The sequence below is a fragment of the Miniopterus natalensis genome, chromosome 5, assembly GCF_054644295.1.
Source record: "Miniopterus natalensis isolate mMinNat1 chromosome 5, mMinNat1.hap1, whole genome shotgun sequence".
Classification (NCBI taxonomy): domain Eukaryota; kingdom Metazoa; phylum Chordata; class Mammalia; order Chiroptera; family Miniopteridae; genus Miniopterus; species Miniopterus natalensis.
In genome coordinates this window covers 56,230,039-56,302,127 of record NC_142085.1, presented here as the reverse complement: position 1 = coordinate 56,302,127, position 72,089 = coordinate 56,230,039, and the positions used below count along the sequence as shown (strand labels likewise).

Sequence of the window (72,089 nt, the reverse complement as noted above, 5' to 3'; positions counted from 1 at the left end):
TCTCAGAAACCTACCTTGTGTAGTTGTTTCCTGGGAGGATGATTGCACAGCCGCTAAGCATCACTGCAGGGCCAGTTGCTCACTCTTTTTAAAAAAAATAGACTTTATTTTTTAGAGCAGTTTTAGGTTCGCAGCAAAATTGAGTGGAGAGTACAGAGAGTTCCCACATGGCCCCTCCCTCCACACATCCCCGGCCGCCCCCATCAACATCTGGCACCAGAGCGAAACATTTGTTATGACTGATGAACCTACACCGACACATCACAATCACCCGAAGTCACAGTTTACATTAGGGTCCACTCTTGGTGTTGTACATTTTATGGGTTTTGACAAATGTATAATGGTGTGTATTGAACATATAGTATCATAGAGAATAGTTTCCCTGCCCTAAAAATCCTCTGTGCTCTCTCTGGTTATCCCTCCCTAAACCCTGGCAATCACTGATCTTTTTACTGTCTCCATAGTTTTGCCCTTTCCAGAATGTCATATGCTTGGACTCAAACGATATGTATCCTATTTAGATTGGCTTCTTTCACTTAGTAATATGCACCTAAGTTTCCTCCTTGTCTTTTCATGATTGATAGCTTATTTCTTTTTAGTACTGAACAGTATCATTGTCTGGATGTAACACAGTTTATCCACTCACCTACTGAAGGGCATCTTGGTTGCTTCCAAGCTTTGCCAGTTTATGAATAAATCTGCTCTAAACATCCATGTGCAGGTTTTTGTGTGAGTGTAAGTTTTCAGCTTAGCTGGGTAAATGCCAGGGAACGGAATTGCTAGATGGTCTGGTAAGAGTTTCATCCTCATTTTTCAAAGGACGAACTGGGCAGCACTAGCTGTGAACATCTACACAAGTCCTCAACCTTTAGTCCCTGGGCCCATGACGGGCTTCAGGTGTTTAGGAGTCCCACCCAAATCTTACACAAACTGTTGGGTAAAGTGTATTTTCTGGGGGGATGGCTCATCGCTTTCATCAGATGCTCAAAGATGGCTATGTCTCAGAAAGCACAGCTCCCTACACACTTTACAAGGAGTGTGGTTGGGGTGCCCACGCAGGAGGTGTGACAGGCCTGCAGTGGCTCTCTTTGCCGCAAGGCATCCATTATTGGAACTGGAATTAGGAAATAAGAAAACTAACATTCGTTCATTGAGAACTTAATATGTGCCTCATGCTCTTAGCTCTCACATTCAAATACAAACAAACAAACATAATGCTAGAAACAACAGCTGGGATTTGTTGAACAACTACCAAGCTAAATAGTTTAACTTTATTACTATCTCTCTTACAATAGTCCTATGCTTAGAAATTATTTCCAATTTTATCAAGGATCAGAAATATTACATTACCCTTTTGTACAACTAATCATAGGGCTGAAATTCAAATGTAGACCTGGTTAGACTCCACTCTCCAATAAGAAAGACAGTCATACAAAATTCATGTCTTTGATGGCTCTGTGAAGAAAGACAGAGCTGCATTCCACCTGTGGTGAGAAATGGGACCCTGGATCCCTCTCTGGTGGGAGACCTGGGGACCCCCACAAGAGGAGGAGAATATGTCTGAGTTAAGTCTTGAAAGGCAACAAAGACATGGCTAGGCAGAGAGGATGGGGGCAGAGATGGAAAACCAAGTAAGGAACTAGCACACGCCATGCACAGAAGATGAGAGAGGCTGATTGGAAGTTTCCGAGCTGGTGCTGTGACGCTCAGGAAGAATGGGTCCTTGCCAGCTCTTGGGGCAATGGGACAAAGGCCAATGGTGTCTTGTCTTAAAAAGAAGAAATTTCAAAAGTGAATGCCAAATAAACTGAATTTCATTAAAGTTATATACATTTGTGCTTCAAAGGACACCATGAGAAAATACTTGTAAGTCGTATATCTGATACGGGACTTAAGAACTTTTATAACTCAACAATAAAGAGACAAATAACACAATTGTAAAAAGGGCAAAGGAATTGAATAGACATAGCTCTAAAGAGGACATACAAATGGCCAATAAGTGTAGGACAAGATGATCAATGTCATTAGTCATTAGGGATATGCAAATCAAAACCACAATTAGAGGCCACTTCATGCCCACTAGGATGGCTAAAATTAAAAAAAGACAATACAAATGTGGCCCCCATACATTGCTGGTAGGATCATAAACAGCGCAGCCACTTTGCAAAAACAGTTTGGCAATTCCTCAAATATAGGGTTATTATATGGCCTAGCAATTCTATTCCTAAGTATATACCAGACAGAAGTGAAAACACACATCAACACAAAAACCTATCCATGAGTCCTGGGAGGAGCATTATTTAGTCAAACGGTTGAAACAACCCTTATGCCTGTCAACTGATGATTGGATGAACAAAAGGTGGAATGTCCACATACTGGAATATTATTCAGGCACAAAAATGAATGAGACACTGATACGTGCTACAGCATGTATGAACCTTGAATTGAAGGAAGCTAGTCACAAAAGACCATGTTATATGATTTTGTGTTTATGAAATATCTATCAAGAGCAAATCTATACAGACAGGAAGCAGGTGAGTGGCTGCCACAGGCTGGAGGAAGGTGAGGGACAGTGGGGAGGGACTGTTACTGGGTACAGGGTTTTTTTTCAGGCTGATGAAATGTTCCAAGATTATATCATGGTGATGGTTGCACAACTCTGTGAATATACTAAAAACCACTGAATTGTAGACTTTAACAGAATGGATTTTATAGTATGTGAATTGTGTCTCAATAAAGCTGTTGTTTAAAGGGGGAGGAATCATTCCTGAAGCAGAGTTGTCCTAGGCATAAAGCTGTATCGGAACAGGCAAAGTGAGGGAAACAGCAACAATTGTAACAGTTAACTTCATTTACTTAACAAATATTTATTGAGTACCTACTATGGTCTAGATGCTGGGGATACAGAGAAACAGGACAAAGTCTCTGTCTTCATGGGCATTCTATTCTAATGGGGGAGATAGGCAGTAAACAAGTAAGTCAATACGCCAGATAGTGCTAAGTGTTACTCAGATGAAATGAAGCCGTTTGCCTAAGGCCACTTAGGTAGTAAGTAGTAGTAGTAAGTGGTGGAGCCAGGTTTTGAAGTTAAGCTGATCTGGAAGCCCAACCTCTAACTTTCTGTGCTCCCCTGCCTTCCTCCACCTACCCTCTAGCCATCTCTCAGTACTATGTTGTACACATTCTTCAGTTTATCTCAAGCCTGTCTCATCAGTTTGCAGTTCTTCTACTTCTGTTTCCTCAAATACCGCCTTTTATGGAGCTTAATGGGCATTATAGCATCCTGCCTGCAGGAGAGTCAGTCACCATTCCTTTGTACTTAGACTGTTTGCCATAGCTACATGCCCTTGCTGCTTTTATCTACTGACGCAAGATTGGGGGGAAGATCTATAGCTGGCTACACAAAGTGTTCTTGTGGTCCAGCAGCATAAACATCACTTGGAGATTGTTAGAAATGTGAAGGCGCAGATCCGACCCCGGGCCTAGTGAATCAGGACCTCCATTTTACTAAGATCCCCAGGGATTCAAATGTACCTTAAAGTTTGAGAGGCACTAATCTATAAAGCTCTGAGCAGAATCCCCGAAGCCATGAAGCTTTGGGGGAGCTCCTGATCCAGTAACGAGCTTTCAAAAGCTAATAGGCTGCTGGCCTTAGCAGATCAAGAGCTCTCATGATCACCTAAAGAGACTTCACCTGCCCCAACACGTAAGCGGGATGTAGGTTTGCATGGTGATGGGAGGCAACTAAAATGGAAAGAGACTCTGAAAGGTGCTTTAAGAGGAAGAGGGGCTTAACTTGTATACATGATTGTACTTGTTCTAAAATTTGGCTTCCCATTGAACTCATGGGGGAAGATGGGGATCTAATTGGTATAGAGAATGGCCTTGGCATTGGAAATTTTTTAAGTTCCTCAAGTAATTCCTACGTGCAGCAAAGTTTGAGGAGCACTGAACTATTGTGAATAACTTCCCCTTTCAGTTACTGTAATTCTGGGGTCTATGATGGATTCAGAGATAGTTTAAAACAGAGTTTGCCATGCTTCTTTGATTTTTAAGACTCACCTGGAGTAAGTCTCAAAAATACAACAACCAGGTCCCATCCCCAACTCACTGGTCAGCTCCCAAAAGCGTGCGAGCTGTGATTTTAACCAGCACTCTGGTGCTCTGTTCCTCCTCACAGAAGAGGTTTGGAAAATCCTGTTTTCAAAGACCAGTGGGTCAGGAGCTCTAGGGCCTACAGCAGTTGCCTGCTTTTGTCATCTTCCTGTTTCTGGAAGGACACCTCATCCACTCTCTTCAGGAACTAAATGGTCTTAAAAGCGTAGAAAAATGATCTTAGCATCCTTCTACAGCTTTCTGAAGGGAAATGTTTTCTTTTTTTTTTCCTCCCCCCCCTTAAAAAAAAATCTTTGTTGATTTCAGAGAGAGGAAAGGAGAGGGAGAGAGATGGAAACATCAAAGATGAGAGAGTCATTGATCGAGCCCGCAACTGGGGCATGTGCCCTGATCGGGAATCGAATCCTGATCACCTGGATCCTAGGTCGACGCTCAACCGCTGAGCCACGCCCCGCCGGGCAGGGAAATGTTTTCTTATAAAATACTCAGGTTGACATAATTTATGGCCTAGCACAGCTCTAGGCACAGGGTCACAAATAAATGAATGGAAAAATAACTCCGAAAAGGAGCACCAGAGTGGCTGGTGCAAGGAATCAGCACCTCTCTCCCCTAATTGACTTTTGACCTTCTGCTCACGCACAAATTACATTTATACACACCCAATCAGTACAATATACTTTGCCTCAGTACACTCAACATAGGACAGGCAGATAATTTAGGAAGTGGTTATTTATTGCACAAAAGGGTTATTTGATTTACAAAAACGATTCTCGAGAGCAATGTGGTTCCCAGACTAGCAGCATTAGCATCACGTGGGAACTTGAAAGTAACGCAGGTTTTCAGGTTGCCCTGACTGCAGGAAGCAGAAACTCTGGGACCGGGCCCAGCAATCTGAGTTTTAACAAACCTTCCAGGTGATTCCCCTGCAACAAAAATTTGAGAACTACTACACCAGAGGGGTTCTTTAAATAAGTTCCCCACCTGCTAACACAAAGAATGTTCAAGGACATTGTCTCCCTCTCTATTAAAGCAAAGCAATAACTTGTATGGCAGGTTTATTCATTCATTTGATACTTGTGGTCTCTTGCCAGCAGTGAATCAGAAATTAAAATGAGGGTTGAATCTACTCAGCCTATAAGTCAAAGTTTCCCTCCCTTGACCTGATTAGTCAGTATTGGCAGGAACGCCCATATCAACGTGCTGGAAATGCCTCTGATGCTGAAACATCCTGGCTGGCTATCAGTCAGCTCTGGGCCAATCTGAGTCTCGGCCAGTCTGAGTCAGGAGAGCTGGGGACCCCATTGGGACCATAGTCACCCCTCCCTCTGCAGCCCAGCAACCAAGCAGGCCCCCAACCCCACTGCTTGCCCTGGTGCAGGCTGCCGTGGATGCTTTCCCTTGCTGCTGAAGGTACTCAGCCCCAGTCTCGGCTGTGGGTAGGGCTGCTATAACCTCAGCAACATAGAGAGGCTAGACTTCTAATATTCTCCTTTTTCAATTAAGGGTCTCAGCCAGAGGGCAACCACAGCCCAGGAAGTGATGGCTAGAGGGTCTCACCATTTAACTGCTCAGTTACTGTGGACCGTTAGCATTCTTAGTGGCATCTGCACCCCTTCCAAAGTTTGGGAACCTCCCACCTTATGAGGTAGAAACTTCGTCTCACTACAGATGATAAAAAATACTAAATACTCACTTTTGCCGCCTCCCCTGCAACCAGGCATGGCTGAGGCCCAGGCTCCACCATCTGGACACACCTGTTGGTGCCTAAACTTTCTCCTTACGCAAATGCAAAATCCCACGGCATACTCTGTTTCCCACTATCTACACCTTCTGATGTTTTATAGTGTGAACCAGGAAAAATGAAGGGAAACAAAGAAAAGAAGAAAAGGGGAAAAAAGAGTCAGTAAAGCTTGTTTTAAATGGATGATTCTGACCAGGTGTCTGCTCAAGTTTAAGCAGAAAATCCAGTTTCTGAGATTATAACAATTAATGTAAATTTCCCTGGCACCTATGGCAAGGGGATAGATCATATAAAATGGGGCAAGTTTTAAAAAAATTATAAAATGATACATCAAAAGGCTCAACATTACAGTATAAATTGAATAGTCACTTATTCAATGAATAACTTAATGTGCACCTTTCATATGTCAGACACTCTTCTAGGCACCTGGGGTAAACAATAAACAAAACAAGACTCTAATTTTATGGAGTTTGATTCTAGTGGGGAAAGAACTTCAAAAACTAAACAAATTAATATAGAATATATCATCTGGTGACAAATGCTCTAAAGAAAAATGAAAGCAGATAAGGAGATAGAAAAATGAAGGCCGAGGCTACATTGTACAGAGACCAGGGAGGGCCTCTCTGAAGAGGCCTGAATGAAGAGAGGAAGAGTCCCCCGGGGTAGCTGGGGGAAGAATATTCCAGGCAGAGGGACGCACTGTGTGCAAAGGCCCCAAGAATAACGAGGAGTGTGGCTGGAGCGAGACAACGAGGAGGCAGTGGTAGCAATGGACTTGGAGAAGCAGGGGCTAGGAAGGTGACTTAAGACCTTGTAGACTCAATCCCTTGGCTTTTGCTGTGAGTGAGGTATGAAGACTTTGGAAAATTTTGAGCAAAGTTACATGATCTTCTAGGCTTTAGAAGGAACACACACACACACATGCAAGTGTGGAATCTGAATAAGGCCTATGGATTGTACCAATGTCAATTTTCTGATTTGGATGTTGTATTATAGTTATGTAAAATGTTACCATTGGTGGAGATGTAAAGTATACCATAGGGAATATAGTCAATAATATTGTAATAACTATGTATGGTGCCGGGGGAGAGGCTAATGCTTGAAATATTGGGGAGATTACTTTATAAAGTATACTATGCTGTATACCTGAAACTAAAACAAAGTAATATTGAATGTAAACTGTAATTGAAATAAATAGATGTTATCATTGGAGGAGACTGAGAGAAGGGTACATGGGTTCTCTCTACTATTTTTGTTACTTCTTGTCAATCTATAATTGTATCAGAATGGAAAGTTAAAAGAAGAAGGACAGGGTTGCTGGTTGCTGTGTGGAGAATAGATGTGAGGCAGGAAAAAAGGGTTGGAAGAGAGAGTGGGACAGGATGTGAAATATAGGAGCAAGCAGAACGGGGTAAGGTATATCTTTTTGGGGACATAACTTTTGTATTAGATCTTAAGAAAGTTTGGTTGATATCCAAGAATGGAAACTATATTCTGGCTAAAGAGGAAAGAAGAAAACAGCAGGAATGGTAACTTAGTTCACCCTCTTGTTTCCTGCAGGAGCATATTTAAAACCATTTCTCTCTTTTTCTCTCTCCCCACCCCTCATTAGGCATCCAAAGGAGATTGCAATGTCTCCCACTCATGTACTCCTTTAATAAAGCTCATTTTAAAGGAAATATTGCTAACGTGTGGCCTGCAACCTAGTAGCTGGATTTAAAGGTATTTTCCCACTTGTTATTTCCATCCACAGCCAGACTGGACTTCATGCTATTTTCCAAATATGCTCTGAGATGATTCCACCTGGATTTTTTTCTTTCATTTCTATTTAAGTTTCCAGACCTAGCTCAATTACCATCTCTTCCAATTCTCTCTGCCAAAAGAAATGGCCCTTTCCTATGAACTTGTAAATAATTTTATCTGTATATCTTTGATAACATTGATCAATTTCTTCTTGGGGTTTTATCACTTGTTGAAATACCTTGTTCTCCTCATGAGATTGTAGGTGAGTTTCTGGAGGTCAGAGGCCCTGTCTTAAACATCCTTGTACTCCCCACGGGCTAATAGTGTGTGTGAGCTCAGTGAATGTTGGATGTTGAATGACTGAATTTCTTCTTTATAATAATCTGTATATTTGGAGGGTGGTAGGTACATTCATTCTGGAGTTGGTGATACGTTTATGTGGTTTCCAGTTACTTCCTGTATAGTAGTTACCACTTCCAGGAATACTCCTTCCACCTCCACCCACTGTGGCAAACTCACCCAGCATTGAAACATGAAAGATTCATCTTGATTCATCATTTGAATGTATCTCATTAGGCCTGGCACCTGAAGTATGTAGGCAGTGGAGGAGAAATATTGTTTGAAATGTATGGAGTCAGAAACTACTCTGTAGAAAATTCTACTCATTAGATGTTAAAATTGTAAGCAGAGGATTTGGTTGTCATTGAGCCTTGTCAAAAAGGAAAATCTCTTTTAGTAGGAATATACTCAATATGCAGTGCATACAATTATAAATGTATCATATTTTTTAAAAATTCTGATGGAAATCATGCAAAACAGAATTTATCAGAATTCTTCTGTTTGTAGAACACAAACTTATAGCAATTACAATTATTATAAATATTAACTTTTTTAGTAGACTTTATTTTTTAGAGCAGATATAGGGTCAGAGAGAAATAAAGTGGAAGGTGCAGAGATTTCTCTCATATCCTCCCTGCCCCCACTCATGCATAGACTCCCCTTTTATCGACACCCCCCATCAGAATGGTACATTTGTTACAACTGATGAACCCACATTGACACATCATTATCACCCAACCCCTATAGTAAATATTAACTTTTGCACCTAATTTTATATTCTTTTTCTTAATTAGGGGCCCTCAATTTTATAAGCTGCAGGACCCAGAAATCTTTGTCTTTCAACAAGATAATTTATGTTTTTTCCTGAAGTTCTAATCTCTACTGAGAATTTTTTTCTTCTTACTCAAATATCTATACTTTGAAATTGCCCAGAGTGAACTCTTCTGTTTACTTATGGCAACTCTTCCAGGTTATAGTTCAGTCTGGGTGGGAAATGTCACTAAGTGCTATTTTATGGCTTACTTTGCAATGTCAATCATTATTTTTCACCAAATAATTTATATGTGTTGGTGATGCATAAAAGTAATTCATAAAGAAATGACCTGAGTTTGTTGAAACATCATTGACAACTTGCTTTAGTACAATACATTTTCAGCTTTGTAATCACAAAAGTAGGAATAGAAGACGAAAAATAGGAATTGACAAGTCTAACATATTCATGAAAAGTGAGGAGCCAAAATCAAACCTGCTCCTAATACTAAAGGAAAAACATAGATCTTAACTCCTCTTTTAAAATTGTTTTCATGTTTCAGAGTTGAGCATAAACAAGTCCAAATGTCTTTCTAACCCACACCTCCCTTCACATTCTCTCCAAGTGTGAGACTGGGGTTTCACTGGGTCCTAAGGGCCTTAGGGGGAAAGGGAATGGAAGAATTGCAGTAGTTTAGTAGCTTTTACCTAGTCAAAGTTCCCAAATGTGGGCTGATTGAAATTTCAACTGGAATAATGTTATGGAAGCTTTTTGTTAATAATAAGTGTTGTAGAAATTTTACTTTTTGATGTTACTGTTGTCATTATGATGGAGGTTACTTTTAATTTTTATTAAAGATAAATAAAAAATTGGTTAATTTATATCAGAAGAGGTTAGCTCTTAATGGAAGAAAATCCTGACTCTGAAACAAAGTAATAAGGGATTTAACAATAAAGATGATTTGCTAGGCTTTGCCAGTGAAGGTTATTGTAAGGTGGGGGAGGAAAAAGACTGGAAACATAGTATGTATCTATGAACCTAATAATTTGGTTCTTTCCAGTCTCTTTGAGGCTAATTCCATTAAGCAGAAAATTAAGTAATGTTGATTATGGCTACACAAATGTATTTTGGTATGTATAAATGTAAGTCAACGCCAGTAGTACAAGGATGACTTGCAACAAAGGAAAGGTTCACTCTAAGGATAAAGCAAATTATTCAGATGAACCTAAAAATAGTCAGACTTTCTGCACTTGAGAGGAAATATCTACCTAGCAATTAAATATTCACAGACACATACAGAGACAACACAAAAATGCCTTTTAACATGTACTAATACAGTGAGAAGAAAATGTGGTTGTATCTCTGGTTCTACCATACTCACTTTTAAATATTTTATTAAAATGATTTCTTGAAAGAAAAATTGTGTTAGCTTAAAAATATCACAATGAATCAGAAATTGTGATTAATTGAAGATATAATTCAGATTTGCTTTGGAGAATATTTGGGTGATCTGAATTTATCTATGTTCAATAATGTTAAGTTCTAGGGTAAAATGTGTTTATACCTTTGGAAATAGAGAATACATTTTCAAATCTTTAATCTGCTTTGGTAAAAAAAATCATATTTTAGATTGGTCTGGATGTTAGCAAATAAATGTGATTTGTTCAAAGTGTCTCATGGTTCAGTTCTGTTCAAGCTACTGTTATGCATGACCCCAAAGCTGCAGTGAAAAGATTACTACTGCAGAAAAAAAGTCAGAAGTGACATATTTATCATCAATAATTTACACTGCCACAAGATTATAAAACTGATGTATTATCTTTACACAAATGCTGAGTAAAACATATAATCGGAGCAATAAAAAAAATCAGTTCAGCATTATTAAAACCTGGGAAGACTTAATAACAAATTCAACACAAACAAAAGGAACTTCAGGATCCTACCTACATCAGCTGAGCCAATTTTATGGCTAATTTGTTTCTGACACAAGGCAAATTGTTCTGGGCATCTCAGTGCTGGGTGATCTCAATACTGTGCTGACTTCATAGTCCAGTCCTCTTCCTCTCATTTCTGTTTTATTTTCCCCCCTCGAATATAGTCTTTAAAAACTTTATACAGAAAAAAGTGAAGAGGGAAACCCACAGAAAATGATTTTTCTGAAATTTTCTTTCAAAATGGGTAGGTAGCACATTTCAACGGGAAGAGAGAATACGTGTGAACATAGTCTATTATAAAGGAAAACATTCCTGATCATGATAATACTAGTTTTGAGGATATAATATAAAAGATGACATATGACCAGATTTCTCTTCCAACAACGGAAGGTATATTGAAAGAAACTTAGTAAGTCAAGTCTTAAAATGGCTTTTCAAAAATACAGTGTAATATCTGGTATTTGCTTCTTACACAGGTTTTGCTTTGAAAAGCATTTCCACTCTGCCGCCTTTCAGTCTTCACAGCCGCTTTGTGGGGTGTGGGTCGAATGGGCCTTTCCTTCCCGCCCACCGAGGGTAGGTGGGGACGCGGGGCAGGTCCCGGCCAGCGCCGCTGCGGAATCGCGGGGTCGCGCCGGGTCAGGGCACCGCGCTCGCCTCCCCGCGCCGCCACCTGTCTGCGGGCTCTCGCGGGCGGCGGAGCGAGAGGCTCCCGGAGCCACTGCTCCCCCAGCGGCTCCTTCTAGAAGCGCATCTTCCCGCCCCGCTCCGGGGAGCGCCCGCCGCTCGCGGGGAAATCTTGCGGGGGTGGTCCAGGGCGCCGGCTTCGGGGCACCAGAGTGATCTGGGTTTGAGCCCCCAGATGGCGTGATTTTAGGTAGTCTCTCTGGGCCTTAACGTCCTCATCTGGAGAGCGGGTCATGCTTTGATTTATCCCCAGGGGTTTACGGACGATTAAATGGACATAAAGCAATAAAGGTCTTAGCCTACAGCCTGGGTCGGAGAAAACGCTGTTGATCTATAAATATTAGCACTGGGATGGGAGGTCACCTTCTCTGTAGTCTTGGGGAATGCCCATCTGAAAAATGGGCGCAGTGTAGACCTCAGTCTTTTAACAGCAAACATTACTTTGCAAGCAATCACCCCCCCATCCTCCCCTGGGCCGCCCTCTTCTGAATGACCCTTGTTGCCATAATGTGGGGGGCTGGAGGAGCAGATCCTGAACCTAAAGAAAATTATTATCGACCAGGGAAAATAAAAAGCGAGAAGGCAGGACAGGGTGAGGTAGGGATAGGAGAGAGGAGAAGGCAAGAAAGTTCTGTGACCCCAGTCCCAGCCAGGGGAACCCCCTCATCCGCTGCTCGGCGCGAAAGCCTTCGTTGGGACTCCACAAACAGACCCCCCGGGCCTGGCGAGGTCGCTGGGAAAGGACGCAACGCAGTGAGGCAAAGGGACTGAGGACTGCGGGGGGATTTCTAGGGGAGCGTGGACGGGCGCTTGAGTGGCGGGGCTGTGGTTTCGGGGGCGGGGCTGGGGGCGGGACCTCGCAGAGTTCCTCGGCTGCGCGCGCCACGTCTCGCTCAGCGAGCGGCGAGTGTGAGGGGCGGGGGAAGGGAAAAACCGAGTGGGGCGGGAACTATGTCTTCTCGCGATAGCAGGCGACGCTAGCGGCGGCGGCAGCGGATTGTCCGTGGAAGTAGCGTGGGGGCGGGGAGGAGAGGCGGCGACGGGGTCCGAGCTACGCCACACCGGGCCGGAGCGCTGGGAGTCGGGGCGCTGAGCGGGGTCGTGGGGGCGGCGGGGAGAAGAGGGAGGCAGAGGAGGGTGTGCCATGGCGGGGCAGCAGTTTCAGTACGATGACAGTGGGAACACCTTCTTCTACTTCCTCACCTCCTTCGTGGGGCTCATCGTGATCCCGGCCACATACTACCTCTGGCCCCGAGACCAGAATGCCGGTGAGTTCCTCTCGCAGCTGCCCGCGGACCTCCTCAGGCCCGCCGGCCCCCTCCGGGCCGCGCCGTTCCGGCCCCGCACGGCTCGCCGCGTCCCGGTGATACCGCCCGCGCGGCCCGGTCTCGCGTCCAGGCGCCGCCGCTCACGGGGCCCGGGCTCGGCGCTGTTTGCCTCGGTGCCTCCCCGGGCTCTTCCCCACCAACCTTCATGGTCCTCCTCGGGAGCTTGGCTTCGCAGCCTCTTCCCCCATTGTTCTGGACACTCTGCAGCCTCCTCCTGTCCCTTTGTCTTCTCTGCCTCTGGTTTTATTGTGTATTTTTCTTTATGGAGGGAGCAGGATGGATGAGAGGGTGGGAATTGGGAGTGAGAGAAGAGTTGGCAAAGAAGGGAGCCGAAGGTGCAGGCACAACTCCGAGTCCCCACGGTCCTCTTCCGCCCACACCCCCGGTTCCCTGTTGCAGCTGTCGTTACAGATGTTTTAGGTACCATCTGAGCTGGGCGGCATGTTCGGGATTCCAGCAGAGCTCACCAGCCGCCCCTCCCCCGCCCCTTTCCCCCGCTGCTTTTCCATTTGTTAACTCACACTCGTGGTTATTCATTCTCCTTAGTAAAAATAGGCTTTTTTTCTATTTCCTTTTCTTTGGCGTTTCCTGTTTATGGCGGAAAAAGTGCAAGTATGAAGAATTAAGTCTTGTAAGTAGTTCATCTTGTAGGTAATTAGGAGGTAGCTGGTTCATTTGCTTTTAGCTCCAAATCTTTTCACATTAAATAATATCTGATTAGAACACAGAATAATATAGATTCTTTTCAAGGTATTTTATGTGTGGGTAATGCTTGGATTCCATTTGTTGCACTCTACTAGGACATATGGCAGATGATATTCTTAATGCTGATGGAACTCTAAGGCCCTAATAGGTTATTTATGGAAGCGTTAACAGTAACTAGTAGGTTTTGAGTATTAATAACATTTAGGGAAAGCTTTCTACATCACAAGAGCTATGCTGACTTGATTAAATATCTTCCCTCAAGTTGGGTACGGTGGAGGTCTAGGTTGTCCAGGTTACATACTGTACTTTGGGGTAAGTGTTAACACTGAAGCATTTGAATCCGCTCAGAACTTATGCTTTAAGACTAATTCATTGCTTTGCAAAATTCTTGAGTTACATAATGGAATTAAGTTAAAATTGAATGTAGGATAAATGATAAAGGATTCTATTTTTGTGTGCATTTAACAATAATTAAAATATCCATTAGGGGCAGAATTCTCACCAACGTTACCAGTTTTCTCATTCAGTGGATAGCTTGTAAAAATTGGATTTTGATCTTTTGTGCCTTCTTGTCCTAACTTTATTTAAATTGTCTGGGTTCTTTGGACCCTAGTTGTGTGTAAGTGATGAAGTCTTAATACTGTAACAGTTTCCCTTTAGCTGCAAAACCTAGGCCATTCTGGTAATTTTATTTCAAGTAAAAAAAGTGCATTTTTCAGTATAGAGTTTATTTTCACTTATTGCCCATTTGTATGTGCACTTGGTTGTGTGGGAGACAAAGGGTATTGGGAAAGTAGGTAGGTTTGGTTCGAATGTGTTGCAGAAAGCTGCCCTGATTTCAGAAATTAGTCATTTTAATCTACACTGAATTTTTGAAATTTGAAAGTTTTATTTTCACGGTGGGTTTTGTATTAAAAAATTTGCCTGATAACTTTTATCATAGGCAGGTCATACTTGAGCCCCTTCATAAAGTTCGTCTTTGGAAAAGTGGTAGGGAATTAATATTGACTATATCAATATTGATTTCAAATGTTACTTTATGTAATCTTCTTAAAAATACAAGGAATTAGGTACTATAATTATCACCTTTATTCTTACATGAAGAAACTGGAATTTAGAGATTAAGTAACTTTCCTGTGTGTGGTGGAGCAAGGTCAGCTAAGCTTCCAAATCCCTCTGTTGTTTCCATATTGCTAGATAGAAAGTTAGGTGTTTATCTGCCCCTTCACATCTGACTCTTTGCTTCAGACTTGCCTTAGTAAGTGTGCATAGGTTGGTATGTTTGTTTGGTCTTGCCTCAAATTGCATTATAAAAATTAAGGTGGATACTTAAATGTTATTCTAATCACAAAAGTTGGTGTGTATCTACCATTAATAGACTTGTTTCTTTAGAAGTAGAGTGGTATCAAAAGGATGTTTTTGTCATAGTGACTTTTTTCCCAAAGTTCCGTTGCAGTGTCTTGAATATCACAGAAATTTTGAATTATAGGTTCACCCAAAGCTCTGAAGAAGAAAAAAAGTTTTTTCAGTTGTTTGCAGCACTATTTCACACATTGTAAAATCTAGGGTTTGAGAAATAGAAATAGCTTGGTCATTGGCGTATTTCACATGTTAATTGAAGTTACTCTGTTATCCAAAACATTATCAGCGGAATCCTTCTGCCTTGATGTTTGTCTAATCTTTTGGGTTAAGTGGGCTTATAATTTATACCCCTTTTAGTAGTTGAAGGTGATACCCTTGTAATGAACCCAGTTATTAATAATTGGGAAGGAGCAAAGGTAAGGCCAAATATTATAGGCATGCCCAATAAAGTCTGGGTGAAATAGGGAAGGTACTTGCTTGTCAGTCACACGTGGGAACAAGTCATTGGCCAGAGTAGGTGTGGCCACTGCAAGCTCGGGAAGATTTAAGGTACTCCTAGACAGAGGAGTTTTCTCTTACTTGCTCACACTTGATTCCTTACTTGAGGAACTCTCTTGCTTCTGCATTTGCCCACATGGCCCATAGCCATGTGGACCCCACACACAATGGACTGATGGACTGTAACTAGCCTGATACTATACTCCACCATGGAATGGAAACTCTGGACTGGCTTTGCTACTAGCTCTGCTGAATCTCTAGCTGCACCTCTTCCAGGACTGGATTAAGGGAAATGGGATTTGCAAACCATACAATGTAACTCCACACGAATAAAAGTCACTCATCCTCCCATGTGAGTCTCAGGAAATTCTTTTTATTGAGATATCCTAAGGATCCGACCCTCAGCACTCAGTGGGGAAAGGGACCCCCCACTTCCACCAGTGGACACCACACTTTCACTGATAACAGTTAGACATTTATATACCATATGAAGTAATCAACCCAATTAGTCTAGTATCCATACATAGTTATTACAATATTATTGACTATATTCTCCATGTAGTACTTTACATCTCTGTGACTGTTTTTAGAATTGGCAATTTGTACTCCTTAATCCTGTCACCTTTTTCTTCCTCCATCCCACCCAACCCTGCTCCCATCTGGTGGCTACCAGTTTGTTCTTTGTATCTATGAGTTTGTTTCTGTTTTGTTTGCTCATTTATGTTGTTTTTCAGATTCCACATATAAGTGAAATCATACAGCACTTATCTTTCACTTAGCATAATACCCTCTAGGTCCACCCATGTTGTTGCAAAGGCTAGATTTTATTCTTTTTTATGGCTGAGCAATATTCTGTTGTATACATTTACTACATCTTTTTAATCCATTCGTCTGCCTATGGGCACTTAGGTTGCTTCTATATCTTGGCTATTGTAAATAATGCTGCAGTGAACATAGGGGTGCATATATATTTTTAAATTAGTTTTTTGGATTTCTTAAGGTAAATATGCAGAAGTGGAATTGCTGAAAACATATTAATCTTAATCTTTGATCATTTTCAATACTGTGTGATTTTAGGCAAGTTACTATTAACTTTTGTGTGTTTTAGTTTACTCATCTGCAAGAGAGAGACAGTAGTTACTGTTTCATAGAATTTAAAGCCAGGATTAAACAGTTATATGTAAAGTATTAGAACAGTGTCTGGCACATAGTGGGACTATTAGCTCCTACTGTTTTTTCTGGTTACATAGTCTTTCTGGAACTGTTTCACTGGGAACTTAAGTACTCAGATTTTGTTTGCAAGTATTAATGAAACTTTTTAAAAAAGTTACATTTCTTTATTCTCCTTTGCTTATTCCCTCCCAAATGGTGTCAAGTGACTCATCTCTGACCTGGAAATGTGAGTAGGAGTCCGCTTTTAGTGCTTAGTAGTAGAGTAAGAAAACTCTGAATTTGAAAAGTAAGAAGTTTTGGTTTTAACTTCCAGTCTAGTCCCTACTTAGTTGTTTGTGACCTCTTTTGTAGGGGCATTTTGTAGGGGCAGTAATAATAACCTGCCCTGCCTACCCAAGAAGTGATTATGAGAAGCAAAGAAATAAATGCATATAAACAAGCTTGCAAAACAATGCACTGTAGAAATTGCTTCATTTAGTAAATATTTATAGAGCATTAACTTTGTGCTAGATGCAGCTTCTAGATCAGGGATGGGGAAACTTTTTTGTGCCAAGGGCCATTTGGATATTTATAACATCATTCAGAGGCCATACAAAATTATCAATTTAAAAATTAGCTATGAAAAAAGCTCCTAGATTTATTGAATTTTGAGTCCACCTGTGATTGCCTTGGCAGGGCCAGACCACCCCTGTTCTAGATGATGGATCAGATTTTTAAATGCATATAATGTTTTTTTCTTAATAAGTTGTATATATCTAGTGCAGAAAAGCACAAGGAAACAACAAAAATTGTGTATAATTCCATCACCCAAGGCTAATTAAATATTTTGGTGTATGCAACCTCATTCTTTTTCCCCTGTGGGAGTGACTTTAGACCTAATTCCTTCTCTTGGGGACGGCCCCACATCACCTTCCAGTCTGAGTGAGATAATTGTGGTCCTCAACATCTCAGCTCTGCTGCTATTCATTGAATATTTACTAGCCTCAAGGTGGGTAGTACTAAATGCACTCAAAATAGCACTTTGAGCTAGATTCATGTATTATCTCAGTTTTATTAATGAAAAATTGGAGCCCTAGAGAGGTAACTAACTTGCCTATTGTCATATAGCTACTAGGTAGAAGATTGGGTGTTGGACCCAAGTCTGTCTTATGCCAGAGCTTCTCTTGTTAACCACTGTTCTGTACTGCCTCCTGTAATTAATATAATGCATTATAATAAGTATTAAAATGGCAGGTGGAAAGTGCTCTGGGAGCACAGAGGAAGGGGTGAATAATTCTGTTTTGGTATTTAGGTGTTTCATGTAGAGGAGAGGTGATTTACGATAGGTCTTAAAAGGTAAGTAGGATAAGAGCATTCTAGATGTGAGGAATTGATCAGCTTTGAGGATTGAGTGCAGGGAAAAGGATGGGGGTGAACATTTTTATTTAAAATGAAATGTTGGTCTTACCGATTTAATTTATCTAGATGATTTCTAATTACAGTAGAGTTATCTCAATCTCTTGACTAGATTTGTGTTGTGTGTGTGTTTTTTAAATATATCTTTATTGATTTCAGAGAGAGGAAGGGAGAGGGAGAGAGAGAGATAGAAACATCAATGATGAGAGAGTCATTGATCGGCTGCCTCCTGCACACCCATGACTGGGGATAGAGCCTGCAACCTGGGCATGTGCCCTGACCGGGAATTGAACCGTGATCGCCTGGATTGTAGGCCCACACTCAACCGCTGAGCCACCCTCGACTGGGCTTTGTACTTTTTTAAACAGAAAAAAATGGCTAGTATCAGCTTTGTGTTCAAAGGAATATATTTTATGAATGTGCATATTTAATTTAGAGCATATAGTCTTCCTAAGACTTTAGATCTTCAAGGGATATTAGAAATCTGAGAAAATTGAGTTGTTTTAAAATCAAATAATTCCCACTGTGTTCTGTCCTGACAGAAAGGGGTATCAGACATGTAGCCTAGGTCCTACACAATGGAGGAAACCAGCTGGGAACCTGGCAGTATGAATTATAGTACAACATTTAGGCTTTATAGATGTGGTGACAAACATTGGATTGGTAAATGCATTGTGTAAAATTGTTTTTATTTGAGGATCATATTGCATACTTGCTTGATCTTGGTGAACCTGAAAAACAAAGATAGGCTTATTTTTATTTTCTCAGATGTATGTTCCCTTAGTCATAGTTTTTATTCAGACATAAAGAAGGTCCTAACAAATATATCCATATTGTACTTGGACTTCCTTTTTAAAAATGTTTCCTATTAACAGACTATTGGTAAGAAATGTTGTTGCCATCTCACCATCACATTGCCTCTTTGAAAAGTGGTGGTGTTCATTCTCTTAAAAAGGTTTTCCTTAACATTTTGGAATTGTGTTTGTGTCAGTATGGATGGAGGAATTTTCTCATAGATTGCAGATCTTTTTGGCTTTAGATTTTTGCCTGTTTAATTAAATCTAGTAGTTACTAGTTGAGCATTTCACTGTTTGCCTGTATTAGGAGCAGCAGATAATACAGAGATGAATGCAATATAGTCCTGTTTTGATAGACTTTGTAATCTGGAGTGGAAGGATTATAATTCGACAAGTACACAAATTATATTCAGAGCATAACAGAATGTATAGTCCTACTTTTTTTTTAGAAGCTATAAAAATGTTAAAAAAAATTAAATTATGTTATCTGTTTATCATTTGTCTTTAATTTTAATAATATATCTTAAAAGGCATGTCCTGAAGTTTATTTCTCAGTGATTTTTATAACCCTCAAAATATCAAAATTTATAGATATATTTATCTGAACTGAAAAACGAAGTCAGACTTTTGTGACCAAGTTTCATTTGCCTAATTGGTTTAACAGTGAGAACTGCTTTTGCCAATTAGGTTACACAGCATATATTTTCTATAAATTGAATGATTCAGGGTAATTTGCATCTTCAGGTTTTGGCAAGATATAGTTACAGTACAAGATAAAGCTGTTTTGTACTTTGTCTTTATATTTTCACATATGGGCAAAAGTGTACTTTTTATTTTTAAAAATAAGTTATAGTAGTTAGAGTTTTAACTCTTTTTGAATATATGGAATATTTACAAGTTGCCTGTAAGTGAAAACATAACATGTTACTCTTATTTTAATAATCAGTTTGTAATATTTATGTTGCCTTGATAACATCAAAAAGTACAATGTCAGAAATTTTAACACATAAAACCTTATAAGATGTTAAACCTAAGTATGATAAACTTACGATATATAATAAATCTTTGGTGATATGTGCCAAAGTACTTAGAGGTGAAATGTCTTTATATCTGCAACTTGCTCTAAAATAATTCAGATAAAAAGGAGGGGGAGGGAAAGGGGGAGCTAGAGATAAAGCCGCAGTTGCAAAATGTTAACAACTTGTGAATTTGGGTGAAGGGTATTGTTCATTTTAATATTCTTTCAATTATGCTGAAGGCTTGAAAAATTTTGAAATATAAAGTTGGAAAAACGTAGTAGCCACAGAGATTAAAAAATTAATTTTAAGAAGTATGTGTCAGTATTATAAGAAATGTCTTACCAGGGTAAAACTATATTAGGATAAAATTATGTGGAGGAAGTAGAATGAAGGGCTTGTTCTTGAATTTTTATAAATGGATGATGGTGGTATGAAATTACTTTGGCTTGTAGATTTCATTGGTACATTTAAAGGCAATGGAACTATTTTATTTTAAAATGTCAACTTTATTTCAGAAATGTTATCTTTTGCAACTCTTCAGACTTATGGAAAATTTTAGATGCCAAATTAGAAATCTACAAGAACATATATGATTAAAAAAAAAATTTGTGGTAAGCAGGCAGACAGGTTTGGAGACTTCAGACCTGGCTAACATTCTTTCAGCTCTTTGGATTCTAGGAATATGGTGCTATGAGTTCACTCAGTTATGCTTCACACTGGCAGATTATCCTGGCATGGACAGATGGATGTGACTGTTTTAGCAAAGGCGCTGTATAGCTTATGAAGCACAACCATAATAACCTCCTCCCCAAACCTGAACTACTCCCACAGACATACAAACTTTTATGTTCAGCTGGTGAGAGTAATCATAATATGTTGTTATGTTAAAGGACAGAATTGTTTTATGACCTTGTAATTTCCCTTTTCTATAAATGTGAATAATTTCTTAAGAAACTCTATCATATGTTAATGATATTACTAACATAGTTTTTACTGGCCATGAAACTAGTAATTCTATAATCCAGAAGTTTACAAATGAACTTTTTATTCTTCTAAGTGTAGTATAAAAATTGTCTGGAGGGACTTGTGATACTTTGACTTGAAGTCATTCATACAGAGATTTGGAATGTGTATTATGAATATTTAGTTGTGTGGGAAATCTAAATGTCATTGTGTTATGGTATAGACTATACCCATACCCTGTAGTACTTACTGACTGACTTAAATCTTCTCCTAAAAGGTTAAGATTTAATTTTTGGATTGGAAGAGTGAGGCATAATGTACACATTGTACAAGACTATGGGGGATGAAAACCATGTGTACTTTTCTTGGCCAGGGACGCTGGGAGAATATAATTTCCTTGAATAGATCAAGCTGTCAAGCTAATAGACCAGCATTGTTCTCATAACCTTATCAACTGTTTCCTTTGGTTTTGTACCTGAAAATGGGAGATGGTGGAGGCTTAATTTAATGAAATATAGATTAAAAAATCGCTGGTGGCATTTTCAGAATTGTCCGTCATTTAACCATGAAAATCAGAAAATTACAATTACCATTTCATTCTCAGATCCCATTAAAGTTTTGTCATTTGTCTTAATGATTTCCTTTATAGTAGAAGATGCAGTTCAGAACCACATATTACATTTAGTTGACATGTTTCTGTAGCCTTTAAGTCTGGAACAGTTCCTCGTTTTTTGTTTTTTGTTAAATATATCTTTATTGATTTCAGAGAGAGGAAGGGAAAGGGAGAGGGAGAGAGAGAGATAGAAACATCAATGATGAGTCCTTGATTGGCTGTAGCCCACAACCCGGGCATGTGCCCTGACTGGGAATCGAACCCCGATCTCCTGGATCCTAGGTCGATACTCAGCTGCTGAGCCACGCCTGGCTGGGCAGGGTTTTTTTTCTTCTTAACTTTAGAGATTACCGGCCAGTTATTTTGTAGACTGAACTTGGGTTTTCCGGTGTTTTTTTTATGATTACACTCAGGCAGGAATTTTGCAAAACTGATTCAATGTTGTTATTACCTTCTGTCAGATTGTATGATTGCAGTTTGTCCCATTGCTGTTGTTCATTGATAACTGGATTAAGGTGGTGACTGCCAGGTTTTCTGTATTAGTTCCTGTTGCTGCTGTAACAAATTACCACAACTTTAGCCCGGCCAGGCGTGGCTCAGCGGTTGAGCATCGACCTAGGATCCAGGCGATCGGGGTTCGATTCCCGGTCAGGGTATATGCCCGGGTTGTGGGCTCGATCAGTGACTCTCTCATCATTGATGTTTCTATCTCTCTCTCTGAAATCAATAAAGATATATTAAAAAAAAAAACAAATTACCACAACTTTAGTGGCTTAATACAACACTAATTTATTGTCTTACAGTTCTGGATACCACAAGTCCAAAATTCGTTTCACTGGGCTAGCTGCCATATTGGCAGGGCTGGTTTTTTCTGGAGGTTCTAAAGTAGAATCTGTTTCCTTGCCTTCTCCATCTTCTAGAGATAGTCCATATTCCTTGGCTTGTGGCCCCTCTCTCCATCTTCAAAGGACATCTCTCCAACCTTTACTCCCATTGTTGCATCACCTTCTGTCTTTGATCCTCTTGCCTCCTTATAACCATCCCTGTGATTATTTTGGCCCCACCCAGATAATCTAGGATGATCTCCTCATGTCAGGATCTTTAATTTAGTCACACATGTAGAGTCCCATTTGCCATGTAAGTTGATATATTTACTGGTTCTGGGTTTTAGGATAAAGACATCCTGGAGGGGGGTGGGATGAATTATTCAGCCTACTTCCCCGCTGTAAAATCATTCTTTTCTCTTATGTAATGTTTTTGTGGGAAGATACTTTGATCCCTGCTTTCTGTTAGTGGAGAATGGTATTTAGAAACCAAGATCTGGGTGCTAGGTGTGCTCACTACTAATGAAATGACACTGTTCTAGGCTCACTTATTAGATGGAGCTAGGGAATATGTATGTATGTGTATTCAACTACATGTATATTAAAATATATTAGTTCATACTGATGCCTTCAATTCCAATCCAATACCACAGGGTTCATTCTTGTTTTCTATTTTTTTATATATATAAGACTCTGACAATGAAAAATTGATACCAGTTATCCTTAATATGCAGGGATGGGCAAAATAGGTTAATAATAAATAATACAATAATTAATAAATAATAATACAAGAATAAACTCTGTATTTCATGTAGTCACAACTGTAAACCCACTTTTGTCCACCCCTGTATTTACTTATTTGATCAGTCCCCCTGGATATCACCCTTCTGCCAACCCCCTTTCCTCTACATGGATCCTCCTTCACCATACTTGGTTCTGCAACCCCTTGCCATATAGCTGTCCTATGTGGATGCTTTCCTCAAAGCATGGAGCTAACAGGGTAGTTGGACTTCTTATATGGTGGCTTTGGAGCATTCTGTTATTTATAAAGTTCTTTTATTTACCTGACATCTCATTTAAGGACTGTGATTTATTATTTTTTTAATATCATGAAAAAAATTTATATTTAGTATTAGCCAGCTGGACTCAGTTTAGATGATCTCAGTTTTATTGGCAACATCTAAAGCATCATACATAGTCAGGACCCAGTTGAATATGCCGTCTCCATCATGACTGAGCAGTGTGTGACCTTGGCCATGTCATTGTCTTAGAGCTGCTTTATTTTTAATCCTCACTAGAGGATATGTTTTTATTGATTTTAAAGAGAGAGAAACATTGATTGGTTGCCTCCTGTACATGCCCTGACTGGCAGTCAAACCCACAACCTTTGGCGTACAGTATGATGCTCCAACCAGCTGAGTCACCCACCAGCACTGTCATAGAGCTTCTTCACAGTCTGTTTGATCTGGTGCTCGTTGGCCTTGACATTTTCAATGAACACAAGTGTGCTTTTGTCTTCTGTCTTCATGGCTGACTTCAATGCTAAGGGAGAACCTGATGGCATAGTGGTCAAGCCTGTTGCTATTGCGAGGGTATTTGGGCTGCCTTAGAGTGTTTTGGGCCTCTAGAAGGTGAATAATAGGTGGATCTTTTTTGTGTGTGTGGCTGTGGATGCCTTATAGCACTACCTTCTTGGCCTTCCAAGCCTTTGTTTTGGCTTTGGCTTTGGGAGGGACAGGGGTTTTTTTCTTTGCTTTCTGCATGCCATCTTTGTGAACAGGTATTTTATTTTAAAACTTAAACATTTTTTTAAACTTGGGAGTATTATTCAGACCAAGTGATTGTAGTTTTATTATAGTGAAACTCTACATGATATTTTGGCTTTGGTTTAATTTCAATTGAGTTGCAGATTTTTCCTGGGGACTAATACAATATATTTTGTCATATCTCTTATATGAACCTACTTTAACTACTTATGGGTTTGAGTGACTTTTCTAATTTAATGTAATTGTTTTCATGTTTGAAGAATATCAATTCTGCTTAGCTTCCTTGATAAACCACATGCTTCCACTATTTTATACTTTTTATTCCTTCTATAGTAGAAGGGAAAGGAGGAGAGAATGTCTCAGAAATTACTGATTATATGACTAAATATTTTGGGTTCAAGTCAGTTTTTACATTTTTCAATTAGAAGTTATTTAAATCTCACATGAAAAATGATCCCCTGGTAGTTGAATAAAATTTTCCAAATACTTCATTTGTTCTAAGTGGCAGAAAATTTAACCTATCCTGTGAATTTCTCTTAAATGTTATTTAAGTAGGCAGTACTTTCATGTTCCAATAAAATATTAGCATGGTAATGAAGATTAGTATGGTATTAACCCTGGTTTTTCCTTCACTGTGAAAAATGATTTAACTTATCACCTTAAATTTTTTTGACAGAGCAAATTCGATTAAAGAATATCAGAAAAGTGTATGGAAGATGTATGTGGTATCGTTTACGGTTATTAAAACCCCAGCCAAATATTATTCCTACAATAAAGTAAGTATTTGGTTTCAATAAAAAACATTTAGTGTTTACTTTTTGCTAGGTATCATCTAAAACGGGTATAATAATGAATAAAACATGTATCTGTAAAGAAATTGTGGCCTTAGTAAGTGTAAGATGTGAATAGTAAATTTGAGAGCTGTCTGAAGAGTGGTTTGTACATTCAAAGGAGAGTGTACTTCTGACTCGGGAGGAGAGGGAGAAAGAGAGGTCAAATCTTGCAGGAAAACTTTGTGCATCTGGTGTCAGGATTTGAATTTTGTCTTAAATACTATAGGGGAATCTTTAAAAGATTATCAAAAAAGCAGGGAGGTGACATGATCAAGATTGTATTTCATGGTGATAAAGTTTATTGAGCACATACTGAGTGCCAGGTGCTGTGCTAGGGCTTTATATGTTATCTCATTAGTTTTATATTCAAGGTAGATTTTTTTGCTTTTTCTCAGATGAGGAAACGGACTAAGAAAATGAGGTAACTTGACCAAGGTCATACAGCTAGAACTGGTGGATTGGGGACCTAGTTCCCTTTTATTTTGTCAGGCCCGTCTGTTTTAAACAGGCCATTAGCATGTTTAATTAGAGCAGGCCTATTTGATTTTATGAGGCTTTGGGGTATGCTTGGTTTAGAGCCTAGACTTTGGATCTTCACCCTAAGTCATCAGTTTAGAGGTAATAGATGAAACTGATAGGAGGCGAAAGAGTTGCTATTATTGGAGGACTGTATCTTGTGAATTACCTACATTTGTCTATCCAGTAGATAGGAGGGGAAGGCCTAACAGAGGAAATTAGTAAAAGTTGAACCAGTTATGTTTTAATCTTGTTTTAAATGATGATGGTAGTTTTCAATATACCTCTGTAACTTCAGGGGGTTTAAATAGTTTTTCTTTTTAGGGCTTGACTTTGTCTTGTTTAGTTCCTTTGTAAGGGAGGGAAATCTTGGCTTTGGTGTTGAGCTCTCAGTGATGTGAAACTAAAAGGCAAATATTTTTGACCTACCTATCTCTCCTTTTCTGGGCTTTGGTCAATACTTTGTAGGTATTTGAACCTCAGTTTTCAAGAAAAAAACAAAACCCAACTGTAAAGTTTTCTTCTGTGAATAGTAAACTGATTTACTTAACTGGAAATACAGATTAAAGGATGTTTAAGTAAGAAAGAGTTACATTGATACCGGTAACAATTTAAATAAAGTCAGAAACATCAAAACCTTTTTTGCCACTTAACCTTGAAGTATTCTTTCAAAATGAAGCAGTCATTGTGTAATACTCTAATTTCTGGAAGTTGCTTCAAAAATAACTTTTAAAGTATGCTTAAGAAAAAAATAAGACTTCACAAGTTAATTAATTACTGAAGCTCTGTGTAATGAAAATGCTTATCTTTTCAAAGGAACCAAACATGGCTTTTTAAAAAAATTGGTCACAGAGCATGGTGCAGTCTATTATGTTTCCACCTTTGCTTTGGCTCCCAAGAAATTAGACCATGGTTTTATTGGTTGTGGTAGTTTTTTCATCAGCCTGGGGCTTCTTTCTTGAGCCTCTGCTCTCCTCCCTCTATTCTTTGGCTCAGAGAGCCAGGTGCTACAAGTAGAACATCTAACAAGGGGTGTAACAAATCCTAGGTGTTTTGTTTCTTTTTCCTTCTACCCTTGTTTGCTTTTAAATCTTGCTATAGTGGTTTTCAATTTCACCTTTGTCTTTGTTTTCTGACCTTTGTTAGCCTGTTGGGAGAGTTGGCAAAAGAAAATGTGGAGTTATTAATTTGTGTGGGAGTAAAGTCTATTTTCATGTGTTCTTTAGATTATTGGGGGTATTAGCAAACTTTGGATTTGAGTTAAAAATTGCTATTTTAAATTATTTTTATTATTAATTCAATAAGTAGTTATTGTGCACCTACTATGTATGTGTCAGGTATTATACTAGGTGCTGATAAACTGTGATTAACAAATAGATGTGTTTCAACTACTTACAGTCTTGGGGGATACTGTCAAGTAAACAAGTAATGATAATAGAGTTTAGTAAGGGCTGTGAGGGGGATGCTATGAAAGAGTAGAGGAAGGGCTCTTAATTCTGGTTCTGCACAGGGAAGCTTCCCTGAATAATGAGGTCTGAGATGAGATTTGGGTGGAGTTAATAACAGCAAATTGCTAGTATGAATTGATTATTTACTGTCTCTGAGGCACTTTCTAGGTGCTTTACATACCTAATCTCAATTTATTCTCAAACCTACCCTAAAAGTTGGAAACTGAGTTATAAAAGGCTAATAAGCAGCTTGCAGTTATAAAAGGCTAAGAGCCTGTGTTCATAAGTACCACTCCTTAGATAGCCAGGTAAAAGTGGGAGCGCTCCAGATAGGGGTCCCTCTTCCCCTTTTGGCATGTAGATAGTGTGGATAGCAGTTTGCAGTATTTATTATGCCCTTAAAAAGATTTAGAGCATTACTTTGACCAAATGGAAAGAAATTTGCATCTCAGTGCTAACTGTGTTTAAGATACTCTGAAGTTAGTTAAAACTGAATTAAGATCCTGTCCCAGGTGCTCAGGGAGCTTGCAGCAAGTCAGAGGAAAGTCATGGTTTATGCTTCTTTGTGACCGTAATCACAGTCTCCCCGTTGACGAGGATTGCTTCTTGGAGGGTGAATAATCTGGGTTGAGCCTTGAAAGATGAATAGAGTTTGGACAGGCAGAGATGGGAAATGGGAAGTCTAGGTAGAAAGATCCTAGAGAGCAAAAGCATGATGGTGGGACAAGCTTAGGGAACTTTGGGAGATGGGGATTTATTTTGTTTTAAAAATAAGAATGATAAAGGTAAGGAGGGGGGTTGGAATTGGGTTTCAGAGTCTCATTCCAAAGCTAGGTTCCTAACAAGAGAGCTTAAACACTTGAAACATTTTCTTTCTGTCCTTGAAAACAGGTCACTCCAATTTTGTTTGATTAGGCCTCCTATGATTCATTTTGCCTTTAACAATTCTTATTCAGTGTAACAAATTGTGATACAAAAGGTATAAAAAAACCATTTAATTTCATCACTTAAAGATAGCCACTATTAAGGTGATTTACCTTTCTATGTTCTTATTTACAATAAACTTATTCACAAAAATAGGACTATATTACACGTGCAAACAGCTTTGAAAGCTGTGTTTTTAAAAAATTTAATAATACAAAGTAGATAATCCTCAACCACAAATATTTTTAGTGACTAAATAGTATTTCACTGTACAGATACACTGTTATTTATTTGTCTAGTACTCTGTTGATAGGCATTTATGTGTGTGTGTGGTTTTGGCTGTTATTTATCTCTGTAACCGCCCTTTTATACTTCATATATTTAATTCTAGTTTATTTCCTTTTAAGTTTCTTCAAGTAAAGTAGATGGGTAGTTAAAAGGGTATGTACTTCTTTAAACCTTTTGAAACCTTATCGCCAGATATTCCTGTAGAATGTGTGATAGTTCCTCTTTTCTTCAGTCTCTCCAATAGTGGTAATATCAACCTTTTAAATATTTTCACTAAACAGAACACATTGGAGAGAAGAAATTATCCCCCCCCAAATTAATATGTTCTTTTATATCTTTTTTTAACCTATTATGTACATCTTTTTATATCTTCATTGGCTAAAAAATGCTCCATTTTGTGGCTCTATCTTGGTTTATTTAATTAGTTTCCTGTAAAAGGACACTTAGGTTGTTTCCAAAGTTTTACTGTTACAAACATGGTTATTTATTTATCTTTGCACAATTGACCCATTTGTAGTTTGTCTTCTAAAAGTATTATAGCAAGGTCAAGAACAATTCTTTTTGACATTAAATGGTTTACTGAATACTTGGTATTTTGATCGAATGTAATAGTCCAGTAAGTTAATAAGTTGAATTAACTTTGGCACTTAAAATTCTGCAAGTAGTAACTGAGAGAATATTAATTGCCAGGCACTATACAAGATTCTAAAGAATTCAAAAGTGAAAAAGATACTGAGTTTAGAATTTGAGTTAATGGCATAGTGGTATGAGATTACATCAGATGATTTTATGCCTTGATCTTGCCATAATGACTCTTAAAGGAAAACCATATAGGCGTATTTATTTATACTTCACTTATCTTTTTCCTAAACAGGAAAGTAGTTCTGCTTGCAGGATGGGCATTATTCTTATTCCTTGCATACAAAGTTTCCAAAACAGACCGAGAATATCAAGAATACAATCCTTATGAAGTATTAAATTTGGATCCCGTAAGTAGAATTTTTATATAATGAACGTTAGTTTAATGATCCCTTGAAAAGACTGTAAGTCCATGTCCTAAAAGAAATTGGGCTGTGCCTAAAAATAAGACTTTGGTCAGTTAAAATTTTATTAAAATGAGGTTTCTAATCTATTATTTATTATTCTAATGTACATATGTTTTTTAAGCTACAGATGTTGGTTGCCATCCTATTAAGAATTGATTGTAATTGCTAAAATGTAAGACTATTTGAAGATCAGATGAGAAGTTAGTATCTTTTTAAAAGATGTGCAAGATGGGTTTAATGCAAAGTTAAAACCAGGAGGTTTATATATGTTAATTGTATGATTAAAATGTTATGTTCCTGTGTTAGTTGACACTGTGGTAAAGTGTTAACTCTTTATGTCTTATAAAGAACTGGTGTCATTGTCATAAAAATCACATTAACCCTTGGGTGTACCTCTTGGATGATCTCTTGATTGAACTTGATTGATGGATTTCCAACAGAAAATTAGTCTTTTAGGTATATTAGTGGAAATGAATGCTAGAGGTCAGCTAGCCAGCCTGCCTGCCTGCCTGCCTGCCTGCCTGCCTGCCTGCCTTCCTTCCTTCCTTCCTTCCTTCCTTCCTTCCTTCCTTCCTTCCTTCCTTCCTTCCTTCCTTCCTTCCTTCCTTCCTTCCTCCCTCCCTCCCTCCCTCCCTCCCTCCCTCCCTCCCTCCCTCCCTCCCTCCCTCCCTCCCTCCCTCCTTCCTTCGTTCTTTCGTTGTTAATCCTCACCGGAAGGTATTTTCTCCGTTGATCTTTAGAAGAGAGTAGAGGGGAGAAAGGGGCAGGGGGTGGAGGGGAGGGGGGAGAGAGAGAAACATCAGTGTGAGAGATACACATCTATTGCTTGCCCTGACCGAACCGGGGTTTGAACCTGCAACCCAGGTATGTGCCCTTGCTTGGGAATCTAACCTGGGATCCTTCAGTGTGCAGGCTGATGCTCTAACCACTGACCGAAACCAGCCAGGGCTAGCTTTTTTTTCTAATGGTGAAAATGAGGCCTGGAAATTCTGTATCTTGTCTGGGATCCCCTGACTTCTTAGTAGCCAAGCTAAACCTAGTGCTCTTTCCATGATTTCCCCAGGCCACTTCTTTTACTTCTAGTCTCTGCTCAGTAAATTGCTTGACCCAGAGATTCATGTAATAAAAAGTAAGGAGCGTGTTTATCTTCTTGTTTTCTGCCTTGTGGAAGAAAACTATACCTATCATTTGTTTTTCTTTTATTGTGATGATCATGGTCATCGAGAGATTTTAAAGATTAAAGGGTTTGGGGGCAGTTTGATGCTATGAAAAGTCAAGTGAAAAGCTTATTAATAGAAAGTGAGTCTAATTAGGAAACAACTAAGGTAAGCTTATTAAGTATTTACTTAATATTAAAATATTGACAAGCAGATGAAACCAGATATTCTTCAGATTATTTCTTAGAAAGGAAGTCAACCTTTTTAATTTTTTTAAAAAAATATATCTTTATTGATTTCAGAGGTAGGAAGGGAGAGGGAGAGAGAGAGATACAAGTATCAGTGATGAGAGAGTCGTTGATCTAGTGCCTCCTTCATGTCCCCCACTGGGGTTCCACCTCCCTACCTGGGCATGTTCCCTGACCAGGAATCAAACCGGAATCTCCTGGATCATAGGTTGATGCTCAGCCACTGAGCCACTCTGGCCAGGTAGAAGTTAACCTTTAACTGGAGGGTTTTTTCAGCCAGACTTAATTACCTGATCATTCTTTGATATTTAAATCGTCATTATCCTTTTATTTGATAATATGGCATTACAGTTGACCCTTGACAGCATGGAGGTTGGGGTGCCAGTCCTGCCCAGTCAAAAATTCAAGTATGACTTTTGACTCCAAAGTCAGCCCTTTGCATCACCGGATTGGAGGGAAAAGAGTATTTTCAATCCTTGGTTGGGAAACTGCAGTTGAGAATTTGAAAATACTGTTTTTGATCTGCAGTTGATTGACTCCATGATGCAAAATCTATAAATACCAAAAAAAATCCACGTATAAGTGGGCCTGTGTAGTTCAAACCTGTGTTGCTCATGACTTCATTCTCATGCCATTGGTGCCTAGTGTACTGCATGGCACATAGGTGCTCAATAAAATAAATATATTGGACAAAATAAATACATTTTTATTTAAAAAGTATGAGGAGTAAAATTTATGGGACAATATATAGGATAAAAACTTCATTTTCTCTGTCTGAAAATATTTTAAGTTCAAAATGGGATAGATTTTGTTCATGCAGCATTATGCTTATTTTTACTAAAACCTTTTCCTTTTAGGGGGCAACAGTAACAGAAATTAAGAAACAGTATCGTTTGCTGTCACTTAAATATCACCCAGATAAAGGAGGTGATGAAGTTATGTTCATGAGGATAGCAAAAGCTTATGCAGCGTAAGTATCACAGGACTCATTATTTTTAAGAGTGGTGAAGATAGTTTTCTCTTTGAATAAAGTAGTAAGTAAAATAGTTGTCATACCCTTTTATTAAATACTGACCTAATATGCTGAGTCTGTCTTTTATAGAGCTCCCTGGCAATGCTAAAATGGTAATGAAACTAAACCTTAATTTTAAGTAACTTAGAGTAGTGCATTTCCCATATGAAGCTGGTTAAATAGTGATATGTTAATTGAGCTTTTCCCAAGTATCCTGATTAGAAGGGGACATACTTATTCCTGTTTTCATTTCTAGACTTTTTATTAGGCTAGATCTCTTTCTCTTTTTTGTCAATGTAGCTTGTCTCATTAACTTCTTTAAGGACCAGCTTAATTTTTGGGAAACAGGATAGAGTATATAAAATTAGAAGTAGTTATTTCTTGAGCGTTACTGTTACAAGAGATAAAGGTTAGCTGGATTCTTTAGGACTTGTGATAGGTATATTGATACACAGCTCTTAAGTTGAATTAAAGAGTAAAATACAGGATGTCTGTCTTTTGAGGTCTCGGTGATAAATGATTTTGTGAGCTAATTCAAAAACTATAAGCAAATAATAGGGTACTCGGATATAATAGCAAACTGAATGACTAAGTTGGGGAAATATTATCTTAATCAATTATGTGCTTAATAAAAATAGATTGTGTCTCCTCTTTCCCCTTTCCCGTGGATTGCGTGTTGTCTGTATGAATGTGATTCTGTAATTCAAGAGCGTCTGAAGTGTGTACTGCTTTTTGTTTTTTTGCACAGCAGATGCCCTTCAAATTACTGTCTTTCTATTAGTGTCTCCTTTTCCCCTTTTTTGATTGTGTCTCCTTCAAGAATTTACTCTCATTATGCAAGTATTGCAGAGCCTTCATTGCTGTTTTCACGTAATTTAAGAAGAACTGAAGATTTCCAGAGGAAGTCAGATAGACAGTAATACTTAATTAGTAGTTTTACTTTTAGTGCAGTTTTTTTCTTCTGCCCTAGTCTTCAGGTATTATAACATTTTCAAGTTTATGAGTTTGTTCTGAGGTTACTGGAAATCTGACTCTTTATGATGTATGGTCACTATTCTAAAAAGTACAGAAGAATAAAATGTGGCCTTTCATTTTAACTCAGTTACATGATTGAGATAGAGAATGTTTTGTATATAAGATGTCTTAGTTGATGGTCTACATCACACAAATGGAGAAGTAGATGATTATGAGCCCCAGGCTTTGAGATTGACATCTTGTAACTTATATCAAGATTATATAAAGCTGTACATTTTACTAGGTAGAAGTTCTGACTGAATTGAAACTCCCATCTTATGTATAATGCTAGCAGCCTAAGTATAACTCAAGCAACTTTTGGAATGCAAAAGTTTAGGCTTTGATTTACAAAGCTTTTTAGAATTCAGGATACTCCCCTCTCCTCCTTTTTTTTGCCCATTATAATAAACTAGCTGGGTCATTCCTGTTTCTTCATACCAGATTTTAACTTAAAGGAAAGGAGGTCTGGTTATTTTTGAGGAGTTAGATCAACTATTGAATTTTCTGATTCATTCTTCTGGATATAGTTGGGGTTTGGCTTTCAGGTATGAAACCTAATGTCAAGCTGCTTTATAACAAGTAGGCAGCAGAGATGTTACTTTAAAGCTATTTCAATTTTTAAAAACGTGGTTTCATATGTTTGTACACATGAATATGTAACTTAGCTCTACATGGCCAACTCAGGGTCACTAATATATAATTTAGTGAAAGTATTCTCTAGATCATATTTATAACCTGGGGTCCTTGAAATTGTATACAGAAAAAAAATATATATATACACTCTTAAATATTTTTTAATATATATATAAATATATATATATATTTGTGTATATATACTTGCATTGTGCTGAGATCACTCTATATGCGCGTGCACGCACGCGCGCGCGCACACACACACACTTAAAATATTTTTATTAAGTTTTAGAGAGGAAGGAAGAAAGAGAGAGAAACAGTGATGTGAGAGCGAAACATCGATCGGCTGCCTCCTGCACGCCCCCTACTGGGGATCTAGCCTGCAATCCTGGCATGTACCCTGATCAGGAATTGAACTGGCCACCTTTTGGTGCACAGGACAATGCCCAACCAACTGAGCTGCACTGGCCCGGGCTTTACGTATCTTTTTAAATGTGTATATATATATTCCACAGCAAAAGGAACACAGATTCCGTTAGATTTATACTTGGATCTATGATACAACCTTCTACCTTCAAAGCTAAGAGATATAATCATATTTAGGAAACTTTATACTCATTGAATTTTTAAAAAATTATGTTAGCATTATTGGGCTTGTTTAAGCTTGCTATATATGAATTAACAAATCATCTAACTTTTAAGTACTTTAAGTCTTAGGAATGTTGTTATACTAAAGCACTAGTAAGTAGCAAATTAAAAAATTGATGAATCCTTTTATTTGAGTATCCAGCATGGTGCCTGTCACACAGCAGTTGTACAAGTTGGTTTAATGAATGAGTTAATGGAATTGCAATAAGGTATGGTTGAAGGTTAAAAATCAAGTGGTTCTATGATGTGAACTGTGCTTTATTTTGCAAAATCTGTGGGCATTGTGTAGAGAACAGGGCAGTTTATTGTGCTGTCAGTAGCAGAAAGGCAGAAGGGACAGATAATTATTTTGGGGAAAAGAGTCTAATTAGAAGACAGAATATTGAGAGAAACAATAGCTGAAGCTTTGGGTGGGGTGTAAATTGTACAGGTATCTTGGGCAAACTTTTTAAAGAAATATCCCTCAACAGAAAAGAATCTTAGCACCATTCCTTATTAACTTGAAATCTCTCTGCAATAATGCTTTCCATTGGCTCCTGTATTTTACTGTGGCCTTAGCTCAAATAGTGTAAGTAGAGATATAGTTAAATAAGGACTAAAGATGTCAGGGTACTTATTTTTATAAATGACCAAATTGATAAGTTTAAAAATATTTTCAAATCTTTGAAAATTTTTGCTATTTTATAAAGGTACTTTTTCATTCTCTTTCTCAACCTGGAACTTGGTTGAATAGAACCTTCATTGTATCTTAAGTGAATATGTTCTGGGAAATAGAAATATAGCCAAAATTAGATTTGGACATAACTACAAGAATGCCTTTCTTATTTTATTATTGCTCATTTTTGTGTGTGTGTTTCTGCCTTGTCTCCTTAACTACATTGTAAAGTGTTTGAAGGAAATAAAATTTTCTTTTAATGTTTTCTTAACTGGGATCTGGAATAAAACCACTCTCACTCTGTGCCTTTATCCATTGCCCAGATCAGGGGTAGTATTTATACTCAGGTATTAAAAAATATATTCTCTCTGTCACTTTCATATTGCCTGGGTTAGGAGGCTGTTGCTTTAGCAGGTTGTTTTCCTAATCCTACAGGCAGTTGGCTTTGGAGAAAATTGTGATCTCAGCACAATGCAAATGACCTTTCCACAGTAATGGAGATTTATAGGTCTCCCTCCCTCCCTCCCTCCCTTCCTCCCTCCCTCCCTTCCTCCCTCCTGAATATGGACAGATTATTATTATTAATTATGAATTAATTTTATATTTAGAAAATAGGTTATATCCTTACTGAATATGATCATTGAAGAAATTTTGGAAAATGTATGAGCATATAAGGGAAAAAAAGGCACCTATAATTCTCCCTGCCTTCTCAGAAAATGCATTTCAAGTTTCACCTCCTGGCTTGAAGTGGCTAAACTTGAGGACCTATGGAGCAACCAGGAATTTGTATCAAGGCTCAGTAGTTGGCATGTTCTGTTAATCCAGAATTCCTTGTTTCCCTGTCTGCCCCCCCCCATTTTTTTTCTGATTTCAGAGAGGCTTTTCTTGATTCTCTGAAATTAATATCTTTAAGAAATGAGTTGGTTGGTTAATGGCGTTTGTATATATGAGTACTTATTTTGCAGATGGGGCTTTTAAACTATTAAACTTTGTTCTTTTGATGCTAGTTTAACTGATGAAGAGTCCCGGAAAAATTGGGAAGAGTTTGGAAATCCAGATGGACCTCAAGGTGTGGTAAATAATGATTAAAAAATACTGGGGATGTGGTATATATTATTAAAATGTTAATTAGATAGAAAAGAGTATTTTGATTTTCTTAGTTTATGAGTAGGGAAATTACAGTCACGGGAGTTAAACAGATATGTAAATTAAGTTCTCTTTAATTAATTTTTAATTTTATTTTTCTTGAAACTAGTTTGGAAGATAAAACTTAGATTGATTTGATGAGAAGAGTGGTTACTGTCATTCATCATTTCCAGTTAGTAGTTCATGAAAATTGGATGAAAAAAATGTTTTCTTTGCTGACTAAACATTTTCTGATGTATTCATAGTGTTTACATAAACTTAGAGAATATAAAAGAATTTAGTGTTTTTTTTTGTTTGTTTTTGTTTTTTAAGAAGAAGGAATTCATGTACTAGGATTGAAATTTTTTTCCTTCTGGAAAAATTTAGTTTCAGATATAAACTATATCCATTAACTTGTGTAATGGGAACACACATAATAAGATGATCTTTTTCAGTTATTTATTTATTTTTTGTGGAGGTAAGAGGCAGAATTTTGGGATATAAATAAAACTGGAAGTACAGAAATGTTCTTTCTATTTTAGCCACAAGCTTTGGAATAGCTCTGCCAGCTTGGATAGTTGACCAGAAAAATTCAATTTTGGTGAGTGCATTTAAATATAAAACACATTATAATGCCTTTGACATTAAGAAAGCTATTACAATGAAAATACTGGTATGCTTTTTAATTTAACTGTGTATTGTGAAACTTTTTACATGATAGAGAAAAGAATTGGTTCCCATTATTAGGTTGCTGGCTTGGGCAATGTGTTCTACATGTAGTTTTAAAATCTTAAAGTTGTGGTGATTTTCTTTGGGAGGCAGTTTCAGATCAGGTCATACTCCTGGTTTGAGGAATGACAGGATTTTTTTTGAACATTTAATCATTTATTTTTCAATTATAGTTGACATACAATATTATTAGTTTCAGGTGTACACCCAGTGATTAGACATATAACTTACTAAGTGATCATCCCAATAAATCTCATACCCATCTCACACCATACATAGTTACTAGAATATTATTGACTATATTCCCTGTGTTGTACTTTATATCCCCATAACTATTCTGTAACAACCAATTTGTACTTTTTAATCCCTTCACTTTTTTTACCCATCTCCCCAACCCTCCTCCCATCTGGCAATTGTCAAAATGTTCTCAATATTTGAGTCAGTTTCTGCTCTACATGTTTGTTTATTTTGGTTTTTAGATTCAATTGTTGATAGATATGCATTTATTGCCACTTTATTGTTCATAGTTTTTATCTTTTTTTTTCTTCATAATGAAGACCCTTTAACATTTCATGTAATACTGGTTTGGTGGTGATGAACTTCTTTAGCTTTTTCATGTAAGGGAAGCTCTTTATCTGTCTTTCGATTCTAAATGTTAGCTTTGCTGGGTAGAGTAATTTTGGTTGTAGGTGCTTGCTTTTCATCACTCTGAATATTTCCTGCCACTCCTTTTTGGCCTACAAAGTTTCTGTTGAGAAATCAGTTGACAGTCTTATGGGAGCTCCCTTGTAGGTAAATAACTGTTTTTCTCCTGCTTTTAAAATTTTTTGTCTTTAACCATTTGCATTTTAATTATGGTGTATCTTGGTATGGGCCTCTTTGGGTTCATGTTATTTGGGACTCTGTGCTTCCTGAACTTATATGTCTATTTCCTTCACCATGTTAGGGAAGTTTTCTATTATTATTATTATTATTATTATTGTTATTAAATATATCTTTATTGATTTCAGAGAGAGGAAGGGTGAGGGAGAGAGAGAGAAACATCAGTGATGAGAGAGTCATTGATCAGCTGCCTCCTGCATGCCCCCTACTGGGGATCGAGCTTGCTATCCAGGCATGTGCCCTGACTGCAAATCGAACTGCATTCTCCTGGGTCATAGGTTGATGCTCAGTGGCTGAGCCACACTGACCTGGCTGTTATTTTTTGAAATAAGTTTTCAGTTTCTTGCTCTCTCTCTTCTCCTCCTAGTTCCCCCATTATGCTAATGTTGGTACCCTTAAAGTTGTCCCAGATGCTCCTTACACTATTTTCATATTTTTGGATTCCTTTTTCTTTTTGTTGTTCTGATTGAGTACTTTTGCTTTCTTATGTTCCAAATTGCTGATTTGATTCTTGGCTTCATCTACTCTACTATTGATTCCTGTAAATTATTCTTTATTTCAGTTAGTATATCCTTCATTTCTGACTGGTTCCATTTTTGGTTTCTATGTCTTTTTTCATGCTGTTGGAAGTTCTCACTAAGTTTCTTGAGCATCCTTAAAACTATTGTTTTGAACTCTATCTGGTAATTTGCTTGCTTGCTTCCATTTCATTTAGTTTTGTTTTTTTTGTTTTTTTTAAGTTTTAAAAAAATTTTGATTTTTTTTTTTTTTTTTTTTTAGAGGAGGGAAAGTGAGAGAGAAAGAGAGATGTGAGAAACATCTATTGGTTGCCTCTCACACATACCCTGACTGGGGATTTAACCCTGTATGTGCCCTGACTGAGAATCAAACCTGCCACTCCAACCAACTGAGCCATACCAGCCAGGGCTCATTTAGTTCTTTTTCTGGAAATTTCTCTTGTTCTTTTATCTGGCACCTGTTTCTTTGTCTCTGCGTTTTGGCTGCTTCCCTAAGTTTGTTTCTATGTATTAGGTAGAGCTTCTATGTCTCCCCGACTTGGTAGAGTGTCCTTGTGTAGTAGGTGTCCTTGTGGGGCCTAGTGGTGCAGCCTCTCATCACCCCAGCTGGGTGCTCTAGGTGTGCCCCTGTGTGGGCTGTGTGCGCTGTCCTGTTGTAGTTGAGCCTTAATTGCTGTTGGTGTCTCTGGGTGGCATTGACTTCTATGCTGATCAGCTGCAAGGACCGGCTCTTACTACAGCAGAGGAGCTACAGTGCATGAGCCAACTCTGTGGAGTAGGACTTGTTTCAGTGGGGCTTTGGTGCTCATGGAATTTGCCTCTTGAGTGTGTTGCTTGTAGAGGTGGTCTGAAACTGTTACTAGGTGTACTGGCTCTGGGATCTTCCAGGAGGTGCAAGGTCATCCACAGCTTTTGCCATGCCTAAGGCCACCTGACGTGAGCTACAGAGTGATCTGTAGATAGCTACTACTTGTGCTGGGTTTGTAGGTGCCAGGAGAGGCCAAGCTGTGAGTCAGGGCTGACTGACACTAGCGCTGGGGCTGGGTCCACTTAGTGAGAGGTACGGCACACGCCAAGGCTAGATGCTGCTTGTTTGCAATTTGTGAACTTTTGAGGGATTTTTGAAAAGTCCATAGCAGGTGCCAAGACAGGCAGTTTGTATGGAAAAACCACTGGAAATAGCTTGGGTTGGGTGGGTCTCGGAATCACCAGAGTGGGGCAAACAGTGTGAGCCAGGTTGATGGAAATTCAGATAATAGCACCTACCTGCAGGCTCTGTGAGGTTGGAGGGAGTCTCAGAAAAGGAACAATGGTCTCTGCCAGTACTTTTGTCTGGCAGAGAACTGCCCCTCCAGCTGTTGCTCTGATGCCAGACAATTCATTTCCTCCCTGTATGTCCCTGGTGCCTTTTGAGTTGGAGCGCAGAGGCAGCGGGCCTGAATAAGTTCTGTGTGCAGGCCTTTTAAGAGGAACTGCCTGGGACTTCAGTGGCCCTTCCTGGCACTGGAACCCTGGGCTGGGGGGCCTGGTGTGGGGCTGGGATTCCTTGCTCCTCAGGGGGGACCTCACCAGCTGAAATATCCCTCCCAATTTATATCTAGCACATATGGGTGTGGGACCAGCCCATTCTGTGTTTCTGTCCCTCCTACCAAGCAGGGTTCTTTTATTTATTTCCAGTCTCGATGTGGCTTCTTCTTTAAATCCCTAATTGTAGATCTTCCATTCAGCTAGATTTCAGGTAGTTCTGAATAATAGTTGTTCTGTAGTTTAGTTGTAATTTAATGTGGTTGTGGGAAGATTCAAGTACCGCGTTTACCTATGCCGCCATCTTGACCTGAACTACTGTTTTTTAGGGTATCTATATTTATCCTAAGTTGTGCTCAAATTTTAAATTATTCTTCATTTCATATTTACCCAGCCTAAATTAATTTTAATGTATGCTAAATTAATGGTGTATATTCCATATGGTCCTTCAGGAGATAATAGGATGTCAGACTTCAAATCAGTTATAGATGTTGAACTCTAAAACATCAGGAATTTCTATTGTTCAGGAATAGATGATTTCCTGTGTTCTTGAAAGTAATTATCTAGGAGCTGTCTTTGAAGTAATAAAAACCAAATCGCTATAGCCTGTAATTTGTTTTGAAGTGGCTTTTTAATGTTATTTTATGGCAGATTAACTTTGGTTATCTTCAATGGTGTGTAGTTGCTGTACATAAAAGTATGTTTAACATGCCTAGGCTTACTCTGGGAATACTAGAGAAGAGAAAGATAGCTACCAGAGTAGGAATGAAGCAGTAGGTGAGAAATCTGAGACCAGTAGACTTCACACAGAACATTATGAAGTTGCTCCTCGATATTTAGACAAAGGAACCAAGCAGGGTTATTATTTATTTCCAAGGCACTAACCACTTGCCAAGGTGTGGATATATAAGTACTTCACTGGAGAGGAAATATAATTTCTGGTTTGCTGGTGTTATCTATAAAGCAAATGAAAAGGTAATTTATTATAGTGGAAAAGAATGTAGGTTCTAGAGCAGGAATGCAATCCTGGCTCCCACCTACTAGCTGTGTGACCTAGGACAAGCCACATAACCTATATATGCTGCAGGTTATCTGCAAACAGAAATTTATACTACTACCTTCCTCAGAGGGTTTGAAAATAAGAATTAAACAAAATAGTACATGAGGAGTGCTTTTTTTTAATAGTGCTTCCTCCATGTAAGCCTCAAATTAAGTGTTGGTGGATGTTGTTATAAATTGCCTGATGAAGACCATAATTTTTTTCTCTTCAATTCTAGGTTTTACTTGTATATGGATTGGCATTCATGGTCATCCTTCCAGTTGTTGTGGTAAGTTCTAGCTCTTTTTATTAACATATTTTTGGAAAGGGAATTGGTGGCATGCTTTGGAGTCTCCCTGTAAGATTGTAATTTGTATTAGAATATAATCTGTTGATCCTTGAATTTTAAGAATTGTATATTCAACTGTACTTTAAAGGTCTTCTAAAGGTGATATCACTTGAGTTTGTTAAAGTATATTTCCTCCCAATTCAAAAGTTACGCACAGCTGATAAAAATGCAGATGTATTTAGAGTTTAAAATGATTCCTCCTTCACTACCTCCCTCAACTCCATATCTCTGTTAGAGATAATCCTTGCTTAAGTTTGGTGTTTTAAATACAGGGTGGGACAGAAGTAGATTTACAGTTGTGAGCATACAAAACAGAGTTTATTCTTGTATTATTATTTATTAATTATTGTATTTCCATTACAAACAACTGTAAACCTACTTTTGCCTCACCCTGTATTATTCTATGAATTATGTATACATACATATATTTTTTTAAAAAAATCTTACTATATGTATTGTGTCTTTTTTTGCTCATTTTGAAAAACAGCTGCATAGTACCTCAATATGGAGATACCATAAAGTTTGTGATTTTCCTATTTATTACTTTTATTATTGGCAGTTTTCTTTCTCATCTTATCGTTCCTGGGTCCTGTAGTGAGGCTAGTAATTAACTTGTTGTGCCTTCTTCATAGGATTTTCGTGTAAGGATCCAATGGTATGGAATAATGTGAATTAAAATAGTATATCAACTGTAAAATTGCTTCTACATTCATTTATTAAATATTGAAGACATGCTGTGTGTTAGGAACCAGCTTGTTGCTTATAGTAATGGGTTGTTTCATTCCTGTTTTATCTTCAAACAACTTCTAGCTGAAAGTTAAATGTTATAATAATATATATGTAGTGAGATAGGCTGGTGTTTAGGCATGAGGCAGTATAAATATTTGCTAAATAAATCATTTGCAATATGTAATAAAGGCATTTGTTCTAAAGCTGAGGTATTTTTATTTGTTTATGAAAATTTAGAAAATTTGACCATAAAAATATTCTGTTTCAAACTAACATTTATTGTAGTTTTTATGCTTTGTTTCTTATTTAATTTTATTTGTGTTTTAGGGGTCTTGGTGGTATCGCTCAATACGCTACAGTGGAGACCAGATTCTAATACGTACAACACAGATTTATACATATTTTGTTTATAAAACCCGAAATATGGATATGAAACGTAAGTAAACATAAGTAACTGTGACATTAGATTATTTTCTGAGTCATTTTTGTGGAGTTGATGTATATTCAACTGGAGAAATTTCCATTTTACAGTTTTATAGGTATTCAGTTCATGTACCTAAAGGTGGAGGAAAATGCTAACACTCTTTTTCTCATTTCTTGACCTATTCCTGTTATTCCCATCTACTCAGCTATATATGTATATTTTTTCTCTCAGAAATTTTATGTTAAAGCTTCATGTGGGCTAATTTTATAATAATACCAGCTAATATTTCTTGAGTATTTGTTATGTACCAGGCATTACTAGGCACTATACCTGTATTAACTCATTGAATCTTTGCTGTGCCCCTATAAGTAAGTGCTGTTTCTAAGCACATTTTATAGATGAGGAAACTGAACCCAAGGATACACAGTAGGTGACAGAGCCAAGATCAAACCCAGGCAGTCTGGTTCCTGAGCCATAAACCAGTACATTATACTGTATTAATTGTAATAAAATGAGTAGAGGTCTTGGGTGTGTTGAAAGAAAACTGCCAGGATATTTCATTCTGAGTCTTACTTTAAAATTTCTTACAAAAAAAAGAAGTACCATCCTAGATACTTTCTTTGATCCCATAAAGGTATCATTGTAAATTTTATCCTTGCAATATAGAGTATTACCTTTCAGAGTCACTACTATGCAGAAATCATAGACATCCCTCTTCCCCTCCTTAAAAAGAGAAAAGAAGATAGGAGTTTTAAATTGTGCCTCACTAGAAAATGCATTTTTTTGTTCCAAAATCTAAATGGATTTTTCTGTATTTTTCTGCCAATTTTACTATCTTTCTTGATAACCAGAGACTCCTCAGGATCATGTAACTGTGTGATTATATTTGAGGAATGAGCAGATCTTTTATTTCTGAGGAGCAAGTGAATGTTACTCTCTATGCACACGTACCACTCTTCCTTATGCTGGATTGAAATATTAATATAGAACTATTTCCTTATAAAAATATTTTCATGTTTATAATCTGTTTTCATGTGATTTTTGCATTAGTAATCTTGATTTCTGTTTCGTTTCTGAGGGTGGTACTTAGTCTTATACAATTCTATTAAAAAAGCATTGTTTAGCTGGTGGGTTTGGTTATATATCCTTTGTTACTTTAGTGTTGTCACCATTTATATGGCTATCTTAGGAACAATTTTCATGAAAACATTTGAAGGTAGTAAGAGTGGTAGCTCACGTATTACTGTGCTAATTGTGTGTTGGGCTCTTGTGAAGAAACCAAGGGTCCATAGAGAGGTGAAGACTACTATTGAGGTCACTTAGCTAGGAAGTGGAAACTCCAGGGTTTATGCTCTTAACCTCTATGCTGTCCTGCATTTTATAAATAAGTTGCATTTCCTGCTGTATAGTGAGAGTGATAATTCTAGTGCCAGTCATTAAAGAGCTTGTATAGGCTAACGAGTAATGCTAATACATGGGTGGGGCAAAAGTAAGTTTATGGTTGTATGGAAAATACAATAATTAATAAATAATACAAGAAAAAACTCTACTAACGACAGTAAACTTTTGCCTCACTCTGTATGTGACTGCGAATCACGTGTATTTCAAGGAACACTATTTCCCCAAACACTCCAGGGTTCTATAATAAAAGTTTTTGTAAGTGACAGAATATTTTAGTTTTCTGAAGGCTCTGAGAAGTCATAAAGTGAAGAAACCTAAAACTCTTTTTAACTCATTATTTCTTAGCCATATTTAACCATGAAGCTCCCTCCCTTTTTTTTACATAACGTTTATTAATATCACATGGAATATTTAATGCTCTATAGAAAGTTTCTGTGGAATACATGCTTAGGTCTAGAAACAGATGTTATTTGAATTGATTTTAATGCATCTAGTTGCTTTGGGACCCTTAATTTGATGTATATTTCTGTTCACTTGTGATAGGTAGTGTGCATATTTTAAAAAGTGAGACTTTTTTTATGGGAGAAATTAATAATTGTTAGTAGTGAAGTTCACATGGCTTTTAAACATTGTGTGTAGTTGGAAAATTGCCTCACCCTAGGATTAATGAAGTATCATAGCACAGGGGAAATTAATAGGTGAGTAAATATATTTATTTACCTTCTTATTTCTTTTGTTTTCTTAGGTCTTATCATGGTTTTGGCTGGAGCCTCTGAATTTGATCCTCAATATAATAAAGATGCCACAAGCAGACCAACAGATAATGTTCTAATACCTCAGGTTAGGCCTATCTCTAAAATTCCTTGATAAGAGTTTAGTTATTAAAGTTAATGCTTTTTTAAATGTGTATTTTTGAATAATATTTCATCTATTCTAGCTGATCAGAGAAATTGGCAGCATTAATTTAAAGAAGAATGAACCTCCACTTACCTGTCCATATAGCCTGAAGGCCAGAGTTCTTTTATTGTCTCACCTTGCTAGAATGAAAATTCCTGAGACCCTTGAAGAAGGTATTTGTGATTCTACTCTTGGCAGAGTTTTAATGATATGAAAGCAGAGGATTTAATTAGACCTCATGGTGCAGTGTTTTTGTCACTGTTATTTTTTTCGCAATTAAATAATTGCTCAAGGTCCTTTTAAAAAGAAATCTATATGCTACATAATTACTTCACAAATACTTGGAAGGTCTAAGTAAGTCAGATGTTATAGCAAATGTTAAAATTTAGTATTTCACAGTGAGAGAATACTCTATATGAGAAATGTTTAGTCAGTTGTAGATTATGCAATGATTCCTGATGACTTAAAAAAAGGATTTCGTAAGCTTTTTTTTTGCAGGGGGTGGGGGTGGGGGATGGATTTCACAGCAAGTATCTCAGTCAACTCCATTATTCCACTACCACGACTCTCCAGCAGTGGTTACCAATAAAGCATTTAATCTTTAGTTAAAGCTTCATAAGTATTTGAAGCCATCTATTTTACTTAAAAGCAGTAAACTGAGACAGCGGTGTTTCCAGGGATGCCATGAAATTGAGTGTCATCTCTTCTTCACTTGCATTATTTCTGTTGAAGTTTTAAAAGAATGTTATTCTTAGAGAATAAACGTTTAAGCCAATAATGCAATCAGTGCCTCTGAAAACAAGGCCAGTTGATGCTTATGATGGAATGAAGGAGCACTATTTAAGCATTGTTATTAGAGCTGCAAGTTAACTAATAATTATGTTTCTCATGTTTTGTACATATATGAAACTATCTCCATTTTTATCAATTATCTAAGAAATAGGAACAAAATTTTTAGATTGAGTAGTAGCCCAGTGGATGATCTTAATGATTGATTAACTATTATAGGCTGTATAAGTGAAAGTCTCCCCCTCTCCCCTCCTCCTCCTCCTCCTCTTCATTTCTTTCTGTGCATTTACTTGACATTTATTCTCAATCTTAGCCTTTGGATTTATCCATAATTATACTCAGAAAATTACATGCACAAGGAGAAAATTCTTAAAGTTCTTAAATATAGTAAGATTAAGTTAAAGATTAAACTGTGCCCCCCCCCAAAAAAAAAGGTAGGGAGTTAATTAATAAAGCCCAACACCATAATATTAAAAATTGGCCTTTGAAACATCTAATCTGAGTTAGGGTTCTCTAATGATTTGTGACATATTGCTACTGAGTAGACACTTTTGGGTTCAACCTGTAAAATTCTGAGGTCATGTGAGATATTTGTAGGATACCTTAAATTTGATATTAGTCTTGGACTATAGATGTTAAAGATGTCTTAACTATAAAGGTAGAATGATTTGTCAGGTTTTCTGTTTTGCAGATCAGCAGTTTATGCTGAAAAAATGCCCTGCCCTACTTCAAGAAATGGTTAATGTAATCTGCCAACTAATAATAATGGCCCGGAGCCGTGAAGGTGAGGAGGAGATGTAATTATGTTGTATTTTTCCTTGCAAGCATATGCAGATTACACTTCATAGTTTTATGATTGTGTGGGTACTTAATGTAATTCTGTTTTATCAGCTTTCCCAGTTTTATTTATGGTTTTTCTTTCCCTCTATTTTTCACTATGTAAAATGTTTATCACAACTTAAGTTTTGAATTTAATTTTTTCATGTTTATTGTTTATTGTTATTTATTTGCAAAAACTTAAAATATCCTTTTCTTCTGATTATTTTTAGAGTTAGGTTATTCTGTATTTTAATAGTGAGTTTAAAATAATTCTTTAAGTGATGTAATGATGATTCATCTGAAATGTAGTGTTTTTTGCACGAAGGGAAAAAAGAGTGAGGGAGTTTGGTCAATAATGGAAAAAGAGAGAGTTCCTTAAAAAGGGAGATACTAGTTGTTTGTTATTATGGATGATGTCAGTTCTCGGCATGGTGTCAGTATGTTCTTGATACTGACAATATCTGATAATTTACTCTTTTTGGAGGTAAAGCAAAGAGTTTTTCTGTTAAATCAGTGGTTGTTGCTGGATAATATGCATTTGACCAAGTTTGAATATATATTTTTGGTATTTTATTCAATAACTTTTAAAGGAAAATCAACACTGTGATTTTAAAATTTGAGGGGTTAAGGATATTCACATGAATCTTGTTTTTGTCATGAATTGTATACTCCTGAACATATAAAAAGTCCAGCTCTGTCTTGTCTTTTCCTCCTATTCTTTCTAAGAAAGGGAGTTTCGTGCTCCAACTTTGGCATCCCTAGAAAACTGCATGAAGCTTTCTCAGATGGCTGTGCAAGGCCTTCAGCAATTTAAGTCTCCCCTTCTGCAGCTCCCTCACATTGAAGAGGATAATCTTAGAAGGGTTTCTAATCATAAAAAGGTAATTCTTTGCTACCTTAAAATCAGTTTTAAGCAGTTCATCGTGTCACTTAAAGATAACATGAAAGTTTTCTGTAAGTGGTTAATATGAATTTCTTAGATTTAGAATATCTTAAACATTCTAAAACTATCCCTCAAGTGGTTCTGCTAACATTTTCTGTTTAATATCTTACTACTGTAAGTGATTTTACTACAGGGGTCAGTGCATTTTTAGCAGTTAACATTGTTCTTTATATTGTTACTAAAAATAAATGCACTGAGTAAAAATGCACTGTATACTTTACAATAATTTTATTTGTAGGTTAAGTGTTGGGCAATGGCTTATTAGTTTAGTATGAACAGAATAAACATTCAAAAATAGGTAGATCAAGTAAAGATAATTCTTATTTAGAAAACAGTTTATAGTAAAGACATGATAATGAGTATTAAGATAAATGAAAAACTTGAGGAAATATAAGAAAACACTGAATGAAATTGTAATTTTTGTAGGAGATTTTAAACATTACTGTGTATGCATTAGTCAAAGTAGGCAGAAGATAGACATTAGACTGATAGTATATTAAGGTAAAACTAATACATGTATTTGAGAAATCTGCATCAGAGTTCTCTTTTCGAGTAATTGTGTTACACTTATAAATTCGATTACATTTTAAGTCATAATTGAAAATTTCAGAATCCAAAAGCAGGCATTTCACATGCCTCATGATCTAATCCATGTCTGTGAAAGTAAAAATTAATAACTAGCACCAAACACTTGAAAATTAAAGAACACTCTCCTAAGTATCCATTTAGCCAAGATGGATACTGTAATAGCAGATAGTTATACTTAGATAATAACAAAAATCAGAATATTCCATAGGGTGCAGCTATACTTGGAGATAAATTCATACTCTTAAAGGTTTTTATCATTAAAATTGAAAATAAAGATCAGCGAACTGAGCACATCAAATGACAATAGTTCTTGCTTGGGTCAAGATTCTGTATGAAGATTTTTTTTCCCTATATCTTTTTTTTTTTTTTTTTCTAATTAAAAAAAAATAACCCTATATTAACTTTGTAACAAAATCCTAAATTTAAATTTCCTTGGAGAAAAAGGCCATGAAATGCCATAAAGTTATTTGTTGTTATTTGCTGCTTTGAAATATATATAACCTGTTTTGAAACTTATATATTTATTTTAATTTATCTTTATTGTTGAAAGTATTGCAGATGTCCCCATTTCCCCCCCATTAACCCCTCCACCCCCACCCTTAGGAAATATATATAATTTTAACATTTTTCTAAAAGTTCTTGGATTTTGTTTTAGTAAACATGCTCTTAATTTTCCTTTATGAAACGTTTTATGACTTTAGGATTTATTTTCTTTCTTTTTAAATTCAGTACAAAATTAAGACTATTCAGGATTTGGTGAGTTTAAAAGAAACAGATCGTCACTATCTGTTGCACTTCCTTGAAGATGAAAAATATGAAGAGGTTATGGCTGTCCTTGGGAGTTTTCCACATGTGACTATGGACATAAAATCACAGGGTAAGTGGGAGGTTCCCCTGTGGAACACTGCTTCCTTTTTGATAGGATGGCTCTTGTTTGTTTGACTCAAGATTCTCAAAACACTTCAAAAACTTTAATTAGACTTTATAGAACTATAGTTTTCCTGTCAGATTTACTGTGATGGAAAATGATGTATACTTAATAGTTTTGAGAACACTAATGGAGTCCTACTTTTATTATCCTCATAATAGGAATGAAAGAGAGTTCCAGATGTAATGAAAGATACTTAAAATATATCTGTTAGTGTGAAAAACATAGCTGCTTAGTTCTAAAATTAATTTTTAAACCCAGCTTATTTATGTTAATTAAACCTTGAAAATTACCACATTCTCTGTCACATTTCTTGTGTTTTTCTTGACTTACCTCTATCTTTGTTTGCTTGGAGTGAGAAAAATAGAGACTTTTTTTTAACCTACATTAATTGCCCTGTTTGTTCCCATTTTAATAGCTGAATAATACCTTATAATGAATTAGGGTTTATCTGCTTCATTCCTTCATTGTGCCATTGTTCTGAACTTTGACATTTACTAAGTTGTTGTGGGACCAAGAATACAAAGATGTATTAGGAATGGTTTCTATCTTTAAAGGGCTTATAAAGTCTAGTTGGGGAAATAGGCTGTAAATATAGGATTAAAACAAGGAATCAGAGGCTAAGTGTTAAGTGAATGATAGACATTGTGCATTTATTCATTCAACAAATACTGAGTGATACTTCTTCAAGATGCTGGGGAAGCAGTGGTAAGAGCCTCTAGCCTCTGCCTTACTGAGTTTGCATTCTCATTGGAATTGAGATGGATGGCTCCTAAAGATTGGGTGTTTCAGAGAGGAAGGCAAATTACAATCTGGGTTCAGTTTGGCTAGTGTGTAGGATACATGAAGTGAAAACTGGGGCCACTTTGATGGGGAGTTAGGATTTCTTTGTGGGTTTATGAGTTTTCACATATTAAAAATATAAAGCTGCTTGGCCGGCCGTGGCTCAGTGGTTGAGCATCAACCTAGGATCCAGGAGATCGTGGTGCGATTCCCGGTCAGGGCACATGCCCGGTTGCGGGCTCCATCCCCAGTTGGGGGCATGCAGGAGGCAGCTGGTCAGTGACTCTCATCATTGATGTTTCTATCTCTCTCTGCCTCCCTCTCTCTGAAATCAATAAAGATATATTTAAAAACAAACAAACAAACAAAAAACATAAAGCTTCATTCAGGACCATGATAATTTAATCAGAAACTATTCAAAATCCTAGTTTAGGGCTGAAGAGATACTCTGATATAATCAAGGGTTGTAAAAAGTACATGCTGCTTAAAAAAAATGAATGTTGGAGAGATTTTTTATTAGTTGTATAAGGTAAGATTATTCAGCCTCACTACAGTACATTATGATGTTTCATTCTATAGTATTTTGTATAGATAATTTATTATGTTTTTACAGTGCTATCCAAATGTGTAACATGAGATGTATAGTTAATGGAGGGAGAGTAGAATTACTGAAGCAGGAAAGGGGCATCTTCCTGATCCAGTGCTGGAGATGGTGGATCCCTTTTCTCACATTGCTAGAGGATAGATAGAGTAGGCTCTCCTTCACTTTAAAGTATCAGATGGCAGGTAGACATTGTTAGAGCTGTTAATTCATGTGCAGTGCTCATGCACATACAACTTTGCAGTGTTGATGAATATGTAGCCCAGATTTTATTTGAGGTAATGGAGACTTCCAGGTTGAAGAAAAGATATTGTACCCTTTTTTTGATGCTGTTGCACCTTCCAGCCAGTAATGGAGATAGCAGTTATTGGTTGTTGGAGCCCATTCTTTCCCAACTGGTGGTGTGTCAATGCAGATCAGAACAGTGTGCTCATCTAAATCTGTGTGAAATACACATGGCAAACTTAGAAAAACCTGTAGACAGAAATGCATAGTGAAGAAAATATTTATAGATAGAATTTATAGGAAAAAATGAATTATATCTTCATTTGAATGCAAGATAATGTTTGGTAAGTTGTATTAATTTATTTTATTAATGTTAATTTATTTTAATATCAAATTAATTTTATTAGACTTTTGAGGCTATATGTGGCAAACATAGTTTTAAAAAATTAATTGCAAAAATGTATTTTTAAGTAAAAATATCTTGAAGTTCTTCCCTTAAAAATAAATCCTTTTAATGTGGCTTATAGTACTAGTTTTAATTTATTCTGACAGGCAGGCACTGACCATACAGGTAAAATCTTGTGAATAGAAGGTTTGCACAATTTACTACAGTGACACAACCCTATTTTTAATATCACTGTGAGAGAAATCTGTGGTATGATAGTCCTCACATTATATTTAGTTTTAAAGAACCTGGGTTTGAAACTTGGCAGTGCCAGTTCAGCCATTATGTGACTTAGGCATTTTACTTTACTTCTGAATCTCAGTTTCTTCTTTAAAGTAGAAGTAATAATAATCCTTCATAGAGCTAGTTTAAGGATTTAAATGAGTACATTGCTGAAGGCATCTACTGGAGAGCCTTGTACTGACTAGACAGTCAATAAATTATGTTTTATTGAATAAGTTTAAAATATAGTACATTTGAAATACTGAGGCACCAAATTCATTTGGGTAAGTTAAGTTTTGTTTGTGTTGACGTAGAGCTTAATTTTTATTTTTTACTTAATTTTTTCCTTTTACCTTACAGTATTGGATGATGAAGACAGCAACAACATCACAGTAGGATCCCTAGTTACAGTGTTGGTTAAATTGACACGGCAAACAATGGCAGTAAGTAATCTATTTGTATTTTTATGCTTTAAGTTATGTGTTACTTAACCAGTGTTACCCCAATAAATTTAATGAAAAGAAAAAAAAAGTTGTGTGTTAAGGTTTTTTATTTAATTTCTCGTTTTAAGTTACATAGTCTCAAATCAAAACTACTGAGTAGCAAAATTTAATTTTGCAAGTTCTGTTAGCTTTTTTGAAATTTTAAATTAACTTACAGTTTTTCATATGAGTTTTCACACAAGAAAACCTTGGAAAATCTTTTTTTAAAAAAAGGCATTGAACGGGTTTTAAGTAAATTTTTTTTTTTTTTTTTTAAATATATCTTTATTGATTTCAGAGAGAGGAACGGAGAGGAGAGAGAGATAGAAACATCTATGATGAGCGAGTCATTGATTGTCTGCCTCCCGCACGCCCCCAGCTGGAGATCGAGCCCGCAACCGGGCATGTGCCCTGACCGGGAATCGAACCTCAGTCCCCTGGATCCTAAGTCAGTGATCAACTGCTGAGCCACGCCCGGCTGGGCATAAATTAATTCTGTATGTGAAGATTTTATTTCTTAAAAAACGTTATAATAGCCCGACCGGGCGTGGCTCAGCGGTTGAACGTCGACCTGGGATCCAGGCGATCGGGGTTTGATTCCCGGTCAGGGCACATGCCCGGGTTGCAGGCTCGATCAGTGACTCTCTCATCATTGATGTTTCTATCTCTCTCTCTCCCTCTCCTTTCCTCTCTCTGAAATCAATAAAGATATATTAAAAAACAAAACAAAAACAAACAAACAAAAAAACGTTATAATAGCAGGGTAATGTGGGTATAGTTCTTAAATTTTAAAGTGCTATACAGAGTTTATTATTGATTATTGTTGAGAATTTCATCACTACTCCTTTTTAGTGAATTCTTTAGAGAATTTACTCCCTTTTATTTTTTTATTTAAAAAATTAAAAAATTCTAATGAAAATAACTTTTTTCTAATGTGAAAAATTTGTACTATATGAGAAAAAATTCAGGCAATGCAAAAAAGTATAGGAAGAAATTAACATTTTCTAAAATCTTACCATTCTGAGATTATCAGTTTTGAAGCTCACCTCTTTAGATATCCTAATGCATGACTATCCAGAGTTAAATGATGTTTTTATCATGGATCCCTTCTCTTACTTACCTCCCTCAGGAAACCCCTTGTCAGTGCCCATTGACCAGAATTCAGTCTTGTGTATATCCTGTCTTATGTTTCTCCATTGGTTGTGTTTACTATTTGGACCTTGACAGTGTATATGTATATGCATAGACATCTATACTGGTATTTTTCTCATTCTTTTTTAAATCTGATCATATTGTATATGTTTCCTGCATCTTGTTTTTCACAGTTTCTATTATGTTTATATTACTTTCCAAGTTACAACTCTAGTTGTAACTTATTTTTAATAGTCTATAGTAATTTCAACTCAGTTTATTCAACTAGAGGTGGATTTTAGCTGTTCTGCTCTGGGTCTGTGAGCATCTGCAGGAAACATATGCTGCATTTAAACCCTATGTCTAAAGCCTCTGGTAGGAAAAGCATCTTTTGCTGTAGGATATATCAAATAAAAAAAAGTTAATTTTATGGTAGCAAGTGGCAGGCAAGCATTTGTGTCATAGACTGTGGATGAGAGGTGCTTCCTGGGAGAAGAGGAAACTATAAGCCAGTGGTCAGGATTGGGTTTAGAATCCAAACTTATACTACCAACATGCTTTGGAATTTCCAGCCTGAAAAATGAACAATGAAATGGGCTGTTGATACCTGGAGTAATTAACAGAAGAAAAAAAACCAAAACTGCTCTGGAGGAAGGGAAAGAATCAAGTATTTCTTGTTCAGTTCTTTTGTGAACTGTACTTCAGTTAGAACCCAGTAATAAGTGAAGAAATGAAGCAGAGATGATAGAATTAGGCAAATCTTTCTGTCCAGTTAGTAAATATTTTTGGTATTATAGGCCATGTAGTCTCTGTAGCAACTACTGAACTCACAAATGGGCATGATTGTGTTCCAATAAAACTGTTTAAAAAGCAGGCAGTTGAACATAGTTTGCTGACCCTTGAATTAGGCTAACAGTTTAGAGCCTAACAGTTGTCATTGTTTTTACTTGTTAGCTTTACTAATTCCAAGGAGTTTATTAAACAATCCACATCACTTGTTGTCATCTTCTCATGTAGATTCATACTGGAATTTAAATGCTAAATATACTGATTCTAAATGGATTGTATGGTGGATGGATGTCTTTAGGGTATGTGGATTTTCTTGGTGTTCCACTTCTTAGTTATAGGTCCAATAAGCAGTATCACTGACAGTGAATAAACTATGAAGTTTTCATGTTAGAAAATAGTGTAATACATTCAGATTTTCATATTAAAATAATCATGTCTGATTACTATTAGAATAAAAGCGAAAATTTAAACTAAAATATTTTTGAGTTTATAATGAGTTTACATATCTTAAGTCATTGCATTTATAAATTTCAATGGAGTGTACTTTTAAAAAATATTCAAGGCAGATGTGAGATATTTCAGAAGGCAATGTCTGAAGTGTCATTTAGTAATTGCTAAATTGGCACACATTTATCATTTAGTGATTGCTAAGTCTCCTGTCTTCTTACCCATTGTCACCAATTTTAAAACTTACTGGTAATATATTTTGAAAGATTGTTTTGCTTATCTGAAAGATGAATGAATACAGCTTGACAGACTTTATATTTTTCTTCTTGCTCCCTCTAGGAAGTATTTGAAAAGGAGCAGTCTATCTGTGCTGCAGAGGAACAGCCCACAGAAGATATGGTAAAACTCTGAGTTTTCTCACCTACCTTTCCTGGTGATAGAAATGTTTTGCTTCATTTTCTGACTTATTTACATTTCTGCGGGAGAATCATTCAGTTTATGAAAACATTTAGTTTAGCCATTCCCATCTAAAAATTGCAATGACTACCCTGGCCGGTGTGGCTCAGTAGTTAGCATCAGCCCTCGCACCGGAGGGTTCGAGGGTTCAGTTCCCTGTCAAGGGCACATACCTGGGTTGTGGTTTGTTCCCCACCCCTGGTCAGGGCATGTGCTAGAGGCACCCAGTCGATGTGTTTCTCTCACATCGATGCTTCTCTCTCTCTCTTTCTCTCACTCCCCCTCCATCTTCCCCTTCCTCCCTCCCTCCCTTCCACTCTGTCTGAAAAGCAGTGGAAAAAAATGTCCTCAGGTGAGGATTAATAACAAAAACAACAAAATTACTATGACTCACAAATGAAACTATTGCTATAATTTCTGAGTGTATATGTATGTTGTGATTTACAGCAAGGGGACACTAACAAGAACAGGACAAAAGGAGGATGGCAACAGAAGAGTAAAGGACCTAAGAAAACCACTAAATCAAAAAAAAAGAAAACTATTAAAAAAAAGCCTACACCTGTGCCCTTATCACAATCAAAGCAACAGAAACAAAAGCAAGCAAATGGAGTCATTGGGAGTGTAAGTTTATTACTGTTATTATATGATTATCTTTATTGAGGTATAACACACACTAAAATGTTCAAATCTTATGTGTATAACTCCTGAAGTTTTACACATGAATGTACTCATGATACCCATACCAAGATATAAAACCTTACCAGCACTCTTGAAAGCTCCCTCGTGCCCATTTTCAGTCAGTGACCATCTACCTCCTTACCCTCCCCCAGTTCTGTTATTACCATAGATTAGTGTTGCCTGTTCTTAAGCTTCAGGTAAGTGGAATTATGTTTGGCTGCTAGATAAGCATCATGTTTATGATACTCATTTGTATTGTGTGTAGCAGCAGTTCATTCTTGTGTGTGTGTGTGTGTGTGTGTGTGTGTGTGTGTGTGTGTGTGTGTTTGTGTGTGTGTGTTTCTAGTTTTTGCCAGTTGTGAATAAAGGTGGTATGCTTATTCTTGCACATTTCATTTTGTGGACATTTTTCTTGGGTATGTACCTAGCAGGGGGCTTACTGGGTCATAAAATGAGTGTATGTTTAACCCGTTGAAAGAGCCCGTTTTCCAAAGTTGTACCACTTTTTGCTCCTGCCAGCAGTTATGAGTCCACTTGTTCCACATCCTCACCAGTATTGGTTTTACCAGCCTTTTTAAGTTTTAGCCACTGTGGTAGATCTGTTGCTGTATCTGTGTGTGTGGTTTTTATTTGTATTTGCCTGATTAATGGTAATAAGCACCTGTTCATAGCTTACTGGTCATTTGGCTGTCCTCTTTTCCTGTGGGTTGTTTTATGGACTTGAGTGGTATTATTCCTTTCTAGGTTCTGGATATGAGTCCTTTTTGGTGGATATGAGTCCTTATGAGTCTTCATGGTGGCTTTTGGTATTTCTTAATTTTTAAAAAAATTTTAATTTTTATTATTTTTTAAAATATATCTTTATTGATTTCAGAGAGAGGAAGGGAGAGGGAGAGAGAGAGAGATAGACACACCAATGATGAGCGAGTCATCATTGATCGGCTGCCTCCTGCACGCCCCTGACCAGGGACTGAGCCCGCAGACCCTGGCATGTTCCCCGACCTGGAATTGAACCGCGATTTCCTGGATCGTAGGTCGATGCTCAACTGCTGAGCCATGCCCAGCCGGGCAAGTGTTTCTTAATTTTAATGAAGTCTATTTCATCATTCTGTTATGGTTACTTCTTTTGTCCTTTTTAAGACATCTCTGCCTATCCTAAGGACATAGAGACATTTTTCTGTTTTCTTTTAAGTAGTAGTCTTTTGTTATATTTAGCACTATGATACATCTTGGATTAATTTTGGTGAGTATTGTGAGAGAGGGATTATGGACCAGTTATTCTAGCACCATTTGTTGAAAAGATGATCGTTTCCTGTCTGAATTGCAATGGTCATTTGTTGAAAAACAAGTGATTATAACTGTATGTGCAGATCTGTTTATGAACTCTACTCATTGCATTGGTTGTCTATTCTTGTGACAACACCACACTGTCTTAATTATGGTGGCTTTATGCTAAGTCTTGAAATATGGTAGTATAAATCCTCAGACTCTTACTTCATGTCTTCAAAATGTTCTTGACTATGTAGGTCCTTTGCATTTCCAGCTAAATTTTTAGAATAAGCTTGACAATTTTTGCCAAAAAAAGCTGCTCGGATTTAGACTGGTATTGCATTGAATCTATGGTTCAATATGGGGAGACTTCACATGTCTGAATCTTCACAATACTGAATCTTTTTATTCATAATCATGGTTTATCTTTATTAATTTGGTTCTTCCCTAACTTTTTCTCATGAGTTTGTGGTAATTTCCAGTGGCAGAGCTATGGCACATCTTGCATTAGATTTACTCCTATGTATCAGATGCTTTTTGGTGCTCGTGCTTCAAATAACATTAAAAGAAAATCATTCTGTAATGTCAGTTGCTGATGTATAGAAATACAGTTGCTTTCTAAATATTGATCTTGTATCAAGGAGTCTTGGTGAATTCACAATAATTCTAATCATTTGTAGATATTTTAAAAAAGATTTTCTACATACACAATTATGCCATCTGGGAATAAAGACAGTTTAGCTTTTTTTTTTTTTAAATCTTTATGCTCTTTTTCCTTTCTTAATATACTGGCTATACTTTCAGTGTAATGTTAATTAGATGGTAGTTATCTATCTTATTGATCTCAGGGAGGAGCAAACGTCATTTTACTATTAAGTATGATGTTAGCTCTAGGGTTTTTGTAGATATTCTTTATCAGTTTAAGGAAGTGTTCCCCTCTATTCCCATGCTGAGAATTCCTATGAACAGGTACTGAATTTTATTAAATGCTTTTTCTTCATCTAATGAGACGATTCTATGATTTTTCTCTTTTCTGTTAATGTGGTGAATTATATTGATGTGTTAAAAAATTTTAAACAATCATTGCATTACTGGATCAAATCTCATTTGTCATAATGTAGTATCCTTTTTTATATTTATCTGGATTTGATAATACTTGTGTAGGATTCCTAAATCTGTTTTTATGAGAGAATATTGGTTTGTCATTCTCCTTTCTTGTAATATACTTGACATGTTTTGTATTGGGTTTATGCTGTGAGATTGGATTTGTTTCTTATTTGGAAGAATTATCTAGAGAAGTCATCTGGGCTTAGAGGTTTTAAAAAGGGTTTAGTTGTAGAGTTCTTATCCTCAACATATTCTACCTTTTTTCTTATATCATTTTTCATAATTGTTTTTTTCAAGGAATTTGTCCATTTCTTCTTGAGTTATCAACTAGATTGACATAAAGCTATTGATAATATCCTTTATTTTTAATGTTTTTTTTTACCTATAGTTATGTCTCTTTTATTCCTAATGTTGGTAATTTGTATTCTGTATCTTTTTTCCCTCTAGTCAGTTAGTCTTGCCTAATAACACTTACCAATTTTATTAATCTTTTCAAAGAACCAACTTTTAGGTTTGTTTGGATTTCTCTTTTATATATCTGCTTTCTTTTTAATTTCTGGTCTGTTTTATTTCTACTTTCTTTGCATTTAATTTGCTGTTCTTTTTTCTCCTTGAAATAGATTAATAAGTATTTTGTTTGGAATATTGGCTTTCCTTACTGCATTGTACTTTATCAATTATAGAAGATAATATTAAACTCCCCAAAGTTTTTAGTACTTTTCTATAAACTTCCAATTTCCTCTCCTCAAATAAAATGTATTGCATGATATATGTTTTTGAAGTATGAGCCATCTTAGCCGTTGTGGTAGTATACTTTGCAAATAGGAATAAAATAGTTTTATTTTACAAACTATGAAGAACGAATAAATGAATAGATAAGCCGAATGTTAAAGCCTTCAGCCTGACTACTGCATACTTCAACATGTTTAAGAATGTTTGTAATTCTCTAAAATTCTGTGTAAGTAGCGAAACTGTGATTTGAGCTAGTTTGAATAAGTGAGCTTCAGGGACTCAGAGTGGTACAGCCATTGAGATACATACTTAGAGCTTTCGTGGTTGCTTTTCCCTTTTAGGAAGCTGCAGTGAAGGAAGAGGAAGAAGAGGTGTCTGATAAAGGCAGTGACTCTGAAGAAGAAGAAACCAATAGAGACTCGCAGAGTGAGAGAGAGGACGGCAGCGACAGGGACTCCGACAGGGAGCACGATGAGAAGCAGAGCAAAGATGATGAGGCAGTAAGGCTGGGGTCTGAGAGGGGCCGGGGCCTCTGGCGATGGTTTTGTGCTTGGTCTTGTTCGCTTGCTTGCTTGCTGCTTTGCTTGTCAGTTTGCTTCTAGTATATTTTATAACCCTATATTGCTTTGTAAGATTATTTTTGAGGAATAGTGGTCAGAATTACAAAGAAAAATAGTTTCTAACAAGGATTGGAAATCCTAATTTTCTTAAAGCTTAAATTGCTAAGTAGATTAAGACCTAGGTCTGAGGTGAGGTCAGTTTGGTCTCTTAAGCACTTTTCAGTGCTGGAGATGATTCTGGAAGTGTGAGGAAAGAAAAGTGGGTAGTGAACTAGGTAGCAGTTTACTTGGAAGAGTCTCTCAAAAAAGTTCAATGTCACAGGTAAGATTTGATTCATGGAAAGAAGTGTAAGTTTTGAGCAGGGAAATGATCAGATTTGTGGGACTTAACTTAGCATTATTAGGAATAATAGCTAGCAGAAGATGGAAACTCCTCACAATGGTTGAAAACATACTTGATTTCAAATATTCAATTTTTATTTTACTAGGAGTGGCAAGAATTACAACAAAGTATACAGAGAAAGGAGAGAGCTTTGCTGGAAACCAAATCAAAGATAACACATCCTGTTTATAGTCTTTACTTTCCCGAGGTGAGTTATACATGGCCTAGTGTTTTTCTTACTCCATTCACTTTCTCTTCAGATATTTCTCAATCGCCATTTATCTCTTTGTGGTGGGTACTGGCTCACATGTGCTAAATGTGATCTGTTCTTGATAGGCCACATTTCTGAAGGATAGATTTAAATATGAATTATGTATGGAAAAAGAAGATTAACTTTTTAAGAATTTTTGTGGCTTTCTGTGCTGTATCTTTTGTCTGCCTAGATTACTAAGGGTTGTGCTTTATGAGGATTTCTTGCTAGCAGTTCAGGCAGCTAATCATACAAATACGTATTTTGTCTCTGACTATGTGGCTATTGTGAATCTTTCACTTCTGTCAAGTTTTAAATAGGTTAGAAAGTTCTTAAATTTTTTCCATGGGCTTTCTCTGAGGCCACCTGGAGCCACTAAACTCTCTGGTCCCAGTAATTGCCCCAGTCTATGGCAGCTGTGGGGCCAGCCTAAGTTCAATAAGAGGTGAGCATGGCTGAGTTCCTAGCTCAGGACAGGTCACTGCAGTGCTATTTGTTCCCTTGTCCTTGTTTACTTTGTGTTTGTGGTCTACTCACTTTTGATCTCTTTGATAGGCTGTATTTGTCTTTCAAATGAATTTGGGATTTGCTTGACATTTTACTTTTGTGGATGATTCTGTCTATGGCTAGAGGTCAAGAACCGGTTGCCTCCGTTCAGGGAAGCTCTTCCACAGACTGCCTTACAGCTTTGCCACAGAACCTTCTGTTTACCACTCATGTTTGGCAGGTGATTTCATGTCTAAATCTGCTTTCTGCTCTAGAATGTCAATCCAGAGTTGCTGGGGGCTGCTGAAAGCTAATTCCTAAGTAATTTGGCTTTCCTACTAATAAATGAGTGGCTCTGCACACACTTTTGTTGTGACTTGGAGAGACATCAACTCAGGATTTCATCTTAATGCTCACGCCGATCTTCTGGCATGTCCTGAGCATTAGCCCATCTGTTAGGGGCAATTTGCCCATTGTACTGGTAGTCTGCCAACCACAAGGCTCCCGAAATCAAGTGAATAAATTCCACTCAGTGATTGGTTTTTAAAAGTGCCATGGGATTCTATAAGCTGCATAATTTTTATCCTTGTAACAGTTTCATTTTAGATCATGCTTAGTTAATAGGCGAAATAGTCATTTACTTTCTTACGACATTGCAGCAGTAAAAATACCTTTTTCTGACTTAATCTGTATTTGCATGTTAAGCATCTAAAAGTACCATTTATCAGATAAAATTTATTTAGGACTTTCCTACCATCTACCTGTCTACCTTCCCATGTACCTACCAGCTACCCTAACTACCACACTACCCACTTAAAGATTTATGCAAATAATTGACTTACATGTTATCGAAACTCATTTATTATATTTAATATGTTAAGAATTTTTGGGAATCACACACAACAGAGAAACAATTTTGTTTAAAGTGCAAATAACTCATGGTAGAGCATCTTTTCCACTTTCACCATGTGCATTAGAGTCTAGGCACAGGTGCCATGCCATAGATTGATATTCACGTGCTTCTTAATAAATATTCTGGAATGAATACTTATGCATCTCATTTTAATCAAGTAGCCTGGGAAAGGAAAGGGAGAGGCATTCTCCAAGTGAGAGATAAAGAAGAAATGCACATTCTGAACATATCCCTGTGCTTCTTGTGTTACATGCATGTTCTGTTGGTGATACTTCTGACGATGAAATGTCAGAACTACTTAAATAGTAGAGGCCTTTACCTCATTTCATTTATAATCATAACTTATTTATTGCAGTCTATTTGCTAGACATTCTAACATATTTTACTTGTATTATCTCAGTTCACCTTTATTATACAGCCTGAGGTAGGCACTTATCATTTAACAGAGAAGAAAAGCGATGGTTAGAGAAGGAAATAATCCATGTCTGTGTGGCTTTAAAACATCATTGGCAAACTGCAGCCTGCAGACAAATCTGCTTCTCTGCCCGTTCTTGTGAATAAAGTTTTATTGTAAATGTTTTATTGGAACACAGCCACACTCATTCTTGTCACACTATGATGGCAGAGTTGAGTAGTTGCAACAGACTCTGTGACACACAGAGCCCAGGTATTAATACTCCACTTTGAGTCTATTATGTTTTTATCTACTTTGTGTGTGTAAAACACACAGAGAAACTTACATATGTACACATATACCTGTTGTGGTCCTAACCCTTGGGTGAAGCTGAAGTTGGCTTAATCGTGCATTTGTGATTTATTTATTCTGCTTATTAATGTTGCATTGCTTTGTTGTTTAAGTCATTTAAACAAAAGAGCTTTTAGTTGAATTTAGTGTAGCATTATTGGAGAGATAATAAACAAAGTTTTAATGTCTTACGGTTAAAATAAAATAGAAAGAAAGTGATTCTGGCTTAAAAACACAAACATTTTCCCTACAAAACTTAAGTAAAATGTACTTTTTTTAAACCTTCTTTTGGATAATTGAGAATTTAGAATAGTCTGGTGTTGTTTTGGTTGAGTATTTAGAATATCCTTGAGTTTATTATCTTCTTGGCTCCAAAACATTTTTTAAGCCATTTTAGAAAGCTATCTTTCCTAAGCAGATGACTAAACAATTACTGATGTGCTGTAATATAGTGATGGTCACCGAGCAGACTGGAGTTTGATGCGTCCAGACAGCTGCTCGTCTCCTAATTTTTTTTGTTTGTTTTCTGTCTGTCAGTTTTCTCTGCTGTCTCTGCTGTGCAGTTCTGGTGGCAGGTTTTCTTTTTTACTCAGCTCCTTTTCTGTTCCTAACCTTTTTGAAGTACAACTAAAAGTGCTCAACTTATTAATATTAAAATCATGTGCAGTGAAAGGTATAAAATAGGCTCCTAGATTTCAAGATGGTCTTTTATGAGTAATGTATTTTTAATTTATTGATTTCTCATTTGGTTGCCCAAGTCTCTTCCACTCCTACTTACTTCTGACTTTTGCTTATTACTAGCTCAAAGTACTAAGATTATTTGCTAGATGACATTGTAATAGTTTATACTGTTCTTTTTTTTAGAATATCTTTTGCTTTTTAAGTTTTTTAAAAATTAATCAGGAGTTTTTAATACAGAATCCCATCAATAGGGCCTAAAGGGCCATTTGAAACCTCAAACTTAAATACAAAATTCTTTTGGAGACCAGATCTACAAATGGATAAGAAAAATTTGTTCAGTAAATATTTATTATATATCTATTTTGTACATTACAGCAAAGAATAAAACAAGGACAATATCTCTCAAGTGAAACAAGGAAAACTCTGTTTCTCTAGTTCTTTGTGATTTTTTGTACTTTCTTTTTCCTTTGCAGGAAAAACAAGAATGGTGGTGGCTTTATATCGCAGATAGGAAAGAGCAGACATTAATATCTATGCCATATCATGTGTGTACACTAAAAGATACAGAAGAGGTAATTATCCAACAACAGTATTTCAATTTTCACAAATGTATAGCATCTTGTCATCATGCTGCTTCATAAAATCTTTTTTAGAAAATAGTTGATCATATTTGGTTTATTGCATTTTAAGACATTTATAACTTTTTTTTTTAAAAATATATCTTCATTGATTTCAGAGAGCGGGGGAGAGAGAGAGATAGAAACATCAATGATGAGAGAATTGTCATTGATTGGCCGCCTCCTGCACGCCCCAACTGGGGATCAAGCCTGCAACCCGGGCATGTGCCCTGACTGGGAATCGAACCGTGATCTCCTGGATCCTAGGTTGATGCTCAACTGCCAGGCTATAACTGTTTTCTGATGTGTCTTGGGGAAAGCTCATTTGAAATTTATAAAGTTTGAATTGCTAAAGGTAGGCAACTTGGTCAGTCTTTTAAAAACTTGTTCTCAACTTATTTTTGGACGTTTTCACTGTTAGTGTCTAAGAACATATGCCTTTCCTTCTCTAGAATTTAATTATATCGTACAAAAATGTATGATTTTTATTCTCATTGAATTAGTGCTAAGATATATCCTTTTTCTCCTTAAAAACAAATGTAAGAATGGTTGATTAGATTTTTAGCATGGAATTTTTATTATGTGGCGTTGTCCACTGTAAATGACATCACTATTTACTGTAGCATTGTGATGAACATATTTTACCCCTTGGGAAGTCTTTTCTATTTTTTGTTTTTCTTGATTTTTTTATGTTACTTTTCTAGGAAGAAGGTTCTGTCTGCTTGGAGTTGGACAAGAACAAGGCTTTTGAATTTTGAGATAGTTTTATGATACTAATTTTTAATCCAGAGAGTTTTCCCCCCTTTGTAGCCAATATAAATGTATGATGTAGTTTGATTATTTGACACTTAGAGGTAGAACTAACTTAAGGGTACTTCTTTGACTAAGCAATTTTTTAAAATATAAATTTTACTTTCTTATTTTTAAAAAAGAATCCTCACCTGAGGATATTTTTTCCATTGCTTTTCAGCAAGAGTGGAAGGGAGAGAGAGAGAAACATTGATGTGAGAGACACATCGATTGATTGCCTCCCACATGTGCCCCAACTAGGGCTGGGAATCAAGCCAAGACCCTTCAGTCTGAAGGCTGACACTAACCGCTGAGCCAAACTGGCTAGGGCAATTTCACCTATTTTTGAATATATAATACATTCACCTAGTTAGTATTTCAGAAGATATACAAAAGTGTACACAGTGAAACATCTTGCAGCTCTGTCTCTCACTGGTTTTCCTTCCTGGAGACCATCATTGTTACCAAATTTTTATTCTTCATGTGACATTGTATGTAAATTATAAGCAAATACATATGTGTATTTTTCCCAGTTTTACACAAAAGTAGCGTACACCATATTGTGCACCTTACCTTTTTTTCTCTTAGTGATATAACATGGAATTTGTTCCACGTTAGTACAAAAAAAGCTTCCTCAATCATTTTTAAAGCTGCATGATACTCTTTTTGTGTGGATTTTTATTTATTAATTTAGCACTTTGTTATTTATCAGTTTCTTGTCTTTTCCCACAATAAATAACCTATATGTCCTTTTGTCCTTGTGCAAACATTTCTATGGGATGAGTTCATAGAGGTACAATGAATGAACCAGAGGCTCTGTACATTCCTAATTTTGATAGATACTCCTAGGTATTTATTTCCCTGTAGGGAGAATGAATGTTTAAGTATGCCCATTGCCTCTCAGTGTGCCAGGCGTTTTGAGTGTCATTGCTTATCAGAATGGTAAAAAATGGCCTCTCTGTTATTTTTTTCTTTCTGATTTTTTATTTTGAAAACATTAAATCTATAAAAATGTTGTAAGCAGAGTGTTATGAACCTCATAGAATCTTTATGTACATTGACTAATTGATAACATTTTTCCACATTTTATATCTTTCTCTGTATGTTTACTCACAGAAAATACACGTGTGTGTGTATTTCTCCCTTCTGACCCACTTTAGGTACTTGCAGACCTCATGATATTATACCCCTCAGTACTGGAACGTGTATCTCCTAATATCAAGGGCCTTCTCCTACATAAGCACAGTAACATTATTATATTCAGGAAATTTAACATTGATATGGTGGTATTTGTCTAATATGCAGTGTGTTTTCAAATTTTCTCAAATATTTCACTAATGTCTGTTACAGTTTTTGTTTTGTTTTGTCTTTAAATTCAGGATCCAGTCAGGAATCACACATTGCATTTGGTTGCCACTCTTTAGAACTCTTCCTTGGCCTTTGCCTTTTTTAATTTTTCATGCCATTTTTGAAGAGTCTGGGCAAGGTATTTTATAGAATATTCCTTAATTTGAATTTTTCTCATTGGTTACTCATGATTATATTCAGCTTAAATATTTTTGGCAAAAATATTACTCAGGTGCTGTAACCTTAGTGCATCACTTTAGGGACACAGTATATCAGTTCACCCCACGTTCCTGATATTACGGTTGATCATTTAGTTAAAGCTTTTCCCTCTTGTAAAAGCTGTTTTTTGTTTTTTTTCTTCTAATCTGTGGGGTGATACTTGGGCACTATGTGACTCTCCTGATCTTCCACAGTCTCTTACTCACTTTAGCATACATTGGTGATTCCTGCCTGCATCAGTTTTTACTATGCTAGTTGTATTCAGTGTAGTTTTAACTTGGATTTCTCTTAAGAGTGAAACTGAAGATTGAAATTCACTGTGTTTTTTTAAATTGTATTTCTTTTTGTATCTGTTTGTAACCATTATTCATTTTTACTGGGTTATTTGTCTTTTAATTGTGTTTTTTTTTAATATTATGAAATCAGCCCTCTGTTATATGTATTGCAAATATTTCTCCCCCATATGTTTTACTGTTAAGGTTGTTTGGTTTTTACAAGCAAAAATATAAATATTTATCCATTTATTTATTTGGAGTTTTTATTTATTTTATTTTATTTTTTAAAAAATATATCTTTATTGATTTCAGAGAGAGGAAAGGAGAGGGAGAGAGAGATAGAAACATCAATGATGAGAGAGTCATTGATCTAGCCCGCAACCCGGGCATGTGCCCTGACCGGGAATCGAACCCCAACTGCCTGGATCCCAAGTTGATGCTCAACCGCTGAGCCACGCCCGGCCGGGCTATTTGGAGTTTTTTAATAATGTGATTAATTTTTCTTTTATGATTTTTAGGTTTTGTGTTATAGTTAGAAAGGCCAAACTGTGAGATCAATTTTTAAAGAAAAGATTCTCCCATGATTTTTTTCTAGCTTGTTTTAATGGCATATTTTAAGAATTTTTAAAAATAATTTTTAAATTGATTTTTAGCAAGAGAGAGAAACATTGATTTGTTGTTCCACTTATTTATGCATTCATTTCTTGCGTGTGCCCTGACTGGGGATAGAACCCTCAACCTTGATGTATCAGCACTATGCTCTAACCAACTGAACTACCCAACCAGGGCTTAATGGCATATTTTAATATATAATCTTGCCTACAAAATCTGAATTTTGGAGATTGGAGGCATATCACCAGAAATTCTGAATGTCATCTTAAACATTTATTCTTCCTTTGTCCAAGTAGAATTGAAACTTCTAAGACTTTATAACTCTGTATTTAAAGTTTATGATTTGGTAGGAAATAAAGTATCTTCTTTACCTTTTAAGGCATTGGGCATTTGTAAAGGAAAAACACAACTTCTCCTGTGTTTATCCTTAATTACATTACTAGCAACCTCACAGATGTGTTGGTTTTCATCCCCCACACCAAGCAATTCTCTGTCATACCTCTGAGTCTCCTACAGTTTAACTAAATGCTGACAATCTCTACCTGGATAGTGTCAAATCTCACAGGTTAAGCTCAGTCCCACAAAACTGCCATCCCCCACTCCCTCACTTCAGGCGCCAATCACAAACCTCAGGTTGTTAATTGTATTTCTGACCAAATGGCTAAAAATTAGGGTCCCATGACCCCCTCCTTGGGTTTAATAATTTGCTAGAATGGCTCACAGAACTCAGGGAAACACATATACCAGTTTATTGTAAAAGAATTTGATAAAGAATATAAATGAACATCCATATGCAAGAGATACACAGGGCAAGGTATGTGGGAAGGGGCTCGGAGCTCCCATGCTCTATCTGAGCATACCCCTCTCCCAGCACCTCCATGTGTTCCTCTTGCTTTGGAACTTTTATGGAGGCTTCATCACGTAGATGTGATTGATCATTAACTCAGTTTGGGTGGGACTGAAAGTTTCAAGTTTCTCTAATCAGGCTGGGTCTTTCTGGTGACCGGTTCTTATCTAGGAGCCCACCTGGAGTCACCTCATTAAAACAAAACTTTCCTATCACCCAGGAAATTCCAAAGGATTTACGAACCAGGGTCAAAGAGCAAATATTAGAACAAGATGCTCCTAGTGCGCTTATCACTTAGGAAGTTACAGGGGTTCGAGGAGCTCTGTGCCATGAACCAGGAGCAGAGACTATATATGTACATATGTGTGTATATATATATTTTTTTCTCTATTATCTCAAGCATTTATCTTATAAGAAAATTTGGCAAGAATTATTACCTTTCTGGTGAAGTGTATTTTATTAATTTGAGCATTTAATTTATTTTACTTTTATACCCTACTTCATTTCTTCAAGTTGTTGCTTAAAATATGCTTTCTTAAATTGTGGAGACACACATTAATCCTGTCAATTCTGCCTAGTTTTAATTCCTTTGTATAGTATATGTAACGTACGACATAAATGTCATATACTATTTGTTGTTGTTAGAACTTTTGTAACATTTATTAGGATGTCCTGTGTCATTTGAGTAAACAACTAGGTATTACTCTGGTGAAGGAATTTTAGGAGTGAGGTGGTGTTTTTTTCCACTCCATAAGACACAGGTTCTAAATGCTGATTTTATCTTCTAGGTAGAACTGAAGTTTCCTGCGCCAGGCAAGCCTGGAAATTACCAGTATACAGTGTTTTTGAGATCAGACTCCTATATGGGTTTGGATCAGATAAAGCCTTTGAAGGTAAGAATAGTGACTCTTCAGTAAATATGGTTGTCTGTTTGAAGAAGTGCTCCATATTCTAGGGGAGCATTTCTAGTTTTAAAATGTAGAGTAATAGAGGGAAAAAGAGTTCATCTCATACTTTATATATGATACATTTGATGGACTAGTCTTTCAATAATAAACTGAAGTTGTTGAGTTAAAGGAGTGTTAATGATTTAGAACCTTAAATATTAATTACTGTAATGATTTAGTACCTTGACTATAAATTACTTAAGTGATACCTTTTAATGTGCTGTAATGTGCTATAATTTTATAGGGGTTCTGTTTTCTTAAGAAAAGGATATGTTTTCCCACAGATTCTGTTGGCATGTTTATTAGTTTTTCTTTTTTTTTTTTTTTTTGAGCTGATTTTATTTAGGTTATTGTAGAAGGGAAAAGGTTGATTTTATCAAAAGGAAGGGGGTCTGAGTAAACAAGGGTGTCATCAAGTTTTATGGAGGTCATGAGGAAAGATGGAGATGGGTCCTACCTTGGCATTTGAGAGGGCAGGTGAACCTTTACACTTAGCCCTTTCCCAGAAGACAGAAGAGGGGGGAAATTTCTCAGCTGGTGTTGCTCAGATAAAGTTCAAGATTGTCAAAATAATGGATGTAAAACATTTATTTAGCACAGAGACTAAGAGCTCATAGTAGGCACTTCTAAGTAATAACAATTGTTTAGAATAAACAGAAGAGTAAAAGCACCCTTTAAAGGAACCCATCATTAGGAGTTTCCTTATTGACAGCTGTTCCAACAATCCCAGAGGTCCTTGGCTGCTTCTCACTCTGGGCTGCTTGCCAGGCTTCTGGTAACCTAAAGGGCCCTTTCTAGTCTCCTCCCATCACTCCCACTGCCTACTTATTAAGCTGTCTTCCTCAGAGACCTGTCCCCATTAGCACACTGTCCACAACTCACACAGTACATGCTCCAAAAACACATAAATGAATGCATGGCCAAGAGCCCGAGTGTTAGAAAATCTAATATCTAATCTACTTATGATAATAATCGTCCCTGTTTTCCCTCTTTTATTTTTACTTATTTACTTACTTTTTATTGAATTTATTTGGGTGACATTGGTTAATAAAATTATATAGGTTTCAGACATACAATTCTATAATACATCATCTGTATATTGTATTGTTGTGTTCACCCCAAGTCATGTCTTTTTCTGTCACCATTTATCCCCCTTATTCCCTCTTCTACCTCCCCCCACCCCTCTTTCTCTCTGTTGTCTATGTCTGTGAGGGTTTTTTTTGGGGGGGTTAACCCCTTCACTGTTTTCACCCAGCCCCAAAACCTCCCTCCCCACTGACAGCTGTCAGTCTGTTCTCTATTTATGAGTCTTGTTTCTATTTTGTTAGTTTATTCTGTTCATTAGGTACCACATATGAGTGAAATCATATGGCACTTGTCTTTCTCTCACTGGCTTATTTCACTTAACATAATGCTCTCTAGGTCCACCCATGCTGTTGCAAAGGCTAAGATTTCCTCCTTTTTTATGGCTGAGTAGTATTCCATTGTGTAAATATACCATAGCTTTTTTATCCACTCATCTATTGTTGGACACTTGAGCTGCTTCCAGATCTTGACTATTGTAATAACACTGCAATGGACAGAGGGGTGCATATATTCTTTCAAATTAGTGTTTTGAGTTTCTTCAGATATATTCCCAGAAGTGGAATCCCTGGGTCATAAGGTGGTTCCATTTTGAATTTTTTGAGGTAATTCCATGCTGCTTTCCACAGTGGCTGCACCATCTGCACTCTCACCAACAGTGTACTAGGGTTCACTTTTCTTTACATCCTTGCCAACACTTGTTGTTTATTGATTTATTGATGGTAGCCATTCTGACGGGTGTGTGGTGATATCTCATTGTGGCTTTAATTTGCATTTCTCTGATGATTAGTGATATTGAGCATATTTTTATACGTCTATTCTGTATATCCTCTTTGGAGAAGTCTATTCAGGTCCTTTGCTCATTTTAAAAATTGGATTATTTGGGGGCTTTTTGGTGTTGAGTTTTCTAAGTTCTTTATAAAGTTTGGATATTAACCTCTTATCAGATGTATCATTGGCGGATATGTTCTCCCATTCAGTGGTTGTCTTTTCATTTTGTTGATGGTTTCCTTTGCTGTGCAAAACCTTAAATTTGATGTCCCATTTGTTTATCTTTTGCTTCCCTTGCCTGAGGAGATATATCAGAAAAATATATTGCTATGAGAAATGTCAGATTTTATTGCCTGTTTTCTTCTAGGATTTTTATGGTTTCAAGTCTAACATTTAAGTCTTTTTTTCTTAAATCCTCCCCTGAGGATACGGTTAGAGAGAGGAAGCGGGGAAGAGAGAGAGAGAGAGAAACATTGATCAGTTGCCTCCATACGCGCCCTGATGGGATCGAAACCACAACGTAGGTATGTGCCCTCACCAGGAATCGAACCCACCACCTTTTGGTGTACAGGATGACGCCCCAACCAACAGAGCCACCCAACCAGGTCTAACATTTAAGTCTTGAATCCATTTTTAGTTTATTCTTGTGTATGGTTTAAGAAGGTGATCTAGTTTCATTTTTTTTCATGTATCCAATTTTCCCAGCACCATTTATTGAATAGACTACCTTTATCCCATTGTATGTTCTTGGCTCCTTTGTCAAATATTGCCATAAAGGCATGGGTTTATTTCTGGGCTCTCGATTCTTTTCCATTGATCTATATGTCTGTTTTTATGCCAGTAGTATGGTTTGATGTTAGGTAGCGTGATCTCTCCAACTTTGTTCTTTCTCAAGATTTCTGTGGTTATTCAGAGTCTTTTGTGGTTCTATATAAATTTTTGGAATATTTGTTCCAGTTCTGTGAAATATGCCATTGGTATCTTGATAGGAATTGTGTTGAATCTATAGATTGCTTTTGGTAGTCTGGACATTTTAATGATGTTAATTCTTCCTATCTCTGAACATAGTATATGCTTCCACTCATTTGTATCTTTCTCAGTTTCTTTCTATAGTGCCTTATAATTTTCTGACTCCGGTCTTTTACATCCTTGGTTAAATTTATTCCTAGATTTTTTTTTTAAATACAATTGTAAATGGGATTGATTCCTTAGTTTCCCTTTCTGGTAGTTCATTATTGTTGTATAAAAATGCTGTTTATTAATTTTTGAAACTAATTTATTCTTTAGCACTTTAGAGCATATACTTTGTGTAAGTATCATTTGAACCATACTCCCCTTAGTGTTTCCTGTTTCACTGCAGGTTTTTATGAAAGCGTTCTGTTGGCTTAGGAGGCTTATACTGTAGCATTGTTTCGCTGTGGACTGGAGTCTCAGAGTAAAGAGCCAGGAAAGGCATGCCTTTTTTCCCACAAGGGTACCATAATTCTTTCCCTTGGCTGTAGAATTTTACTTTCTGAGTCTGGAGGCTGCAAAATACCTCTTTGAAAGTCACATTTGAGCTTTTTCCCCCTCAGCAGAAGACATTAAGACATCACTCATTCTTGCTCAAGAGTCACAATTATTAATTTTTCATGCCACAGAATAGACAGCTTCTATAAAATCAAACTATCAAACAGAAATTTAACTACACTTACATGTTAGTAGATCTATCTTTTTGTTTCTGGGATGAATGTCTCTTCTCATTGAATGTTGCAAATTTAGAATTACCACCCTAAAATCTAGTTCTTCGTAATTGCTTTGGTGACAGAAAAACTTTTCTTCATCAGTTAATGTCTGCATTTAATTCTTCTTTATAGTTGGAAGTTCATGAGGCTAAGCCTGTGCCAGAAAATCACCCACAGTGGGATACAGCAATAGAGGGAGACGAAGACCAGGAGGACAGCGAGGGCTTTGAAGACAGCTTCGAGGAAGAGGAGGAGGAGGAGGAAGATGACGACTGAGCAGGGCTGCAGACGGACCATGCTGTTTGCACGTGTTCGCAAACGTTTGCTGTTTTGGAAGTGTATAATAAACCAGAAACAGTGCCGAACTATTGTCAAGGGAGGTGTTCTTTCCTGGAAATGGGTGCATAATATAACGTAGGCAGTGCTGGTGCCTTGGTATCGTCTGAACAATGCTTAAGGCTTGTTAAAGCCTTTCAGGTATGGGAGGGTACATTTATTTCATCTGCAAATGATAATAAACCCTTTGTTATAACTGTCCAGAGTGTGGGCTCTGTATTATCTGATCAATTTATGGTCCCAGTAAAAGAAAAAGTACATGAAAAACAGTCTATAAATGAGCAACTTATTTGTTCAGTTTTAGTTTTAGCAAACATTAAAGTATGATAAACATCACAACTATGTTTTAAGTAACATCCGCTCAAGTTTTAATCTTGGTAAGCTCTATCATTCATTTATTGACATTTTGCAGCGATACAAGATTATTGATCACAGCTCCATTTATAGTTTTAAACCTCTTATTTTTACCTATCATGGTCATAAGTTGGCATTCTCTCACATTCCACATAATGTAGAGGGCTGCATTTTGGGATTTTGCTTTCTTAATTTCCAAGAGTTAATCAGACAGATTATAAAAACGGCTTTTAATGGCTTAAAACATTTTTAAGCCTCTATTTGAGCAGATCAATGCAGGATCTAGTTCTTTTTATAAGCTATAGATCTAAAAATGATTGTGGGACCATATGTTCTCTGATGTGGTGACTTATGTTATTAAACCTTTTTTTAAAGGTTCACTATAAAAGCTGAAACACATTCTTAGCTTTTAATCTACCTGACTCTATCACAAGCCTTTTAAGGAAAAAAATATATAACATGCAAAGGAGGCATTTTTTGTATTCATTTTGGACTCCTGTCAATAAAATAGAAGTTTGACTCGTTTTACGTTTGTAATGGTGTGTGTCTTTTTACTCCCAGAGAAAGGATATGATAAGGATAATTGTTTTATTTTTCAACTAAAATTTTATATTATCGTACATCACTGCTGAAGTGACTGCTGTTTCTGTAAACAATAGAAAAACCCATGAGTGGGAGGAATTTCCCCTCACCCAGTGTGCCCTGAAAGGAGAGTGCTTATAAAGAGTAGGAATGTATATGTGATGAATTTTTGAGGTAAGATGAATATTTTTATGACTAGGTATGGAGGAAGTGTAAGTCTCTAATATTATAGGACTGGCTAATAATCCTCTCCTATCAAATCTTCATAGGCCAAAGTACTATTGGAGTACTAATTTTGTGACCTTGTTTATTTAAAAGTTGTCCTCTTTCCATGCAGGATTA

At 36.8% G+C, this 72,089-nt stretch overlaps 1 protein-coding gene across 1 annotated transcript; it reads left to right on the top strand.

The window, feature by feature from the left end:
- The first annotated feature begins 12,431 nt into the window (after positions 1-12,431).
- On the top strand, positions 12,432-71,690 carry SEC63 (SEC63 protein translocation regulator). The gene is made up of 21 exons (XM_087817541.1): positions 12,432-12,579; positions 24,431-24,530; positions 28,638-28,752; positions 31,072-31,184; positions 35,184-35,245; positions 35,844-35,902; positions 40,232-40,282; positions 41,399-41,507; positions 43,642-43,736; positions 43,834-43,966; positions 45,274-45,366; positions 46,128-46,282; positions 47,662-47,809; positions 50,497-50,579; positions 53,325-53,384; positions 53,889-54,062; positions 57,569-57,727; positions 58,276-58,377; positions 61,718-61,816; positions 66,739-66,843; positions 70,608-71,690. Exons 1-21 carry the CDS (start codon positions 12,456-12,458, stop codon positions 70,749-70,751), a joined length of 2,283 nt encoding a protein of 760 aa, XP_087673667.1. The 5' UTR covers positions 12,432-12,455; the 3' UTR covers positions 70,752-71,690.
- Positions 71,691-72,089: the final 399 nt, after the last annotated feature.

Coding starts and splice junctions, on each gene's coding strand:
- SEC63 (XM_087817541.1), top strand. CDS start 12,456: ATGGCGGGGCAGCAGTTTCAGTACGATGACAGTGGGAACACCTTCTTC. Junction 46,283..47,661: donor GGGTTTCTAATCATAAAAAG/GTAATTCTTTGC, acceptor TTTTAAATTCAG/TACAAAATTAAGACTATTCA. Junction 58,378..61,717: donor ATAGTCTTTACTTTCCCGAG/GTGAGTTATACA, acceptor TTTCCTTTGCAG/GAAAAACAAGAATGGTGGTG.